Source organism: Phragmites australis, chromosome 16 (assembly GCF_958298935.1).
Source record: "Phragmites australis chromosome 16, lpPhrAust1.1, whole genome shotgun sequence".
Classification (NCBI taxonomy): Eukaryota; Viridiplantae; Streptophyta; class Magnoliopsida; order Poales; family Poaceae; genus Phragmites; species Phragmites australis.
This window is the reverse complement of record NC_084936.1, coordinates 18,435,161-18,507,249: the sequence shown is the minus strand read 5'-3', so window position 1 is coordinate 18,507,249 and position 72,089 is coordinate 18,435,161. Positions and strand designations below refer to the sequence as shown.

The 72,089-nt window shown below is 42.1% G+C and overlaps 1 protein-coding gene and 1 pseudogene across 2 annotated transcripts; both read right to left on the bottom strand.

Moving 5' to 3' along the window:
- Nucleotides 1–20,689: 20,689 nt before the first annotated feature.
- On the bottom strand, nt 20,690–53,971 carry LOC133895105 (ABC transporter A family member 8-like; annotated as a pseudogene).
- Nucleotides 53,972–60,622: 6,651 nt separating this feature from the next.
- LOC133894744 (ABC transporter A family member 7-like) lies at nt 60,623–65,790 on the bottom strand. 2 transcript variants are annotated; one of them, XM_062334908.1, is made up of 18 exons: nt 65,663–65,787; nt 65,080–65,473; nt 64,890–64,972; nt 64,645–64,789; nt 64,056–64,184; nt 63,844–63,968; nt 63,597–63,755; nt 63,355–63,517; nt 63,147–63,272; nt 62,970–63,053; nt 62,528–62,892; nt 62,256–62,456; nt 62,061–62,170; nt 61,881–61,965; nt 61,582–61,710; nt 61,395–61,500; nt 61,229–61,317; nt 60,623–61,125 (listed from the first exon to the last, which is right to left on the bottom strand). In XM_062334908.1, exons 1-18 carry the CDS (start codon nt 65,744–65,746, stop codon nt 60,826–60,828), a joined length of 2,877 nt encoding a protein of 958 aa, XP_062190892.1. In that variant the 5' UTR covers nt 65,747–65,787; the 3' UTR covers nt 60,623–60,825. The 2 variants fall into 2 exon arrangements, with proteins under 2 accessions (XP_062190892.1, XP_062190893.1); XM_062334909.1 differs by lacking the exons at nt 60,623–61,125; nt 61,395–61,500 and having other exon boundaries at nt 61,229–61,354; nt 65,663–65,790.
- Nucleotides 65,791–72,089: the final 6,299 nt, after the last annotated feature.

The window sequence follows — 72,089 nt, the reverse complement described above, 5'->3', positions numbered from 1 at the left end:
AGAAATAAATGATTTTCACAGGCGCAAAAGTGACCGCCTGTGGAAATCTATTATCACAGGCGGTTCACTTAAGGAACCGTCTGTGAAAATAGATTTCCACACGCGATTCCTTAAGCGGACCGCCTGTAAAAATTGATTTCCACAGGCGGTTCCTTAAGCGAACCGCCTGTGATAATCGGTTACTCAATCGATATTTTTTGAACCGAAAAAAAGCAAAAAAAATTTTTTGGACCGACCAGGAACCCCACGCGGTCGCGACGTCGCAAGTCACAAGTAACGCATTTTTTCGCGTGAAATACGCGCGCTACACGGTTTTTGGCACTCTAACTCGAAACCTGTCGGGTCGCGCGATCCCTCCCCACCATCACACCAGAGAACGACAAGTGAACATTGAGCATATGTAATTCTTTTGATATCTACAATCTGAAACTTTAAATGATTATTTGTGCATCTAAATGACCTCAAATGAAAAACTTTTCAACTACAAAGTTGTAGATCTTGTCGAGGGCTACAATTTCCATATAAACTTTATCCTCATCCAACTTCGTATGAAAAAGTTATGAATTTTTGAAAATAAGCTGTCACTCATTTTCACAGGTTGTGGTCATTTTTACACGCGGTCCACTTAAGGAACCGCCAGTAAAAATGTGTGACAGCTTATCTTTAAAAATTCATAACTTTTCATATGAGGTCGGATGAGGATAAAGTTTATATGAAAATTGTAGCCCTTGATGAGATCTACAACTTTGTAGTTGAAAAGTTTTTCATTTGAGGTCATTTAGATGCCTAAATAATTATTTGAAATTTAAAATGATTATTTAGATATCTAAATGACTTCAAATAAAAAAAACTTTCAACTACAAAGTTGTAGATCTCATCGAGAGCCACAATTTTCGTATAGATGTTTTCCTCATCCGACTTCATATATAAAAGTTATGAATTTTTTAATGGACGGACATTTTCAGAGGCGGTTCACATAACCAACCGCCTGTGGAAATGGCCATTTTTGCATGCAGTTCCTTATGTGAACCGCCTGTGATAATAATCTATTATCACAGGAGGTTCACATAAGGAACCGCCTGTGAAAATATATTTTCACAGGCGGTCCGTAACTGCAGGAGGCCCTCGCCTATTGTTCAGACGGTTTTTCAAATAAACTGCCTGTAGAAAATTATTCTAAGGGTCTTGAAAAATAGCTTTTGTAGTAGTGTAGGTAGGAATGTACTACAAGAGAGGGGTATTTTAGGAATAGCCAAAAAAACTTGGGGTCAATATTCCTAATCTATAAATAGAGGGGTATTGCTGGTTGGGAAGCTATCCCTTAAGCCATCCATATGAGAGCTTTGTGTTAAGGTGTTAGAGGAGAGGAAGAGGAGTGCTTAGCCTATGTAATATGTGAGAGTTTTGAGAGGTAAATCTTTGTAATTCGTCTAACATAGGGACGACATATTTGAGTAATGAAGTTTAAGTTTTTGCATATGCTTGAATCCCTCTCCTTCTAGTATCCTTCTATTGGTTCCTTGCAAGTTTGCAAGTTTTTGGTGTTTTGTTGTTGATTTTCTTTTTCTTTTTGAGCTGAAATTTTAACATCTTGGGAAGTTGTTTTCTTGATGCTAGAGGTGTAGAATTTACATACACATGCATATGTGATAGGGTCTTGAATTTCCTTGCATCCAGACCATCATCTTGGAGAGTTTACTTGCTCGGTGATCTTGTCTCTGTTTCATCCATCTTCAAAGTTTCGAACTTTTGGGCACAAAGATATGGTTTTGAATGGAACCTATGAATCATATTCTATCCGTGGAGTCATATTTTCTTGAAACTTTCCATCTTGCTTTGTCTCTCTGAGTATTTTGTTTTCGCTCAAGGTTTGAGTGCGTTCGGTGATTAAAAATAGGACAAGGTCATCTATTTCGCAAAAAAATGTTGAGTATTCACCCCCTCTAGTCACCACTTTTGGTAATACAATTGGTATCAGAGCTAGTTTGATCACTTGTTGACCTTAATCGGCTTTGTGATTTATAGGCTACATAGAGAGGAGTGGGAAGATTCTGTTGTTTGATGGCCGTGATTTTTTTATTGGAAGATGCGCATGGAGGCTTATCTCTAAAGCCAAAGAAGTGTAATTTGGGAGGTAGTTGATTCCAACTATGAGATCCTTGCTGCTCGTATGACTCAGGTTCAAATCGAATAGTATGAGGCTAACAACAAGGCTAGAAATATTTTGTTCATAAGAATGAGTTGGAATGAGTTTGATAGGGTTCAACACCTCCATACTGCCTGAGAGATCTGGACTACTCTGAGTGTCTTTGATGGAGGTACTAATTAGATTAAGGCCAGACGCCAAAGCACATATAACCAAGGATATCAAATGTTTGTGCAAGGTCCCAGAGAGTCTTTGGATGCCACGTTTGCTTGCTTTGATGGAATTGTTAGCAATCTTTGATCAATTGGTGTTTTACCCTATTCTGAGAGAGCGATCAAGCTTCTCTATGCTCTAGATCATAGCATATGGAAAGTGAAGATCTCGAGCATTGAAGAGTCATCAAGTTACGATACGTTAAATTGTGATGAACTCTTCAGCAAGCTCAAGTCAATCGAGATAGCCAAGGCAGCTCGAAGTGGTCTCAGAAACCCCTTGTCTCAAAACATGGCGTTAGTTTTCAGACCTAGCGGTGGCAACCAGTTTGGAGTTGGTGTTTCTTGTGCTAATTCTTTATCTAGTGGTTTTGCTTTGTCTTTCTTGGTCTCTATCATAGAGGAGCATGTAGATGTGCTGATGATGAGGATATTGTACTAATCGTGAATAAATTCACCCGCTTCTACAATAACTGTTGAGACCGGAGGAGGGGTAGTTCTTGTGCCTTCTTTTAGTGTGGTGACACTACCTACTTTAAGGCAGACTGCTCCAAATTCAAGAAGAAGGAAGACTGCGATCGTGACTACGACAAGCACAAGAAGAAAAATAAGAAGCCCATCTTCAAGAAGAACCACAACAAAATGGCCAAGAAGGCAGCCAAGGTGGCTTCTAGGGCGTTCGTGATAGCTCTCAGTGACATCGACACCTCTTCAATAGAGGATGAGAGCTCGGAGGAGGATGAACCGTAAATGAAGAGCAAGAAGAAAGCCAAGAACCTCACATGTCTCTGCTTCATGGCGGGCGTTAACAACAACAACGACTCCGAGCTTGATCCCTCCAAGGTATTACCTTCCTACGACCAACTTTCCATTTAAGTCGATGCCTTGAATGATGCTCTCGTTAGTCAAGATAGGTTACTTAAGAAAACTATGTGTGAGTTAAAGGAGTTTAGACCTAAGTATGAGTCTGTTTCTTCTGAGCTTGCATTACCTTGGTCTAGGCATGATAATGAGGGGGTGTGAGAGTTGTTTGGTGGTTATGACAGAACTTGCCGAGCTTCAGGCTTTGTATGCTCAAGTTGCCAATCGACTTGAGATTGCTGAGAAAAAGTCTCTTGAGGAGGAGTCTAGGTTCACTCTTTTATGTGCTTGCAAGAATTGCCATTTACTTGCAAAGGATGTTGAAATGAAAGTCAAGCACATTAAGGAGTTGGAATCTAGATTGGAGAGTGCTGGGAGTTCAAAGGATGTGCAGCTAAATTGTTCCACCTACATTATCTTTCAGGACAAACTCAGCTGGGTTAGAGGTCAAATTCAAAAGCTTTTGGTCGAGAATGAGTATTTCCTTTCTCTAGTAGAGAAATGCTCAGAGAGCAAAGGCAAAATGAACTTGATCTTGGCCAAGACCAAGATGTGTGTCGATAAGGCGGGTTTGGCTCTTGGGTTGGATTTTGAGAGGGTGGCTTATAATGGGGAGAGTAAGACTGTATTCACCACTACTACTCTAGAAGCTGACAAGTCCAAAACCAATACCACACCATAAACCATCAAGAAACCCATTCAACAACCCACAAAGAAGAAGCCCGTATTACAACCCAAGAGAGCTCCATAGCCCAAGATGAGAGAACATGTGAGAGAGCCCCGAGTGACTGGCAGTCGAGTTCTCGAGAGACGCTACCACTGCACCTACTGCTAGAGAGAGGGTCACTTGGTTGATTTTTGCTTTCGTCGTAGGAGAGATGAGCGGCGTGAGTGGGAGTGGAGCACTCGAGACATGTACCGCCCCTCTGTTGGTATACATGAGCATTTTCCTCGCTTCCACTCACGAGTCCGTAGCGCTTTTCAGTCTCTTTCTATAGGTGTCGCCCAGCATGGGACCTACCATTACTCATATAGTTTTGGTTCACGTGTAAGAGGCTTTGAGTCACAATGTTTTGGCAGACCACGCTCTCCTCAACGTGGTACTCGCCCCCAACGTGCTAGTGCTAGGATTAGTTTGCATGCACATACCTTTACTACCTCAAGACGGATGACTCAGTACTGGATTCTCAAGAAGTTTATGACTAACCCCAGTATTGAGTCATCCACTTACTACTCTTCTCATAGGTAGGTGGCAGGCGGAGGCCTGGAGAAGAAGTGGCTCATTGACTCCGGTTGTTCACACCATATGACTAAAGATGCATCATGGTTCTCCAGCCTCACCCCGATGAAGTGGCACGAGTACATCACTTTCGGGGATGATTGGAAAGGAAGTGTGAAAGACAAAGGTATGATAAGGGTGTATGAGAGTTTTAATCTCAAGGATATTGCTTTGATGGAGCATATGGGATACAATCTTCTCTCTGTATCTCAATTACTAGATAAGGATTTGGAAGTGCGTTTCAAACGTGATACTTCTCGAGTTCTTGATTCTTCTAACGCTTTGATTTTCAAGATTTCCAGAGTTGGGAGAGTTTTTTGAGCTAATTTTTCTGAGTATCTTGCTTCTTCTCATTGTTTGATTGCTCAACCTTTTTCTGAGCATTGGATGTAGCATAGGAGACTAGGTCACATGAAATTTGATTTGCTTACTCGTTTGAGTACCCTAGGCTTGATCCGAGGATTGCCCAAGCTCATATTTGAGAAGAATCTTATTTGTACTCCCTGTCAGCATGGTAAGATGGTAGCTGCCTCCCACCCATCATGGAGTCCTGTGATTTGACCTTTGATGAATCAACCCCTTGTGCTAGCCCTATCTTTAAGTGTGCAAGAGATCAGAAGATGAACGAAAGTATTTTTGTAGACAGCGACCTTCCAACTTTCGGGGATTACAAGGATGATTCACTACTTCCTACTACTACACTCGCTCTCGCGTTGGTTCCTGCCTCATCGATATTGGCGGAGGGTCCTGTAGCATCTACTTCCACTTCAGCTGCTGTCGAGCCTGCACTAGTAGTGTTTGAGGGGGAGGTCATCTCGTAGCACGAAGCCCCTCAACACATTCGATGACGACATCCCCCACAACTAATGATCAGTGACCTTGGTGAGAGGGTAACGAGGTCTAAATCTATTTCTCATACTCATTTCACTGATTCTGCATTTGTTGCTTTTTTTGAGCCTTATAATATTGGACATACTTTATCTTATTCGAGTTGGGTCAATGACATGCATGAGGAGTTTGAAAACTTTGAGAGAAACCAAGTTTGGATCCTAGTAGAGCCACCCCCAAATGCTCACTCCATAGGCACCAAATGGGTTTTCAAAAACAAACAGGGGGAGGATGGGTCTATAGTTAGAAACAAGGCTAGACTAGTAGCTCAGGGTTTCACTCAGGTAGAGGGGATAGGCTTTGGAGAGACCTTTATACCAGTAGCTAGGCTAAAAGCTATTATGATTCTTCTTTCATTTGTGGCATAGCATGGTTTTAAGTTGTACCAAATGGATGTTAAAAGTGCTTTCTTAAATAGTTTCATAGAAGAAGATGTCTATACCAAACAACCCCCAGGTTTTGAGTACCCCAAATACCCTCATACAGTGTATAAGCTTAGGAAGACTTTGTATGGGCTTAAGCAAGCTCCTAGGACTTTGTATGATAGGCTTAAATTTTTATTGCTAGAGCATTGGTATGAGATAGAGTCTGTAGATAAAACTTTGTTCTCTCTTAGGCATGGCAATGATTTCTACTTGTTCAGATTTACATGGATGATATCATCTTTAGTGGTTCTTCTCATGCTCTTGTGGCCAAGTTTGCAAAAACTATGAGCAGGGACTTTGAGATATTGATGATGGGTGAGCTCAACTTCTTTCTCGGACTACAAATCAAGCAATGCAAACAAGGTACATTCATCCACCAGATGAAGTACACTCAGTATTTACTGAAGAAGTTTGACATGAGTGATGTGAAGCCCTTGGCCACACCAATGGCTACCTCGATAATGCTTTATCCGGATGAAGATGGAGAGGAGGTGGACCAGCGAGAGTACAAGAGCATGGTTGGCTCCCTCCTGTACCTGACGGCGACAAGACTGGATATTCACTTCGCCATTTGTTTGTGTGGGCGCTTTCAAGCTTCACTAAGGACGTCTCACCGCAAAGCGATGAAACGCATACTCATGTACCTCAAGCACACCTTGGAGTATAGTCTTTTGTATTCTGCCACTTCTTCTCTCTCTCTCTTCGAGGTTTTTCAAATGCGGATTTTGCTGATTGTAGAATTGATAAGAAGAATACCTCTGGTACCTATCATTTCGTGGGTACTTCTCTTGTGTATTGGTCTTCTCCCAAACAGTCTAGCGTTGCATAATCTACTGCTGAAGATGAATATGTAGCTGCTGCTAGTTGTTGCTCACAGATTTTGCGGATGGTTGCTACCTTGAGAGATTTTCGGTTGGATTTCAAAACTATACCACTTTTGTGTGACAACACTAGTGCTATCAGCTTAGCCAACAACCTATCTAGTTCAATATTCAAGAACCAAACATATAGATATGAGATTCCACTTTCTTAGAGACCACAATGAGAAGGGAGATATTGAGTTGAGCTACATTAATACCCAACACCAGCTAGCTGATATTTTTAACAAGCCTCTAGATGCAACCAGAATTTCCTATTTGAGAGGAGAGCTTGGAATGTGTCATCCCTATGGCATTGTGTGAGGGGTAGTTACTCTTTTAAATACTCTATCTTACTTTTGAGTATTTGCATTGCATCTCATTATGTAAGATAATCATAGTAATTGAGCTTTGAATTGTATGTTTTTAGCATTTTCTTATGCTAGACTTGAATTTGGACTAAGTTGAGTAGTTGTGCAGAGCAATCTTTTAATCTTAGACTTTTCTTAATGCTTTGACATGAAACATCTCGAGCAAGCTAGCTTTCTCTAAGATGAAATTTGGCAATTTCATGAATCATGTAGGCTATGAAATGCTACTTTCTTGATCACCATATTCGTATTTGCTTAGGATTAGTCAATGCTTGTGTTAATACTAATTTGATGAATATCTTGCTCTAGGACTTCTTGGTTTAAGACAATAGATTGGGAAACATTGCACTATGTTTCTGTTTTTGTTAAATGTTTAGCTCATAATAGTTTCTTAGAGGAACATGTGTTCCTTGTGTCGCAAAGACACTACTTAACTTGATCTTGTGACCATCTTGATATTTTGTGCAAATTGAATAATCATGAAAAATCAAGTCTCTTGTGCTAAAATGTGATCCAATATGGTTGTCTTGAAGCCTCAAGGTGTTTATCATACGCAGTCACGCGACACTTTGCTTGAATAAGAGATAAGTTGAGGATAAATTGAAAAAGAGAGAGAAATGTGCCTAAATGTTAATTCTTTTTAACCACTTGATCAATCTAAGTCTTAGTTTCATATGTGAGCGTTTGCAAAGCCCTATGTCCCGAACTCTTGTTTGCCTAGTTTGAGGTTGAAATTGGCTAGTTCTTCATGCTTGTATTGCCTTGACACGAGTGGATATTTATGTGATGGTCACTTTGAATATGATTTGGCTATATGAACCTCAATGCACCAACCAATTCTTTAGATTTATCTTGTAAAGCTTTATGTCCTTATGTCACTGTCTCTTTTTGAGCCTCTATACAATTGTGAGCTCCACCTTTTCCGTTTCGCAATGCTTTGAAAATTCTAGCTCTTGCAAATGATTTGTGGTATACTTGTGAAAGCTCATTAGGATTGTATATTCATGCATTGTATACTATTTTATCCTTGATGTTAGCATTGTCAAAGGGGGAGAAATCATGAAAGCAAGTCTCAAAGGGGGAGAAAATGTAACATGTGCACTCATCAAGGGAGAGCATAGGGAGAGTATCTTTTGCATTTTTGTGTTTTTATTTGTTTTTTGGCTAGTCTCTTCTTCTCTTCGAGCATTTGCAATCTTCTTATGCCAAGTGACATGTTCTTAATCCTTCTCGAGTTTTTGGTCACCTGGATGAGCTTCTTGTGCGATCTCCAAACCTTCTTTTGTTCTTTGTGATGTTGTCAATGCACTCATCAAGGAGGAAATTGGGAAACTAAGTTGAGATATGCCTTGATTTATCTTGTGTGATAAGGGATTGACGTTTGTATGGCTTTAATTGGTTAGCATATACATGGTTATATGCTACAATGTTGAATTTTGTCGAACCAAAGTTGAAAAGAGTTAGAGTTTATATCGTTGTCTCGGTGCAGGGAGCTTACGACACTCACTGGATAGTTCGGTGTGAGGGTTTTTTACCTCACCAGATAGTCCGGTGTTTGGTAGATGTGAGCATCAGAGCTTTTCAGTGCAGAGGTAGAGAAAAATTCATTCACCGGAAGGTCTAGTGTGGGTGAGAGTGCGCACCAGACTAATTTTTTCAGAGAAGGGTGCAAATGTTAAAGTCTGGTGCGATAGCCTCACCGGATGGTTCGGTGTGTGCACGGGTGATCACCAGAGGCTTTACTGGACAAAGATTTCTAGAGAGGTTAAAAAACTAAGTTCCAGTGATAATGTACTCATTGGATGGTCTGGTGATGGGCGTATGAACACCGGACAGTATCGCGGGAGTTTTTCAGTTCTGAGGAAAATGTTGATGTGTTCGCAGGATTGTCCGGTATTGGGATATTATGATCGTCGGACTAATTTTCCCAGAGAGGAATGCAAATCAGGTTCCAGTGGAGTTATACTCACAGGATGGTCCGGTGTTGCACTGGTGTGAACACCAAACCATCCGATTTTTCATTTTTGTTACGTCTGATATTTTCCAACTTGATTTCGATTTGGACTAATATGTGATGATGTTATATAGTTCTGGAGATGCATGTTTACCTGTCTCATAGTGTGCAGGTGATGGATGTAACTTGGCGGTCGACGGCAGGTGATCGAGGCTAAGCGGGGTGCTTAGTGTCGGACGATCATGGAGACAGGATGGAGTTGAGGATGATCCTAGCGGTACACGTGGAGATCAAGCAAGGCAAGAGATGAAGGTTGATGAAGGCGACGTGTTGATAAAGTCAAGTAAAGGGGATGCTGGTGCAAGTGATAAGGCGGCCCGAGGGTTTATGAGTGGGAGAGACTTGCCAGCGATCAAGATCACAAGATGGAGAATACGTGTCAACATCGGAAGAATTGCTTGAGATCAAAGCAAGAAGCTGTGAGTCACCCCTTAAGAAGCGTGCGAGTCGGTTTCCCGGTTTGGCCACAAGACCGCAAGAGGATGGAGTGCTCTTGATACCATCGCGAAGCTTCCGTCGAGGAGAAGATAAGTAGTGAAGGCGCTACGGTCATCCGATGGATGGAGGAGAAAATGGACCAAAATACCCCTGGTGGTAGGTAGGAATGTACTACAAGAGAGGGGTATTTTAGGAATAGCCAAGGAATCTTGGGGTTCAAGTTTCTTAGACTATAAATAGAGGGGTATGGCTGGTTGGGAAGCTACCCCCTTGAGCCATTCATATGAGAGCTTTGTGTTAGGGTGTTAAAGGATAGGGATATGAGTACTTAACCTAGGTAATATATGAGAGTTTTGAGAGATAATCTTTGTAATCCGCTAAAATAGGGTCGACATCTTTGAGTAATGAAGTTTAAGTTTTTGCATATGCTTGAATTCCCCTCCTTCTAGTTTCCTTCTGTTGGTTCCCTTACAAGTTTGCAAGTTCTTGGTGTTTTGTTTTTTGATTTTTGTTTTTATTTTTGAGCTGAAATTTGAACATCTTGGGAAGTAGTTAGACCATCATCTTGGAGAGTTTACTTGCTCGGTGATCTTGTTTCTGTTTCGTCCATCTTCAAAGTTGCGAGCTTTTTGGCACAAAGATACATAGAATGGTTTTGAATGGAACCTATGGTTCATATTCCATTCGTGGAGTCGTATTGCCTTGAAATTTTCCATCTTGCTTTGCCTCTCTGAGTATTTTGCTTCCACTCAAGGTTTGAGATACGTTGGGTGATTAAAACTAGGAGAAGACCATCTATTTCATAAGAAATTATTGAGGCATCTATTCACCCCCCTCTAGTCACCACTTTCGATCCTACTCCTTTTGTGTGTTCAAATGATAAGAATAGATATTGTTTGTGGTCCTTTTGTGTGTTCAAATGATAAGAATAGATATGCTGTCCGGTCCTTTTGTGTGTTTAAATGATAAGAACAAATGCTGTTTATGGTCCTTTTATGTGTTCAAATGATAAGAACAAATATGTTGTCTTAGTCCTTTTGTGTGCTCAAATGATAAGAACAGATGCTGCCTCGGTCCTTTTGTGTGTTCAAATGATGCTTGTGAGTATTTCCCCTCTCCCGTTATGGACAATACTGGTACATATTCTCTTTGCTCGATGATGAATTGATACACTGAGACTGGGCAATTTACTGAGTACAATAGTTTAGATATGTAATTCTCTAGTTTTTTGATATTTGTTGTAGCCCCTGGTGAGACTTGTTGATGGTTCTTACTGGTTTGTACTTGTATATCGAGACATATTTTTTGTGTTGTCTCTGTAGTGGGCTACCTATTATAATTTGATCCCTAGATGGTGTGCTATAAGTTTAGAGATTGATTAGCATATCAGATTCTGGATAAGGAAGTTGGTTCATCCTTTGTGTTCTGTCATTACTTGTTTGAATCCAGCTGTTCAGTTCCTATTTCTGTCTCCGCAGGAAATTGCTTGTCCTTTTCAGAATCTGTGTTCTCTAATTTGATATAACATCATTGTCTATGATGATGTTGTGTGATTTTTGAGAATTCTGTCTAGGTTCTAATAACTAGATGAAAACTTAGTAAATTATCTAATCGTTGATGTACTCAATAGAACAATTAAGGGAAAGGACCTTGATTGTCTTGGGGCCAATTGTTATTCATTTCCTGAGAGCATTTTTATACACCTACTATCCAGTTCTTGTTGTACACTAAGGTTGTATTTCTTTTTTATTCCTATTATGTGTTGTATTAAAAATTGCACTATGTTCATACTTGTTTTTCTTTTTGCAAATGACAAAATTGGAGACCATACATATGAATGCAAAGCTCGACTGGGCATGATTATTACACAAGTCCAAATAGGAAGCTATTGTGGCATACAATAGTCAAGACATCCAGACCGAGCTAAAATTGGCTACCTTTGAAAATAAGGAGAAATTTGATTTCACGTGTAAAGATGTTGTAATCCTAGTTCTTGTTTTAATCATTATTTTGCTATGTAAGATCAATATGTCACTTGTCAGTACCTTTTTGCATATTTGTGCCTATTTTACTATGTAAGATGTGACTTTTGGTTAAATATGATCATAATGTACTCAATTAGAATATTGTATGTGTATGCATTCTATCTATCAACTCCTTCATGTTATCTCTCTTTTGACAGCCTCTCTCCCTCCCCTCATCGGCTTTATCTCTATCTCCCTCCTTCCTCAACTCTTGATATGCAATCACCCGTCGTTATCGTATGCAGAACTTCTAGAAAGGGATGCCACCACCAACCACCGATTCGGCTCAGGTGCCAGAAGGAGTTGTAGGGTCGCAGTCAAACATTGAAGAAGGTAGCCCAATCCACTACCTCAATCTGGACCAAACAAACGCCCATGAAGGCGATAAGGTAATTCATAAGTAGAAGAATGCATCTGTTCGACATATTATCATATAGGTTTTTAGTATTTTTTTCGCTTATGCGTAGATGCTTGATGCTCCTGAGGGTCACGGCAATGAGCAGTCCCAGGAGCGGTATTGTGCCCGAGGTCCCTCAAAGATGCCTATGAGACAATTTGTGATCACGGAGGTCTCACCAGCAGGGGAGCCAATTGCACCAGAGAGAGTTATGGGGCCATACAAGTCAGTCTATGGAATAGCTATTAAGGATTACGTTTCCATCAGCTACATATTGTGGATTAGCGAATGAGGTGATCCGCATGTGGTTCCTGATTCAATCAAGAATGACATCATGTGGCCTAAGATATTAAAGAGGTTCGAGTTCCCTGCAGAGAAAGATATGGACGTAGTTAAGTGTAAGACGTTAATGATTATAGGCCTTTCATTTAAGAATTGAAAGGGCACACTAAACAGAACCTATGTGCAGAAACTTAAAATGCAAGATTTCGATAAATAACCGCAACTGGAAGATCATTAGTAAGCCTTTGCGGAGTACAAGTTGTCGGAAGAAGCACAGAGATTGAGTGAGGTGAGCAAAGCAAACTCGAAGAAGAACCTCTACCCCCACAAAGTCGGCAGTCGTGGGTACGTGAGGAAAGAACAACAGTGGCAACAATAGCTAGATGAACTACGAGAGAGAGGTGTCACGTCTGAGACGGAGGGCTGGAGCGAACGATCGATGCACTTTCTTCTTAGGAGGGGTGCTTCTTACTCATCTGATAGAAGCTTATGCTTTATGACCTCCAAAGACCAGGAAGTGACGCAAACTCTTGCAAAAAGCTTGAGAAAGCCCAGAGAAGTCTGCACAAAGCTCTTTCAAGCCAGACAGGGATAGCGACGAGCTCACCTTGGTACTGGAAAATAAAGAGCATGATGGTCGCACACGAGGTGTTGGGGTGATGGGATGGAAATATGGATTCCCAGGCGATGTTAACAGTTACAAGAGTTGAAAGAGATCCCAAGCAGAGTGAGATGTAGAACGAGAGGCATAACAAGTTAAGATGGTGAAAATGTTTGAACAAGCGCTACAAAAGGAAAGAGAATATACAGAGGAAAAGATAGCATAAGAAGTACAACAAGCCCTCATGCATCAACGGGGCGCCATTGTGAGTGAACAGAAACGGCTGATGGTGTTTCCTAGTGTTGCGCGCTCCAACCCCGGTGGTCGTCGGAGTAGATGTGCATCCATGAGAGTTCCGGGAGCTGATCCCATCACTTATCCCGTGGACCTCATCACAACACAGACATCATGTGAACTACACATTGATGCTAGAAACATTACCATCAAGGTGGCTTCCGACGTGGCTTATCCTCGCGGCTCCCATGAACATTTGCACGGACGTCCGATATGAGAGGGCTACGTCGTGGTTGAAGTAGATAAGGCATTTGACCAGTACAGTTATGTTGAGGTGGACTACCCCATAGAGGAGGGGACAAACACTATAAGAGAGAATGAGCATACATTCATCGCGTGGGAGAAGGTCTACATAGTATTTTCACCAGACACAAATACCGAGAACCTCCACGACACCCCGGGCCGCTATCGCCTCGAAGATCTCCCTCTCCTCAGCCATCTCCTAGAAGAAGTCCACCTTCCCAGCCATCGCCTCGAAGAAGCCTTGGTAGAAGTGCCTGTCAGTGCACCTGGTCCGAAGGATCCTGTTGTAGCCTTCAACCAGCTTTTAGAGTTGGTACCGTCGGACGACTTTTTGATAAAATGGCCTTCCAACGATGATGCAAAGGAGGAGCTAGAATCAGTGGCTTGTAAGCATGCCTAGGAAGAGGAGGATGAGAGGTTGGTCCATCAGCTGTGAGCTACGAAGGAGCAAGAAGTAACGTCCCGCAAGTGTGCCTAGAAGGAGAAGGACGAGAGGCTGGCCTGTTAGTGTGCTGTGGATGAGTACGAGAAGGCAGCCCGTCAGTGCGCTGTGAAGGAGGTCGAATGCTCAAACCATAGTAACATTCAGGTGCCCGACTTCGACGTCTTTGACAAGTCGGTTAGCCTAGAGCATAGGCGACACTGTGGTCGATTAGGCGTGGTTGGGTTCTCCGCTCCACCACCATTGGCCCCCGGTGTCCCTAGACATACACACGCCATCAACCATCTGTGTAGAGACGCCGTTCTCATCGCGAGAGATGTAGAGGGATACTGGATTGGCTCAACTTGACCGACTTTTCGGGGGTGACTTGTGAGAACTATTATGTATATATGTGTGTTTGTCTATGCTCAGCACATTCATTGTATGACATGAATTACTATATATTAATAAAGGTGTCTTTATTATTAATTTACATTAAATATATGTCTTATTGCATGCATGTATTGAGAGGGAGAGAGACTGAGAGATCGAGGAGAAAGAGGGAGGACAGGGAGGAGATAGGAGGGAGGTTGGAGAGGCAAAATACTGCCAACTAAAACTACTAGCCAGCAGTGAAAACATCTTTCACTGCCGGTCCTCCATGCAGGCAAATCACTATCCGTTACCCACTGCCGACTCCAAAACTGACAGTGAAGGGTGTTTTGGAGCCAGCAGTGATAGAGGTTCTGCAGTAATGTATTGTCTGTTAAGGACATGTATGGAAAAGAGGGATGGAATTCAAATGCTCAATATTTTGTTCAAATTTGAGATATATCTAAAAATAACCTTAAGCGGTCCTAACTCTGAGTTGCTTTTATTCGATTTTATTAAGATTTTTATGTTGTCTCTTAGATCTATATGTGACCCCGCAAATCTTTGAAAGAAAGTTTTTACGAAGCTAAGAGACCGTAAATTTCTTTCTTTGTTTTAGCTCAATATAGATTTTTTTTAAACATGCAGTACACATATTTTATTAAGGGGAGATACAACATTACAACCTAGTTTCCACGCCAACTTAGCTTGAAAACCACATGCCAGCACACCAAAATGAAAAGTTACTACTCACGTGATAAAAGACGACATACGGCTAACGACACGACATTAATTACAATCGAGTTTCTACAACAACCTAGCTCGAAAACCAAATGGCAGTACACCAAAACAAAAAGCTACTACTAGCATAATAAAAGATGACCTACGGCTAACGACGCGTTCATGAAACAAACTGATTTAAACTTGAGATATATTTCCAAGTGAGGGGTTTGGCCTAGGGATAAATTTGAGATATTTGGACGTGGGGGTTTGAGTTATCAGGTCCCCACGAGTGTTGTAAACACAACGCCAGGTACTTCTGTTTTGTTTGTGTTTACGCGAAGCACATCACACGGGAGCCAACCTACTTACTATTTGGGCATACCAAAATCAGCTAAAACTTTGGCTCCTCGAGGTAACAGAGTGGCAGATCAGGTGGACGCCTTACTAGAATTTTGGCTTGGAGATAAACAATGGCCAAATTTGATGAAAACTGCCAAACAGAGTGCAAATGCCACGAAGTTGCTCGGTATATACGGGCAACGGACGACGACGACGCGAGCCTGCTGCCGCTTTTCCTTCCAGTGCAAAAACGGAAACGTGCCCATGGTTTGGTGTCCCCCGAAACTTAGAGGAAGTTTCAGAGAGAGAGGGAGAGATGTTCGAGTTTATCCGTGGCCCCAAGCAAAATATTCCTCTCTTTGATCTTTGAGTTTGACCTTGTTTTGTCTTCGGTATGGAATTTAAGGAGATTTTGTCAGGGCTGGTTCTATGGGCTGAATCGGGGATTGTATCGGACGGTATTTGCTTGGTGGTATTAGGTTGCTTCTAATTTCACATTTATACTTAGTCATTGAATCCGTCTACGTGTGGATGTCAGTTAGGAGCTTTGGGTGGCGACCAACGTGCATGGCACGCAGCGCGCTGGGCAGGTGGGCGCCCGAGCCAGAGGTGAAACGTGCGAGCAGGAATTCCAGGAGCGGCACACATGTGAGTAGAGTAGTAGAAATTGAGAGGCATAAAGTGGGTAATTTCTGTGAAGTTTAAGAGTAGTCTGTAGGACTGAAGGCAGGATGTCCTATTTAGTGCGAGAATTATTACGTATTTTTTAAGTAGTAGATATTTGAATTGAATTTTCAAGATGCTAGTGTTTAAATTCAGATATGAACTTTTCAATCTAAATTATCTTACCATTCTTTTCTCTATATTGGAGTTACAATATTACACACCATAAGCATACAAAATATTAATTACAAAAAACCAATTATGATAATAAATCCTACTTTGTAGAATATTTTATGTCATAATTATTAATTGAAAAAGTATTTTCATCAAAATGGTACTTATAAGAATATTAGAATGGTCTTTTTAGTTTGCGTTTATAGTAGGATAAATATTCCTTTTGACCATTCTTTTCCCTGTATATTTATTGGAACTCTATGTCTTACAAACCATATGCATATAAATTATTAAAAAATATTTTTGTCAAAATTATTAATAGTGAAAATATTATTACGGTTAGTGGCTAGAACCGACCGGGAAAAAAGTAATTATCTCTATCGGTTGAGAGCAATAATCGATCGGGATACATCGTATTATCCCAGTTGTTTGTTTACACCAACTAACTGAGATAATACCTTTTCAACTGACTGGGATATATAATCTAGAGGCTCGTGGAGCGAAAAATCGATTTGGATAACTATTTTCATATACAGTTTTTCATATCGGATTGGAATAGAGAATTTTAAACTGACTATGATTTTGTTATTTTATAGTGTGTATATATGTGTGGAGATGTTAAAATAAGAAGGGGGCGCCACGGCTCAGGTGACCTGCATGAAGCTCTGTCCCCTGACCCTGATTACCTAGTGTTTGACTGCAATTCGAGCGTCGGCTTCTTTCTCGTTGCCCTCGACGAACTGAACAGATCGACGGTGACCCAAAGCAGTTAACGTAGAGGAAAACCGGGTGCAAGACACCCAGGAGTTGAAGTGAACGCCACATCTGCTCAGCTAGCCCGGATGGCAATACTTTTACCTTGAACGCACCAGTTAATAAAATCCATGACTCGTTTTAGCATCATTTTAAGAAGAAGTGTGATCTGGTTGCACCCGCCTAATGCTATGAGCATGGATTTTTGCAGGTGGCCCTGAGCTCAGGGCTTTATCGCGGCCATCGGTTGATGCTTGGAGATTGGCACAGGCATTTAATGCGGAGAGAGAAGGGGATGAAGAAAAGATTTTTCTGAAGGCGTGGTGTTCGTGCGTGTCAGGTGGTGGAAGGGAAGACAAAGTGTTCCATAGGACAGTATTGGCATCTGGACTTGGCCTTTGGAACAAAGTGATTGCATGTTTTGTTCCGCTTTCCTTTTTGGATATCTCATAGGATTGTACACTATTAATGAAGCTGGAACTGTGATGACACTAAGGTATAGTTACTTTGAGTTCAATGAAACGATCAAAGACACTAAATCGCTATAATTTCTTCTCATTAAGCATGACTGAAATGCGTTCTACGAGTCTTTTTCCCTTTGTTAACTTTTAAATTTTTGGTACATGTAAACTGGTGGAGCAAATGTATTTGCATTTTATAATTCTGGCCAAATCCTACTGATATGGATACTAATGATGCCATCTGCTAAGTATATCATCACTGCCATGCAAACTCCTGCATGGTGGAGGAATATTTTCGAGAGAATCAATACAGCAGCAGAATCCTTAAATTTGCCTCCATGGAAATTAGAAGGAAGCAATTTTCAGTAAACAGTAAAAACTAGGAAGGCAAATCATGATTCTTGGTAGCGAAGAACAGGACGGATATCAAAACAATTTAGGTGCTACATGCCACATTGGGTCCATGTGGCGGTATCTTGATAACTACAAAGTAATTTCAATATATGCAGGAAACCCTGACTATGAATTAAACGAACAACCAGATGTTCCATGGTTCAATAAGAACCAAACAAATGTTACACACAGCACGACCGACCTTTATTAAAGAAAAAAATAGCTTCATCGGAAACTACATCAATGATGAATTGGACAATGAAAGTTACAAAATGACATTAGAGATAGTGCAACAAAGCTATGGTCTAATCGTGCTACTAGTCATGGATCTGTAGTTAACATCCAAAATGGCGGACGCAATGGGTCGACGAAACCTTTGAAGGGCCTCTGCACTTCTTCAGTCCCTTTTTCCAAGTTGATCACATGCAGAAAGTTCTTGTTGATTGCAATGTGATTCAGAAAGTATAAGCAATTGCCGGTCAGCCCATGTTGAGAAGCCAAACACGATGCTCCAAAATTCGAAACCCCAATCCGATCTCCACCGAGAAGAAACACCCGATCATCACCTATCGTTTCCACCTTGCACCAAGCTGGTGTCGAAAAATCCATCTTGCACACCGCAACCTCGGCGATCTTGTGCACGTTATCGCCATCAAAGAAGACTACAACTAGAAAGAGCTCGCCGCAGGACTCGACGAGGTAGCTCGACAACAACAGCATGCTGTGAGGAGTGTCGATCATGTCGACCTCGATCATCCCAAGGTTCGGTTTGTGATCGACGGAGTCAAACTCAACGAATCCTAATTCATTCCCGGTAAACTCAAAGTAGACCTTGCCTCCAACAGCAGCAATGCCATGGCGCCGTGCCATATGCGTTTCCACGGGCTGGTCCTTGGCGTTGTACATGGTCAGCGTGTAGCCATGGCGTTCCCACTTGCTTCCCCCGATCGGGCAGAGCCAGTAATCGAAGTCATCCAGATCAAGGACCATCACGGCGCAAAAGCTGGCGCTGGGCTTGTCGGAGAGCAGGCACTTGCAGTTCATGGGCAAGTCCTTGTCCATGGACGGCATGGTGATCCGCTCGCCGTCCTCGGGCCGCCACAGGAATGTGCGCAGGGAGGCAGGGTCGAGCGCGAGGATCCAGCCATGCGGGGTCTCGAAGCAGCGGTGGTCTTGGAGCAGGTCGATGGTTGCGTCCACCAGGCATTAGCTTGCGATGCGGTACTGCGACTGGGGCTCATAGTATTCTGATCCAACGTCGTTCACCAGGAATGGCAGTGCCACCGCCGCGCTTGTCGAAGGCCCTGCAGCTGCCATGTCTCTCGCCGGAATTCGATGGATTCACGAGGAGGTCACTATGAACGTCCCCAAGAATCGAATCGAATCGAATCGAAGGACACCGCTTGTTGTGCCTCTGAAAGCCCTCCGCGCCCAAGAATTATATGGACGCGCTTCCCCTGCGTCGCGTCGGAGTCAAATCCGAGTCGGCCTTCTCTCCGTCTCCGTGTCTCCTTCCTCCTGGCTCTGATTTCCCCGAATCCCCTTCGTTTATTACAACCTCCCTCCCCGGCTTCTTCTCTCCGCTGAACAGACGCAGCAACAGCTGAACTCATCGCCGAGCAAATCCACAACGCCCCCGCCGTCTCCGAGCCATCCCAGCTGCCCGGAGGATCTCGGCAAGGGCCTCCTCCACCGGTTCCCCACCCGATTTCACCGGACCCCTGGCCAATAGACAGGCAGCGAATTTGGAGGATTCGGCCGGCCGGAGCTCTATCCAATTTGGGTTGGGATAATTTGAATCGGAGTTGGATAAAGAGAAGAAGGGGTTCGGTTAGGATTTGGATGGTGTTCTTCCGTATTCGGGCGGATTTTCGGGGCCTGTTTTGATCTCTGTGTGTGTGTGAGAGAGAGAGGGGCGGCGGTGGCTGGAGGTAGGAGAGGCAGGCGGCGTCTGCTGGGGTTGGAGGTAGGGGAGGATGGGCTCACGAGCTGGCGACGCGGAGAGGGTGGGAGGCGCAGGGTGGTCGAGCATCCGTGGCTGGAGGTAGGAGAGGGGCGGCGGTGGCTACTGGGGCTAGAGGTTGGAGAGGGTGACGATTTGTTCGATTGAACATGCAGCGCAAGGGACAAGACAAGCAGTGCCCGATCAGTATTATGTGCTGCCGAACAGGATAACCCCACATGACCATAATTTCCACCTAGCGCTAGAGAGAGAAAAGAAAATGTAAACTTTTCTATGGCAAAAGTGAGCACGAATCTCGAAGTGCACCAACGAACAGGATAACCCCCTGCTTTCAGCTCCCGCTACGAAACGATTTATTGCTAATGCTATGCCATTTACTCAAACAGAAATGTGAAGAATGGAAACATTATAGACAATTCTTTTGATATCAAGGTAAACTAGTGGTATATATCTTATCTTGTTTATTTATTATTAACCCTGGTTGCATTTTAAGGGCACGTACAATAGAGGTGTTTACGCAAAAAAAAGAGTTCGTTTATTGCGAGATTCTTGTAAACTATAGGTAGTGTTTGGTTGTGGGATGGGGTGGAGCGAAGTAGATCTATTCTGTTTTTAAGTTGTTTGGTTGAAATTTAGTGGGATGGAATGGTTCTGAATTAGAAAATATGGTTCTGAATTAGAAAATATTCTTCAAAGATTCGGGACAGAGTCGTTTAAAAAAAAGTCGAACGCAGCCATCCCACTTTTGTGACACTGACGGTGAGCCCAAGTACTAAAATAGATTTATTTCATCCCACCTACCGAATAAACATTTGATTTCAAACCATCTCATCCAATCCCTAAATACATAAATAAAATCATTCTATTCCACTCACCCTCTAACCAAACGCTATATCTTCGCTTGTCCAACTACAAGTAACGACAGCGCCAACACGAATCTGAAGGCACGAAGAGAGACCTACCGCTACACTAGCCCATTCCACTAGAAAATCCGTACACTTTTCAAATCTCACCCTAAAGGGGACCAGAAATTGCCGTCTGCTCCACGCCGCGTGGTCGCCCCGCCCAGCATGCATCGACGCGCGCTACCATGCATCTGCTAGCAGCTACCCCGACCAACTAGGAGAGCACGTCGAACGCCTGGGCCTCCTTGGCCACCCTGACGAAGACGTCCTCCAGCGTGGCGTCCGCCACGCCCCATTCCAGCACCGCGAACGCGCGCCGCGCCGCCTCCACCGCGCCGAACACGCCGCCCAGCCCCACCTCCCGCCGCGGCAGCGCGAACTTCTGCGTGCCCGACACGCTGTAGATCCTCGCGGCCCCCGGCGAGAGCCGGTCGACCAGCCGCTCCACCTCCGCCTCGTGCTCCGGCAACGTCGTGATCGTCAGGATCCGGGTGCCGCCGTACCTCGCCTTCAGCTGCATTGGTGACACAGAGACGGCAGTTCCATTCCAGTGCCATATTATTTCTTGCTGCAATTATAATAGAGTGCATGCCTGACAAAACTGAACTTTCTGGTGAGCACACATACCTCCTTAGGAGTTCCAAGGCAATGGAAGTTGCCGTTGACAAAGATGCCGATCCGATCGCATAGCTCCTCAGCCTCCTCCATCGAATGCGCTGCAAAATGTTCAGTTCATATGCAGAGTGTTTAACGTCCTGTTGATGCTGAACGCTCAGTTGAAGAAAATGCATGCATAGCTGAAGAGAAAACAAACAAGAGATAGCCATGGCTTACTGGTAAGGATGATGGTACAATCTTTCTTCGCTCGCTTGATGACATTCCACAGATGGTTCCTCGACGTCGTGTCCAACCCGGTGCTCGGTTCGTCCATATAAACAACCTAATGAAAATAAAAAATGATGACAGTTACATTATATTGCTGCATTTTCTTCAATGATTGTGTGTGTGGAGGTGGAAGGGAAATGAATGAGGCAGAATTATCGACGATGGCAGTACTTTAGGATTGCCTATGAGCGCGATGGCGACGCTGAGTCGTCTTTTCATGCCGCCACTGTACTTGCTTACAGATTTGTCGCCGAAGCCACAGTGGAACAGATTTACCCTCTTTAGGGATTCTTCCACTACCTGGATCAGGGAGCATTAATCGATCAGATCAAACAAAATGAATTCTACTATCTATTTTTGTGAATGGAGAAAACAGTAGCAATCTATTTTTAAAAAACTACAGTTCCAGATTTACATAAAGTAGTATATCAGATAGCTAGGTTACAGTTTACAAAATCTATGTTAGTTCATGGCTTCAAACTACCTTTGTTAGAGTAGCACCTTTGAGATTCTTCATTCGACCATAGAACATCAGGTGTTCTCTTCCTGTCAGAGTCTCCCAAAGTAAACTGCACAGACATTGAACAGATTCTGGTTGGCATCGCAAAATCACCTTCCAGAAAAATAAAATAAAATGTTAGACTAGTCACTTGTGATCATACTCATGCTGTGGACATACACCAATATTTGCATATATTTCGTTCATATCTTTCCTTAAATCCATTCCATGTATGTAAGCAGTTCCATAAGTCGGCGTCACAAGCCCAACCATCTGCAAATGTAGCTCATAAGGAATGTAAGATTAAAATGTCTTCCTTGTTGCACTTTGATGAAACACCGAGAGAAAATGAAGTGCTAATGATATATGACAAATCGAGGTGTTCAATGATCCCTAACTTAGGATTACTCTGTTTCCTAAAAAATAAAACATGCCTAAAACCAGTCTGACGACTCAGCGTAAACAAGCACAAGTACATTAGGAATTATCACTCACCATGTTGATGAAGGATGTCTTCCCTGCCCCATTCGGACCGAGCATCCCGAAACACTCCCCTTTGCGCAAAGCAAGCGACAATCCTCTAACAGCATGCTTGTCAGGGTTCCCATTCTTTCCAGGGTACACTTTCTCCAGATTATAGCAGATGATCATATTCCTCGTGTCCATTTCCTTTAGTAATCGTTTCACTACCTTGCGCTGAAAGTAAAATTTTGAAGAAAAAAAAATTCAGAACTGTCTTCCTGTTGAATAGTCCAGCTATATGCTTAACTAACCTCTAGGAACACATCAGGCTTTGCCATATCAACATGGACTCTCCTGGATCCCCTCTTCACTAATTTGTTTGGTCTCACTGATGGCGAGGAGTGTTTCGTCGATAGAAATGCAAATAGAAACAGAGGCTTCCATGCAGGTCTGTGATCCAATAAAAATGCCACAAGAAGGAGAACTATCCATTCCATGGACATTAGAATCAAAACATCTTTCATCCCGTTAACCGGGTCGTTCAAGTCCATCCATTGCATCCCAGGCTTTCCCATATTTCTTCCTGAAGAAGCATAATCCGCAAGCTCGTATATTCCTCGGTAGAGGGAGAAACCAGGGACAAGCTCCATTGTCACAAGCCAATGTCCTAAACAAGTAAAATAGTAGTTTGTTATGCGCATTGAAGCTTTCTTCTGCAGAATTTGAATTTCAGAAGAATACCTGGGAAGGTAGTATCCTCAATGAAGTTCTTCAAGAGTGTTTCTCCGAGAAGGCAAGAGCCAAAGACATAAATGTAGCCAATTACTGTAACGCGCGCACACACAAAACTCAATCAAGATTAGCCCATCCAAAGAGACAGAATTTGTTTTTTTTAAAGAATGCACGTTTTATTTACTGACCACTAACAGTCTTGACAGATGAGAAGAAAGACGCAACCAGAAAAGCTAGCACGATCTGCAGATTGATACATATGAAGTAGAATAGAATCTGTATGCTGTAGCTGTTTAATCTGAAGATATCTAGCCCTGCAAAACCAAGGAGAGTTCTCTGCATGAATCACTAGCTTATTTGCATGTAATGAATCCTATAAATTCAGTAATGTGGAGTTAATTGGTACCTATAACGGACCCAGAGATCATGAAGAACATCATGTAAGCTGCTGAAAGGGACAAGAAGTATGCGTACGATATCAACCAATAGGGAGAATCCTTTAGCCCATGCATCTTCATCATTAGTCTTAGTTTCTGCTCCTTCTCGTAAACAAGATATGTCAATATTATCTATAAAAAGATCAAAATAATCGGTAAACTTGTATATGAGTTTAATGGAATTCAATAAAGGATTGTGGAAAATCGTCGAATCAACTCACAGGAAGGAGGAGTTGAACCGTCCAGGTAAAGAACAGTGCATCTAGGAGAGCAGTGAGGTCCAGCCTCATTTTAATTGCAGCTTTGGGCATTTCTTTCAAATACTCGAGGCGCATTTCTGTGTTTTCTCCAAAAAGGCTCAGATATGCAGTGGATGCCTACAATGGAAACACATAGTTAGTACTCATAAAAGTATTGTCATGCTTTGGTATGTCTAAAAGTATCATAAGAAAGGCACGACAAGCTTATTTTGTGGAACAGAAAACTTGAACAATTTACTTCAATAGGCTGTCCCTCACTCAAAAAGTTAACTGAAAAAATTGTAGGCAAGTTTAAGTACCATGTTAACCAACCGTGCAACACGCAGAACTGTCATGGAATGGTGTCCATTATCCCTGCTAAAGCTGGAATTGTACCAAACATATACATGGAAGAGCTTCTTGCTTGTATCTAGGAAGTCATAACCTACAGAAATATTTGCTCAATTTAAAACTGTTCATCCACTCTATTGGCACAGTTGAAAAAAATATATATACTGAATTACGACGAGGCTACCAGCGAGGAATTCGTTTGATCTTCTCCTCTTATTTCCGCCCTTATAACCCTTAATCAGATGATGATTTATCACCGATGAATTGTCGCACCACCGCGGCAAAGCTTGAACACACTGCATATCTGCTCCATTTCACAAAGAAGAAGATTGAATTGAAGGCATTCGTCGTGCATACAATACGCGTAAAAAGAACAAAATGCAGGCCTGTAAACACTGCATCCTTCATTCTCAACACAGCCAAGGACCACATAAAATTTTCTTTTACCAGATTGCAGTGGCATCCCATCAGAATTTCCAGAAATATTTCTTGAACCCCACAAACAATGCGGTTGGAGCACGCACACTGTCCCGTCGAGAACAAGGCCCGGCTCTATGAACAGCACATGCGCCGGTAGCGAGTTCGAACCCTGGAACGAAGAAGAAATTCAGCATCATTCCTACCATCATAAAGCGCAAAAACTACAGAATTTTTCGCGTAAAAGCCGCCGATCAAGCAACTCACAGGGATTACTCTGGAGAACACATCAAGATAGCTCGATGTGTTCATAGCGTTAGGCGCGAGGGAATAGTATTCAGAAGGGATAGGTGGGAACAGCACCCTTCCAAGGCCTGCCGAAAATTGAGCAAGAACAAAGCAACTAGCACCCAAAACGCACAAGATTTCCACGAAAATTTTGTCATATGGAGCTGGGTATTTTTTTCCTTTGTGCATTGTACCTTGGGAAAGCCGGCGGTTGCGGCCGGTGAGGAGCACGGTGGCAGGGCAGTTCTCCGACGCGTTGCACGGCCGCGGGTGCAGGGGCGTCCGGGCGCGCGCCTCGGCGTCGGGCACCTGCACCAGCGCCGGCCACCTTGGCGGCACGGGCAGGGCGCAGCTGAGCGCCTGCGTGGGCGTTGAGTGCTGGATGCCGCAATCCGTCCCGGCGCAGCCGCACCGGAACGGCGGCCTGTCCAGCTCGCTGTCCACCACGTGCTGTAACAATACGAGGAGCGCGCAGAGCAGCACTGGGAAGCCGGCGATCGCGGCGTTCGTCCTCGCGTTCCTCCTCTGTGAGCATCGAAGAAGCATGAACAATTAGCGTTTCTTGAAGTTACATAATAACATCTGGATGGACCATAAATATTTCCAGCTCAAGAACACAAACTGAGAACAACAGTTAAACCATCTGATTAAAACAAGCGGACTTTGTGAACTTTTCGAATTTTGATCTTGATTTGGTTTATCCTTGTCGCTCTGGTTTGGCGCCGAGAATTCATTACCTGGAAAGAAAGGTTCTTCAGAAACAGGGCATGAACCTGCCTGAAAAACCGTGCGTGCCCGCGCGTTCGCCGAGACTCCATTTGCAGTGCACCTTCCGAGTTCTGACAGAGCAAGAACGAACGACGCAGAGAACAGCAAGTGGTCAGCCCACTCCACTGAAACCTCTCACCATTTCGTATCAGACCACCCGGCCTCACCTGCTCCTGATATAGCGCAAGCACGAGGGAGTGAGTGAGTGAGCAGCAGAGGCCAGCCGGTCGGTCCGGCAGCAGGCTCAGGCCAGCGCCCCGAATGCCTCGTCGAGCGCGCCGCCCGGCGTGACCATCACGCGCGCGGTGCTGCTTGTCCGGGTATCCGGCACCGGCAGGCGCCAACGCGGAGGATTACGGGTGAAGCTTCAGTTCCTCGATGCATGGGAGCTGATGCATGGCTTTCGCTTGAAGAAACCTGTGCTGCTCGGTTCAATGCTGCAGCCGTTGCCTCAGCCGGGTGTTACGGGAGCATTGTTTAACACGCCCAGCGGTTACGCTTGCACAGGGGGGAGAGAGAGCTCAACAATGACCATCTGTCTAGGGGTGACATGTATGCATCTATATCTATATCTACACTAATATAAAAAGTACGGATTACTTTCTTTTCTTCGTCATCTCGTTTAGCATACACATATCAATTTGCACCATTTAATTGATTCCATCCAATAACTAGATCAATTTGATAATTCGTCGCACCATCTCACAGCTCAGAGCTTTCAGATGGTCCTTTCCCTCCCCCCTTAGGCCCTAGATTTATGAAGCTTAATTAATTCTCTTCTTAACTCTGTATGAAAGGAAGTAATTCATCGCAATCTAGTCGTGTAACTTGTGTGGGTAATTTTGCTATGGTAACATAATTCTAGCTTAGGGCTTTCAGACGTAGGGCCTTGTCAATGCGAAATTCTCCTCGCGTCGTCAAAACTTATCAACAACTTCTTTGTCTTGAGTCATGCTGAGAGATCGAGAAGGCAAGATCCAAATAAGGAAAGGATAATAGGAAACAAACCTTGTACATCATATGGCAATTCTGAGAAACCAAGTTAAAATATGTCTTGGTTTATATGTGATGAGTGATTGACAATGTTGTTGATTTTGTTTGATGATTTTAAGATTGCATACGCTTGTTTATGTTTGAAATTGACTAAATTTAGAGTTGGAGTTGTCTGTTTCAGAATCTAGGAAAAGTGTGCTCACCGAATAATCCGGTGTGAGAAAAATTATTCTCATCGGATAGTCTAGTGCTTTGTGGAAAGACAAATCGGAGCATTCTGTCTGGTGGCAAAATTTGAATACCATATGGATGATCCGGTGATGGGCTCAGAGAGCATCAGACAATTTAACAAAGATGCAAATTTTCGATGCTAGAGCTGACCTACTTACCGGAAAGTTCGGTGTTGAGAGGTTTTGAACACTAGACCATTTAACAGATATGCTGCAAAATAGCCTAACTGATATTGTACTCACTGGAAGGTCCAATGATCGGCATGACTGAACATCGGAGCATTGTCGGAGTATTTTTTCAGAGGGACTCTAGAGCCAGAGGGAGTGTACACACCGGATGGTCCAGTGCTTGTACTAGTGTGAGCGTCAGATCATCTGGTGTTCATATTTTTGGTGCGACTTGATCTTTTTGTAGGGATTTTGATTTGGACTAACGTGTGATGAGTTCACATGGTGTTGGGAGATACATGTTTGCTTGTCTCATTGTGTGTAGGTAAAATGATGCAACTTAGCGGCCGACGGCAGGATGATCGAGACTAAGCTGGAAGTTTGGTGCAGACGATCAAAGAGGTTGGGCGGAGTCAAGGGTGATCCTGGCGGTACACGTGGAGGTCAAGCGAGGTATGAGATGAAGGTTGATGAAGATGGTGTGTTGATGAAGTTAAGTGAAGGGGATACCGGTACAAGTGATAAGGCAACCCGAGGGATCGGGAGCGAGAAAAACTTGCTAATGGTCAAAATCGCAAGACGAAGGACACGTGTTGACATTGGGATGCTCGTTTGAGGTCAAGGTGAGCATCAATGAGTCACGCTATGAGAAACGTGCAAATGTTTCATGGTTTGACCTCAAAACCACAGGAGGGCTGGAGGGTTATGTGGCATCATCGCAAATCTTGCGTCGAGGCTAAACTAAGTCGTGAAGAAGCTATGGCCGTTCGATGGATGAAGTTCAAAACGGACCAAAATGCCCCCGTGGTTGGTGGGAGAGCATTGACATGTGGTAGGTAGTAGGGACACTTTGGGAACAAGAAAACTTGGCTTCCAAGTAGCCTCCATAGGCCTATAAATAGAGGGGTAGGGCAGAGCTTAAAGTCAACCATTTTGAGATCCTAGTGATTGGTTTTGGAGTAAAGGAGAGGATAGACTTAGTCTTTGTCATATGCTAGAGCTTTTGTGAGAAAAACAATTTTGTAATCTACCAAAAATAGGGCTGACCTCTGTGATTAATGAAGTTTATTTTCTTGCATGATCTTGTGTTCATTGCCATCTAGTCTTTTTCTTTTGGTTCCCTTTCTTTTGATGCAAGTTTTCTAGTTTTTGTGTTGATTCTCATTTTTGTTTTGTGGCTGAAATTTTTCCACCTTTGGAAATTATTCTTCTTGCTAGAGGCATAAAATTCACATACACATGCATATATGATGGGGTCTTGAATTCTCTTGCCTCTAGATCATTAACTTGGAGAGTTTCTTTGTCCGGTGACCATCTTCTTGTTTTTCTTTCAAAGTTGCTAGATTTTTGTGCCTAAGATTATGAAATGGTCTTAAATGAAACATTGTGTTCATATCCCATTCATGGAGTCACATGTTTTTAGTTCTTTTCTTTCTTTCTCTCTACTTGCTTCCGCTCGTATGTTTTGAGGTGCGTTGAGTGTAATTAGGAGAAGGCTATCGATTTCAAAAGAAATTTTGTGAGACACCTATTCACCCCTTCTCTAGTCACCACTCTCAATCCTACAATTGGTATTAGAGCTGGTTTGATCACTTGTTGACCCTAACTGGTTTTGTAATATGTAGGCGACATGGAGAGAAGTGAGAAGATTCTTTTGTTCGATGGTCGGGATTTTTCGTACTAGAAGGTGCGCATGGAGGCTTATCTTCTAAGCCAAGGAAGTGCAATATAGGAAATAGTTGATTCCAACTATGTAGTTCTTGCTGCTTGCATGACTCAGGTTCAAATCGAACAATATGAGACCAACAATAAGGTCAGAAATATTTTGTTCACAAGCTTGAGTCAGAATGAGTTTGACAGGGTCCAGCACCTCCGTATTACCTGAGAGATCTGGACTACTCTGAGTGTCTTTCATGAAGGCACTAATCATATTAAGGCCAGACAGCAAAGCACATACAATAAGAATATCAAATGTTTATGCAAGGGCTCGGTGAATCTTTGGATGCTATATTTGCTCATTTTAATAGAATTGTGAGTAACTTTAGATCCAATGGTGTTTTGCCCTACTCTGATCATGAGAGGGCAATCAAGTTTCTCTATGCTCTCGATCGTAGCATATGGAGAGTAAAGATCTCGAGCATTGAAGAGTCACAAAGTTACGATGCGTTAACTTGTGATGAACTCTTGAGCAAGCTCAAGTCCACCGAGATAGCCAAGGCGGCTCGGATCGGCCTTGGAAACCCCATGTATCAGAACATAGCGTTGGTTTCTGACCTAATGGTGGCAATTAGGCTAGAGCTAGCTATTCTTATGCTAACACTTCACTGAGTGGTTTTGCTTTGTCTTTCTTGGTTTCTATCACAGAGGAGCAGGTGGATGCACTGGATGATAATGATCTTGATCTCATTGTGAAGAAGTTCATCTGCTTCTACAATAATAGAAGAGACTAGAGGAGAGGGGGCTCCTGTGCTTATTTTGGGTGTGGTGATACAACTCACTTCAAGACAGATTGCCCCAAGCTTAAGAAGAGGGAGGACTGTGACTACGACTTCGACAAGCACAAGAAGAAGAACAAGAAGCCCTTCTTCAAAAAGAACCGTGATAAGATGGCCAAGAAGGCGGCCAAGGAGATTTCTAGGGTTTGTGGCGGCTCTTAGCGACATCGACACATCTCCAAGTGAGGAGGAGAGCTCGAAGGAGGAGGAACCGCAAGTAAAGAACAAGAAAAAGGTAAAGGATTTCACTGGCCTCTACTTCATGGCTGACGATAACAACAACAGCGACCCGAGCTTGATCTCTACAAGGTATTACCTTCCTATGACCAGCTTTCCATCTAAGTCGATACCTTGAATGATGCTCTCGTTAGCTAGAATAGGTTACTTAAGAAAGTTGTGCGTGAGTTGAAAGAGCTTAGGCCTATGTATGAGTCTGTTTTTTATGAGCTTGAGTTACTTAGGTCTACGGCCAAGGTTGAGGATTAGGATTGTGAGAGTTGCTTGGTTGTCATGAGTGAGTTTGTCGAGCTTCAAACTGTGCACGCTCAAGTTGCCAATTGACTTGAGACTGCTGAGAAGAAGCTCCTTGAGGATGAGTCTAGACCTACTCTCTTAGGCGCTTGCGAGAATTGCCCTTTTCTCTCAAAGGATGCTGATGTGAAAGACAAGCGCATAAATGAGCTAGAGTTTAGATTGGAGAGTGCTGAGAGTTCTACGGATATGCAACCAAAGTGTCCCACCTGCATGATCCTTAAGGACAAGCACAGCTAGGTTAGAGAGCAAGTTGAAAAGCTCAGGGTTGAGAATGAGTATCTCTTTTCTCTTGTGGAGAAGTGCTTAGAAGGCAAAGGCAAAATGGATTTGATCTTTATTAAGACCAAGATGTGTGCTAATAAGACTAAGTTAGTTTTGAGTTTGAGTTTTGAGAGAGTTTCTTACACCAGTTCTAGCAAGACCGTTTTCACCTCACCCACTTCCCTAGAGCTAGAGAAAGCCAAGATCAATGCCTCACAATCCATACCAAAAAAAAACAAGCCTATACCTCAAACTACAAAGAAGAAACCCACACCTAAGAGAGCTCCACATCCTAAGATGAGGGCACCTGTGATAGGGCCCAAAGTGACCAGTAGTCGAGCTCCCAAGAGACTTTATCATTGCACCTACTGTCAGAGGAAAGGTCACTTGGTTGGGCTTTGCTTTTGCTGTAGAAGAGATGAGCCGCGTGAGTGGGAGTGGAGTACCCAGGACATGTACCACCCCTCTATTGATGTACATGAGCCTTTTTCTTGCTCCTACCCAAAAGTCTCTAGCGCTTTTCAGTCTCTTCCTAGAGGCATTGCCTAACATGGATTTTACCATAACTCATATGGTTTTGGTCCACGTGTAATAGGTTTTGAGTCCCAGCTTTGGCGGACCATATTTTTCTCATTGTGGTACTCGCCCCCAGCATGTTGGTGTTAAGATGCATGTGCCTATTATTTTTGCTTTAGGATGGATGACCCAGTATTAGATTCCCAGGAGGGTTTTGACTAACCCTAGTACTGAACCATCCACCTTTATTCTCCTAGATGCTCATTGACTCTAGTTGTTCATGCCACATGACCGAAGATTCATCATGGTTCTCCAGCCTCACCCTAATGAAGAATCATGAGTACATCACATTTGGGGATGATCGGAAAGGTAGAGTGAAGGCCAAAAGGAATGTAAAGGTAAATGAGAGTTTCACTCTCAAAGATGTGGCTTTGGTTGAGCATCTAGGATACAATCTGCTTTCTGTGTCTCAGTTGTTATATGATGACTTGGAAGTGCGCTTCAAGCGCGATACTTCTCGAGTTCTTGATTCTTCTGATGCTTTGATTTGCAACATTTCTCGAGTTGGGAGCGTTTTTGGAGCCGATTTTTTTGAGTTTTCTAGTTCTTCTCTGTGTTTACTTGCTCAACCTTCTTCTGAGCTTTGGATGTGATATAGTAAACTAGGGAAAATGAGCTTTGCTTTGCTTACTCGTTTGAGTGCCTTAGGCGTGATTCGAGAGAAGAATCTTATTTGTGCTTCTTGTCGGAATGGCAAGATAGTTACTGCTCCTCATCAACTAGTTAATCTGGTGATGACTGAACGACCGAGAGAACTTCTCCATATGGACACTGTTGGTCCTTCCTAGGTTCGTTCAGCGGGTGGAAAGTGGTATGTACTTGTTATTGTTGATGATTACTGTGGGGAAACGTCCAGATAATATTCGAATTAGTCACTAAGTCGATCATTTGTGGAATCATGACTCTCATGACTAACCGAAATATCACCCCGGTAGTCCTGGCATGTGTTTTCTTCCAGTATCGGAACACACGCCTTTACAACAAGCACATCATCATAGGATATAATAAAGAGCGAGTAATTAAAAATAAGTTACAAGTCTTTAGGTAATTCAAGCTTTGCAACAAATACATGATTCGAACATATGTAGAGTAATTACATAGTGGAAAGTACACAACTACAAAAGATGGGTAGCGCTGGTTTCCCTAAGGCACCACCCCAAAAAAATTGCATACGAGTAGTAGGCATTACTTCTGCCTGTCGCCAACGTCAGCGGGCATAAAGTAGCCAAATACAAGTTTTTTCTCACCTGGAAAGAAAAATAAGCATGTGAGTACGAAGGTACTCGCAAGACTTAATCCTTAGTGGCCACTTATAAATAGTCCGACTCCAAGGAGAATGCATTTTTGGGTAAAATAGCAAGGACTCGGCCACCAAGGGTTAAATGATATTTACCATGCGAAAGAGATTTAGACTCAAGTGTAAGCACCTATACCTAACTTAACATCCTTGTACCATGAGATCATCAACATAACATAGTTGTACTTGAACTGTAGCTACTCAGCATCAGCATCACCATCTACTTACCATCATACCACAATAACATCCCAATATCGAATCTCTACTATTGATACAGATGGACAATAGCTTGCTCATGACCAAGAGCGCGGGAATTCAAATTGATCTTACACCCTATAAGGGATACCTCTTTACCCACACAACACGAGGACCATTTAGCTTGTGCCACCAGCAAAAGTGCACACAAGGGGGTACTCGTGACAACCTTTTCCAATTAAGCCTCAGCCGTTTGAACATGCACCTATAGGTGCGGGGTCCACTAAGGCTACTCCCGGAGCACCCCAGTTACGCTTAAAGGTGTGGAGGTAACTAGAACTACTTCCTGAGAAAACTAAATACCTCTACAAGCCTATTATTCTCACACCACCTTTACAATGTTACCTCTACAAGCCTATTCTGCCCACGACACCATAAGCCCACAAGCCAAAAGGTCACAACTGCAAAAGGTATTCGGCTTATCTACCATTATATCGACATGTGGTTAGTACAGAAAGTGCTAAAGCCAACGGCAACAACGAACGATGCTTAATCGACTCAAGTGGGCCTAAAGCATCCTAGACTCCCTTCTCGGGCTATCCCTATCACCCGCTCGAATCTCGTCTCATCCTCACTGACTCACACATCCCATCATCATCTTTGTGTAATAGAAGTAAGCCCTAAGCTCGTGAACGATGGCAAAACCACCGCTCGACTTCTACCGATGACCTAAGCTTCGCTAAGAATAACGTGTTCATTTTATGCTAGACCATTCAAAGCTATACCCAGGGTTACAAAGGATCATGGATAACAATACCAAGGAAAGGTAATGCAACACATAGGATCTACTCCCAAAACTGACGTACGACTTATTGACAATGCAACATACATAAAGCATAATTTATCACTTGACACAATATAGGATCCAAAATAATGGGATAAAAATGCTTAGATGTTTGCCTTGTGGTTTAGCTTGATCACAAAGAGCAAAAGAAGCAACCTCCAGATCGCCCTCGATCACGCCCGCGTTAACTTCTGGTCTTTTGTTCACCAAAGAGAACACGTGCAATGATGAGTATGAGAGAGATGTGATGATATGTGCTACATGATGTATAAAAGTAAATAATGCATCACAAGATGAAGCTAAGAGCATAAGAGATACAAAGGAACAAAGAAGACTTGCAAACTAAACTACGTTGGAAGTTGACAGTAGTCCAGATAGTCCGGGTTAGGCCGGAGTATCCGGGTTCGGACCCTCCGGGTGAGGCCAGACTCTCCGGGTCAACCTCTGGTTTGGGTTCTCGGTTAACTCCTAACTCAAAATAGTCCAGACTATCCGGGCTAGGTCGGATACTCCGTGTTATACTCCGAGAGAGGCTCTTGGTTAAATTTAAACTAAATTACCCAGAGTCTCCGGGTGGACCCGAATACTCTGGATGCTAGCAGACCAGATTCTTGCGGTGATTTTCGCGGTAGATTCAATCGTGCATGTTAAATTCATTCCACCTAAACATGTATAAGGACTAGTACAAGGGTTCTAAACTTAAAACACACCCTAAACCCTATTTTTTGGAACACAAATTAGCAGGGTTCTCACTGTGCTACCCAGACTATCCGAGTTCTACCTGGAGTGTTCGGGTTCCTTCAGAACATGATTTCACGGCGATTCATCGATCGATTCGACTTGCATATTGAAATACACACTACCTAACATGCAATGGCACTAATGCCTTAGTTCTAGACCTACCACACTCACTCTAGCAACATGATTTACTAACTTCGCCTCATTCAACATCCTTTTAGCTCTAACACCTCAAGAACTCGACATTGCTCCGCCATTCATCATTCGCAGCTACGAAACACAAATCCTACCCAACTAAACCCGCACTCCTACTAAAGGAAACCCTAAGGACTTACCCAACTCCTTGTTGGGGGATGGTGACCTTCGGTTGGAGAGAAAACCATGGGAGAAGCTTGGAGAGGAGATGAACAACGTGCTAAAATTTTCAGAGAACAAGGTGGTAACGAAATTGATTGCAAAACCTTCAAACTTTCATGCATATGAGGAAGTCTTGGATGGATTTGAAGCGAAGAAGGAGGGGAATGCAATGGTATAACATGCATACCTCGATTTCTTTTTCTTGAGGGAGATTTTTTATGAGAAGAGTGAGAACTTGAGAGAGAAAGGGAGGAGAGCTGCTGCACCTTGCTGCCGTCCAACTGAGGGAGAGAGAGAGCAAGATAATGAGTGAGGTAGCATGGGGGAGAAGGGAGGGGTGGGGCTGCAATTGAGAGTGAGATGGAGGAGGTCTGGGCCAGCTCAAGTGGGCCCCGAGAGCAAGAGAGACAAGTAGTGTTTAGCTGAAAATCATTTCTTTCTCTCCCCAATCTATTAGCCTAAAAGAGAAACTCTGGGGCTTTAAAAATTCTAGGAAATTTGTTAAACACGATTTCAAAACGAGATGAAACCTTTCTAAAAGGATTCATTTACAATGCATAAGCGGAGGTTTTAACTAACGACAATTCTATCATCGAGTATTTTTAAAATACATATAAATAAACAAACCATCAATTGATTTAATCAAGCAATCCAAATGCTTAACAAATAAACATGATTCTTAATGATCTGATTAAAAATTGGGATGTGACAATTACTCTTGCTACTCTTGAGTCTTCTTTCTTGTAAGCAAGAATGAATTGTTCTCATACTTTTGGAGCTTTCCTTTAAGATTGTTCAAAGAACTCCCAGGTGCATTGAAAGTAATTCACAGTGATAATATCACCGAGTTCAAGAATTATCTCTTTGATGCTTTCTACCTTGAACATGGCATTGAGCATCAATTTTCTGCCCTATGCGTTCCTAAGCAGAATTACGTGGTTGAAAGAAAGAACATGACTTTGGTGGAGATGGCTAGGACGATGCTCGATGAGCATAGGAATCATAGGAAGTTTTGGACTGAGGCTATTAGTACAGCGTGTTACATCTCAAATTGGATTTTCTTGCTCTCGATCTTGAATTTGACTTCTTATGAGTTGCGTTTTGGGAGGAAGCTAAAGGTTTCACATTTGAGAATTTTTGGTTGTCGGTGCTTCATCCTAAAGCGTGGTAATCTCGACAAGTTCGAGTCGCGTTCTTCTTATGGCATTCTCTTGGGGTATTCTTTCTATAGTCATGCGTACAGGGTTTACAATCTTAACACTAACACCATCATGGAATCATGTGATGTGACTTTTGTTGAAACAACCCCCTTATGCTAGTTCTGCCTTTGAGTGTGTAGGAGATCAGGATATGAGAGAGAGTATCTTTGTAGATGGTGACCTTTCATCGCTCGGTGATGACGAGGATGACCCACTACTTCCCTCGACCACACCTGCTCCAGAGCTAACTCCTGCTTCTACTGTAGCAGACGATCCTGCAGCCTCTACATTCACTTCAGCTGCTCTCGAGCCTGCACCAACTGTGTTTGAGGGGGAGGTTCTCTCATGGTGTGAGACCCCTCAACACATTCAATGACAATATCCCCAACACATGATGATCGGAGATCTCGATGAGAGGGTAACTAGGTCCAAGTCCGCTTCTCATGCTTATTTTATTGATTCTGTATTTGTTGCTTTTTTGAGCCTCATGATATTGGACATGCTTTATCTGATTCAAATTGGGTTAATGATATGCATGAAGAGCTTGAAATTTTTGAGAGAAACCAAAATTGGGTCCTTGTAGAGTCACCCTCTAATGTACACACCATAGGCACAAAATGGGTTTTCAAAAACAAACAGGGGGAGGATTGGTCTATAGTGAGAAACAAGGTTAGACTAGTGGCTCAGGGTTTCATTCAAATAGAGAGGATAGACTTTGGAGAGACCTTTACACCGGTAGCTAGGCTAGAAGTCATTAGGATCCTCCTAGCATTTGTGGCATCCTAGGGTTTTAAGCTATATCAAATGGATGTCAAGAGTGCTTTCCTAAATGGTTTCATACATGAAGAGGTCTTTGTCAAGAAACCCCCAGGCTTTGAGCACCCCAAGCACTGTCACAGAGTATACAAGCTTCAGAAAGCTTTGTATGGGCTTAAGCAAGCACCTAGGGCTTGGTATGATAGGCTTAGGTCTTTCTTGTTACAGTATGAGTATGTCATGAGGTCGGTTGATAAAACTTTATTCACTCTCAGGTATGACAAAGATTTCCTACTTGTTAAGATTTACATGGATGATATCATTTTTGGTGGCTCTTCTTATGCACTTGTAGCCAAGTTTGCAGAAAACTATGAGTAGGGAGTTCGAGATGTCGATGATGGGCAAGCTCAACTTCTTCATTGAATTTCAAATCAAGCAATGGAAGCAGGGTATATTCATCCACTAGATGAAGTACACCAAGGAGCTGCTGAAGAAGTTTGACATGAGCAACACAAAGCACTTGGCGACACCGATGGCTACTTTGACTGTGCTTGATCTAGATTAAGATGGCGAAGCGATAGACCAGCGGGAGTTCAAGAGCATGATTGGCTCCCTCCCGTACCTGACGGCGACAATACCAGACATCCACTTCGTCGTTTGCATCTGCACGCACTTCTAAGCTTCACTGAGGACGTCTCACCGTCAAGTAGTGAAATGCATTCTAAGGTACCTCAAGCACACTCTCGAGTATGGACTCTGGTTTCTGCTTCCTCTTCGCTTTCTCTTCGAGGTTTTTCTGATGTGGATTTTGCTGGGTGTAGAATTGACAAGAAGAGTACTTCTGATACGTGTCATTTCTTGGGTTCTTCTCTTTTATGTTGGTCTTCTTGCAAGTAGTCTAGCGTTGCACAGTTTACTATTGAAGCTAAATATGTAGTTGCCGCTAGTTGTTGCTCACAAATTTTATGGATAGTTGCTACCTTGAGGGACTTTGAGTTAGATTTTAAGAGTGTGTCACTTTTGTGTGATAATACCAATGCTATAAGCTTAGCCAATAATCCAGTCCAACACTCAAAAACTAAATACATAGATGTGGGATTTCACTTTCTGAGAGACCACAATGAGAAGAGGGATATAGACTTGAAATACATTGATACCCAACACTAGCTAGCCAATATCTTCACCAAGCTTCTAGATGCTACTAGATTTACCTATTTGAGGAGAGCTTGACGTGTGCCATCCCTATGGCATTGTGTGAGGGGAAGTTGCCTTTGTATATACTTTATCTTATTTTTATTGTATTTGTATTGCATCACATCATGTAAGATAAATATAGTAGTTGAACTTTGACTTATATGTTTTTAGCATTTTTGATTGTTAGAATTGAATTTGGACTAAGTTGTGTAGTTGTGCGGAGCAAGCTTTTAATCTTAGACTCCTCTTGATGCTTTGACATGAAACATGTCAAGCAAGCTAGCTTTTCTTAAGATGAAATTTGCCAATTTTATGAATCATGTAGACTATAAAATGCTACATTCTTGATCATCATGTTTATAATTGCTTTGGCTTAGTCAATGCTTGTGTAAAGGCTAGTTTGATGAATTTCTTGCTCTAGGTTGCTTGGTTCAAGTCAGTCGATTGGGGAACATTGCACTGTATTTTTTGTCTTCGTCAAATGTTTAGCCCATGATAGAACCTTAGGGAGAACATATGTTTCTTGTGTCGCAAAGACACTACTTGACTTCATCTTGTGAAAACTTAATTCTTTGTTAAAATATGAGTAATGTTGTGAAATCAAGTATCTTATGCTAAAATGTGATTCAATACGGTTGCCTTGAAGCCTCAAGGTATTTGCCGTACCCAGTCGCGCGACACTTTGTTTGGATAAGAGGTAACTTGAGGACAAAAATGAAACAAATGTGCCTAATTGCTAAATTTTGTTTTAAATCACTTGATCTAACTAAGTCTTGGTTTCATATATGAACGTTTGCAAAGCATACTGTCATGAATGGTTATTTGTCTAGTTTGAGATTGAAGTTGGCTAGTTCTTAATGTTTGTATTGCCTCGGCACGAGTGGATGCTTATGTGGTGCTCGCTTTGAATATGATTCGGCTATGTGAAATTAAATGCGCTAACTAATTCTTTGGGTTTATCTTGTACAACTTCATATTCTTGTGTCACTATTTCTTTTTTAGCCTTCGTGCATTTGTGAACTCCATTTTTTACTTTCCATAGCCCTTTGACATTTCTAGCTTTTGCAAATACTTTGTGGTATTTATGAAAGCTCATTAGGATTACATGTTCATACATTGCATAATATTTTGTTCTTGATGTTTGCATTGCCAAGGGGGAGAAATGAATGAAAAAGGGGAGAAATAAAAATATGCACCAAATCACAAAGAAGAATCTTGCATACATGAAAAATATGCATTCATCAAGGGGGAGCATTTGATTTTGTGTTTTTGAGCTTTTATTGCTCTTTTGAGGTTTTTGGATTGTCTTTTGCCTCTCTTACTTCTTATGCAATCTTTCTTATACCAAGTGACATGTTTTTGCTCTTTCTTGAGTTCTTATTCAATTGGATGAGCCTATCTTCTTCAAACCAAAATCTTTGTGCTTTGAGGTGTTGTCAATGCACTCGTCAAGGGGAAAATTGAGAAACCAAGTTGAAATGTGCATTGATTTATATGTGATGAGTGATCGACAAGGTTGTTGATTTGTTTTGATGATTTTAAGATTGCATAAGCTTGTTTATGTTTGAAATTGACCAAATTTGGAGTTGGAGTTGTCTGTTTCAGAGTCCAGAAAAAGTGTGCTCACCGGACAATCCGATGTGAGAAAAAATGTTCTCACTGGATAGTCCGGTGCTTTGTGGAAGGATAAACTGGAGCATTCTGTCTATTGGCAAAATTTGAATGCTGCACCGGATGATCTGGTGATAGGCTCAGAGAGCACTGGAGCATTTAACAGAGATACAAGTTTTCGATGCTAGAGCTGATCTATTCTCTAGAAGGTCTGATATATTGAGAGGTTTTGAATACTAGACCATTTAACAGAGATGCTGCAAAATGACCTAACTAATGTTGTACTTATTGGAAGGTCCGGTGACCGGCATGACTGAACACCTGAGTATCACCAAAGTATTTTTTCAGAGGAACTCCAGAGCTAGAGGGAGCGTACACACTGGATGGTCCGGTGCTTATACTGGTGTGAACGTCGGACCATTCGGCATTCACATTTTTGGTGCAACTTGGTCTTTTTACAAGAATTTTGATTTGGACTAACGTGTGATGAGTTCACATGGTGTTTGGGCGAGTTTCTTTGCCGGTGACCATCTTCTTGTACTAGAGAGTTTTTTTTTTGCTTGGTGACTATCTTCTTGTTTTTCTTTGAAAGTTATGAGATTTTTGTGACTAAGATCATAGAATATTCTTAAATGGAACCTTATGTTCATATCCTATCTATAGAGTCACATGTTTTCGGTTCTTTTCGTTTTTTCTCTCTACTTGCTTCCGCTCATGTGTTTTGAGGTGTGTTAGGTATAACTAGAAGAAGGTTATCAATTTTAAAAGAAATTTTATGAGATGTCTATTCACCTCCCTCTTGTCTTCACTATCATCCTATAAATTCCAATGGAGTCAGGGTGACATTCTGAGGACTGAGGAATGCAACTTTTCGGCAATGAACCCGGCGACAATCCTGGATTAGTTTCGTGGCTGTGGTTCTTCACATGGGGCACCCTAGGAATTCAACTTTTTTTTTATCAGCACATGGTCCCCTTTTCATTATTAAATTAATTATTCCTCATCTCAATGGTAGGAAAAAAGAATGTTATGTGGATCTCAGTTGAGTATTACTACTTGGAGTTACCTCCATAACACATGCCAGTCTGTCACCACTACCATATCTTAATCTGCAAGAAAGGGATCGGTGTAGAACGATCAAATCGTACTTGGTGCTTGCAAATTCAAACAAGGATCAACTCAAAGCACACTTACCGGCGTAAACAAGTTGCCAGCATCATCTCCAAAGTTAAAGACTAGGTTCCCATTTCATTCTAACGTCCAGATCTAGAGCAGAGCAGAAGGAACGGAATTGCAGATAGGCACATGTGTTTCTTTCAGCATGTGCCCAAGCATGTCAAGCAAATCATTTGCAGATGTCTATGAGAGGTGAGAACGATGTGATAGTGTAATTAGACCAAAAGCCAATGGCGAATTTTTTACATCATGTGTCGTTTGACCTTTGTAAGTTCTGTAAAGTAGACGGGACTGTTGATGTTTTGCTTAAATGATTCTTAAAAGTTAAGACTTTGAGGTGCCTGAGTTCTCGAGGGATGCAAAATGATTGTTTTGTATTCCCTCCGTTTTATAATATTTGTCATTTGCCTCGGGAGTACATGTTTCAATATATTTGTTCTATTGAGGAAATCAAGAGCATAGTTTTGTGATCTTTCAACCCTCTGCACCTAATTAAATGTTTTGAAAGAGAAAATATGGTTGTGTTATGCCATTTAGTAATGGTATACATGGTCTTTTCACACTAACATTCTTTTGGATCCGGTACTTCCTTGGTTAGTGTGCATGGTGGGCTGTGGACAAATGTTATAAAATAGAGGGAGTAATCCCCAAATATAGTTTGGTTTATTGTCCGTTTGCTAATCACAATAATTTATCCTCGTGGATGGAACCGATGTAATAAAAAATAAAGAAAATGTCCTTCAGGTAATTGCATAAGCTTACTGCATCTCAATTCTAAGGGCTCGTTTGGCAGGGCTCCAGATTCTCTCAGAAACGTTTCGGTTTCAGATTCTCCCTGGAAACGTTTCTCTGGTGAATCACCCTCAATTTTCTGAAAACGTTTGGCAGGGATTCTGGATTCGGATTCTTGAAGAAAAATGACCTGAGTGATTCTAGAAACGGGTGAAACACCATTTTAGGTGATTCTCCTCGTAGTATTAAAAATGAGAAACGTTTCAGGTGATTCAAGGTGAAACGTTTCACGTTTTGGTGCGTTTGGTAGGGATCCTAGAGAATCACCAGAGAATCTGAAACGTTTCTTGCAACCAAACGGGGCCTAAATGTAAAAATTAGCGTAGTCTGATAGTGAAGCACACACTCGAACTGAACGGTCCTATAGGAACATGCGTGCCACAAAATTTTTAGAGAGAACTGAAGCAACAATTGACAGCCATCCTAAGAGAGCAGTTGCGCCAGCGCTCTCACTCCCACGACGCACCAGAGCTCGGCCTCCTCCATGATTGCCTACTGCACTTTGTTGATGTCTGGTGAGCCACCGTCAAAAACAAGGTTGGATCCACGCAGCCGCCAGAGGTGGCTAGTAACCCGCTCCCCCCCCCCCCCGCGTCAGGGCCAGAGGTGCTAGTAGTGCCAACACCCCCCCCCCCTCCAGTGCGACAAGCGACGATGAGCTTTGAGCTAATAGCACTTACTTTTTTTAGGATAATAAAATATAAGGGTCTAACGGCTCCAAGAGCCAAACATGATGACCACGATCCAGCAAAAGAGCGATCTTAGCAAGATGTGCTTTTTTGTTCAAATTTCTTCCTTCATGAATAAAAGTGGTTTCCTAGAAGGGCGATCATTGATCTTCAATCTCCCTCAGGACAGATCTATACTGGCAGCGGCTTCCTTCATTAATGTCATGCATCACATTGGCTGCATTCGACATAAAGCGAAGCTTCTGAACATTCAAGTCTAGCATGAGAGATAAGGCTTCATGGCATGCCATTGCCTCCAATATAGATGGATCGCTTATACCTATAAATACTACAACATAGGAGCCCAAGTAGACACCAGATGAGTCACGATAGATAGTAGCTAATGCTCCCCTATTTTTGTTTATCACCATTGCACCATCAACGTTGACCTTCGTTGTCCACGTCAGAGGAGGCAACCATTTGGGTACATGCAACTAGCATTCCAAAATTAAATTCCGTCATCTTTTTTTTTCTTTTGAAGCATCTCTAGGTCCGACATGAAATTTGTAACATACCCAAACACCAAGAGAGGCACTAAAAAATCTCTACGGCTTGTTGATATGAAGTTGAAGACGAGCAGGAGCAGATGGGTTGATGGCAGCATATGGGCCAGCCGACCAAGTATCATGTGTAACAAAGTCTACCTCATTTATTTCTGGCCCAAACTAGGCCCAACTGAGAAAACCCTAATATCCCATCTAAAAACCTGCTCGGCCGCCACACCACCATGTAGCGTCTCCAAGCCACCGTCAGGACTCTTGTCTCCTCCCCTTTGCTCCACCTTCGCTCCTCCTCTGCTCCAACCCACCACGTCTCCTCCTTAATCCATCAGTGCCCGAGACCTCAATATTGTCACCAGTTTGATCCTCCATCTCTGAGCTCAAATCTAGCCATCACATAGTCGTTGTGTGACATGCTTGAACTCGGTGCCCTGAACCCATCATTGTAATCCCTCAGCGTCACTGCCAGGACGGTGGCCAATAGGCCATCGGCCCCCAAATGCCCTCCCTCTCCTCGTGACCTCGCCCACTAGCTATGTTGCTCCTCAATACACATCCCCGGTGGCACCCAAATCCGGTCTTTGCATTAAAAAATGTTGTATGTTCCTTGTTTGGATTAGATTTTGACACAAGTTTCTTGCCACATCGTGGATCAAGTAGGACCCAGATCGGAGATGGCTGGCGAGCTGCTCACAAAGGATCCGACATTCATGGAGTTGTATTAGATCTGATTTGCAAAGTACGTGTTATTGGCTTGTCTCAGGTAATTTGTGCGGTGTGTAGGTGAACCAAATCACAATTATCGTGGGCTTTTTTTGTGTTTGCTCTGTGCATCACAAATAGTTTGTAGGTCCACCTGTATGTGATATTCACATTATCACAGACAGTGCATCATGATAGACGGTTCTTCATAACAATTCATTTGTGTGTCTGTGATATGTCTAATCACCATACTGATTGTGGATCAATGAACTTCCTATGCTGGTCTTGCACACACTAATCCGCCATAGCTCCACTTTTGTCCTGAATCCACTATTGCTCGAAGATGTAGTCATTGTGAAGCTTCCAAATCCTCCAAGTAGCGAGGATGACCAGCAAATTAAAGCCTTTGCGAGCCACTTTGTCCATCATGAGATTAGCACTCCACCACCATTCAACGAGGTTGACATCCACCCCTTGCAGTGCTAGATTGCCAGTCTAACATTCATGTATCCAACAATCCATTTAGAACAGCATAGAGCACCTGTTGCCGATCATAGACTGAAGGGCAATGGAGAAGAGGACATGTACATTAGAATGCACTAGCAACATGAAGGGGATCAAATCTTGTTTGGTTGAGTTTTCTAAAGCCACAACCATCGCATGCATAGCACCTAACCTAATGTCTTGAGATCGTGAATCCCTAGCCCACCTAGCTTGAGCGGCTGGCACACCTTGCTCTAAGCGACAAGGAAGTGGCCTCCATTGGCCTCCTTCATGTCCTTATGAGGGAATTTGTGTCGCACATTGTCTATTGCTTTGATTTCCCACTATAGTAGCTCCATCGCCATCATCTGATATATCGGGATGGAGGTGAGCATCACTTAAACCAGGAGCCACTCTCCAACCCGTCAGTTTATCTGCAATCTTGTCGATGAGCGGCATCAGCTCGGCCTTTTGGCTCCTGAAGTGTCAACGATAGGCCAAGGTAGGTGCACAGGAATTGTTGAAGCTCACGAGGTAGCAGCACTTGAATTGTGACAAGCTCGAGATTTAGACGTTGGATTGGTGTGACAAAGCACTTGCCAATGTTCATGTGCAATCTTGAGTCCACACAAAAGACGCTTAGGATTTCCTTGATCATGTCCAAGTATGCAGCCATTGGCCTATGAAAGAGCTCCAAATCATTAGCGTACAGTGACACGAGGTGTGAGATGTTGCATGCCGAGGCCCTCGGTTGGCATGGTTGACGAGGTTGTTTAACACATCTATCACTAGTATGAACAACATGGAGGACAACAAGTCACCTTGCCTCAACCCTTGATGATGTTCAATTGTCTCACCATTGAGGAGCACTCTTGTGGAGGCCGTTGAAAGCAGAACACACATGAGATTGCACCAATTTCATTTGAAACCCAAGTGGCAAAGCACCTCAAGCAACAACGGTGAACAGCTACGAGACAGAGTCGAAGGACTTTGAAATATCTAGCTTAAGGAGAATCCACAGCTTCTTTTGCCTGTGCAGTGCTCTAGCCATCTACTGGACTAGCAAGTAGTTGTCTTGTATGCTCCTCTAATGCACAAATGAGCTCTGTTTTGGTGACACCATGGAAGACAGATAGGGGCTAGCCGGTTAGCCAATAGTTTGTTCTCCTCAAGACCATAATCCCTCTTCTTGTGTTCATCCTCAGTAGCAACTCTGCACATCCCAAAATCTTGTGGACACTAAGACATAAGAGTGAGTTCTTGTCACCATGGCTCAAGAATCGGTTAGAGTTAGCAAAAGAGCTTAAACTTGGCCAGCAAAGATAAAATTTCAACACCGCCCTTATCAACGTCGTCTTTGGATCACAAAGTCGGTGAAAATCAACAACTGATCCTTACCAGGTTTTCATACAAATTGAAGGACTGAGCAAGGCGACTAGAGAGGGGTCAATAGGAGCCTCACCAAATTTTGGATGAAATTTCTTAATTATCACATGATGTGCATCTCTTTTATCTTGGACAAGATCGCGTAGTTGATGAGGAACTACTAACCTTATGAACCAACCTAGAAAAGCCTTGATGCAAATCATAAGTAAGAATGCAATAGGAACAAACAAAGGTAGACACTCTAAGCTCCTGTAGTCTGACCAAAGCAGCTCCAGCGGTCTAACCGTAAGTCAGGTCAGTCTGACTACGAGGGGAATAGAGAGATTTGAAAACTTTGTCCCCTTTGTGGTTTGACCATGGGTCTTGGCAGTTTGACTACTACTCTTGGTGGTCTAACTACTACCCTTGGTGGTCTGACTCATGTTCCGGTGGTTTGACTCATGGCTACGTAGAAAACAAAACAAAACCCTCTTGAGCCAACAAGATCCAAAAGGTGAAATCTAATCAAACAATCTCCAAATTCAATGAAATTTGAACTAGAGGTACATATAGACACGTAGAATCACCATAAAAATATCCACCCAAAAATATCAAGTAATCATCACAAATTTCATGTATTTTTGGAGAAACTGAAGTGATAGATGAACAAGTGCAAGAAATCCAAATTTGTGATTCATGTGAGATGGATTGATCCAAGATAATTCAAGAGGTGTTCTCATATGTCCTAGCACCTTGGAGACTCACAAGAACTCATCAAAAATTGCAGCACAAGGAGAAAAATAAAAATCACCAAAAAGGAAGGGGAAAACATTGGTGTCTCATCCAAAACACATAACAGGGATGGATGCACAAGGATGCATAAAATTGAACCTTTGTATTACCTTAAGAAGGTTGGATTACTGGCACTCCATAGCACACCAAGCCTATGATGAAAAAAAAACCTCAAGAATAAAGAGCCATCTCTTCCTTCCATCTTTTTCCTCCCTTCTCATAAACCCTAATTCCACACCCAAGGGGGCAACACAGTTAGCCCCCTCATCTTATCCTCTTGGATATTTTGACATACTCAATGCCTCTACATCAACACACACCTACCCTTCCATAAGGGTGTTTTCATCAAACACTATCCATGGCCCACAGTTTTGAGGCTAAACCACCAAACCATTTTGCACATTCTCAAAGCATGACTCCTTGTTTGCTTCCACCGGAAGCAACTCTTTCCAATCTTGACACGTGTGACCTCATCTCGCAATCCTCCACGTCAGCGAGCCTCATCACTTGTACCGACCCCGATCGCCTTTGACTTGGTCAACCCACTTTCTTGATCAACCATCCAATGTTTCTTCACTGCTCCATGTGTACGGTGTGTATCACCCATGATTTCACCTGGCCTTCTGATCATCCGGTCCTAAGTCACCCACTTAGTCCTGATCCTCCTTGTTGTTGATCGTCATGTTGACTCTATTGACCTATACATTATGAGATAGGAAAATACATTTCTTCAATTCCAAAATATAACATTGTAACACCCCAGGGACCATCACAAGCCCAAAGCATTACTAACCTACCTACGGGGCCCACCGATCAAGAAAATTTTGGCAGCACCTCCCCTAAAAACGGATATGACAGAAGAAAACAAACACATACAGTTATATATAGATATTACTAGCACACTAATAGAATCAAACATCCTAACAAACGAGGAACATTCCTCGAACATACATCCACATCATGACAAGACCGTCATACCACGAAACGGCTAAGAGTCACCAACTGGCACCACAACAAGACTAAACATAAAGTGGTGGTGGTTGTGCAAATGTCGTGCTACTACCCATCCTAAATGCTTGGCGTCACCTCAAGGCGCACCTAGAAAGATAGTAATGGTGAGATTCAAGAATCTCAGTAAGTGAATTACTTTAACAATCTATTTAGCTACAATTGATTAAACATTCATCTTAACAAACGTAATAAACTGAACATGTTAACAATATATGGGAAAAAACATAACTAAGCCTAATAATACCATAACAACCACATGCTATCATCCACTAGCTATGATTCACCATAGCAGTGTCATCCAAAACACTATTAAAGATTTCTTTGCAATATAAGAACAACATCGATGCAATTAAAGTAAAGACATCCACGTGCATGCAGATGTATGCATATGCCATGCTCTTTCTCACCCTTACCCATTCGTAGACAATGTAAGTGTGTACGTCGTACCCCTCCACGGGCAACATACGACGTTGTACCGATACGGTCACCGCCATAAGACATCGACAAAATTTCCAATGCAAGATTCCATGTTTATGATATGATTCATGCATAGCCAACAACATAACTTTCAATATATATGTAACACCATGTGTTTTAGCATTTAGGAAATAGCAAAAATTCACTCCTGTTTAAAAAAATTCTTAAATAATTAAGCCAACTTAAAATACATGAAATATGTGTGTGTGTATGTATATATTCGTATGTGCATATATACATATTATTATTTGGACTGTATTCCAAAATTCACCAGAGTTAATTTCCAAATTCAAAACCTGCATTAACTTGAGCAATTACATTTTTGAATTCTTGGTGTTCTTGATTCTTGTGAGGTGTTCCGAATTTGAATGTATCTCAAATTCGAATCCTGTCTTGGTTCGATTCAGCTAAACTCAAATCCAACTCTAGTCAATAATTCAATTTAAAATTGAATTATCCTAGACTGACTTCCCTTATCCCAAAATAAAATCCCAAATTCTTCAAATCAAAATGTTGAGTCTATCCCAAACTCAACCCTAATCGAAGCTATTTTCACAACCCTAATCGAAGCTATTTTCAAGTTCCAGTTTGTCTATCGAATTCCCCTCTGGCTCAATCCAAATCCTCGCCGATTTTGCATTTGAATGCAAATTTGAATCATTCAAGATCTAATCAAATGCTTTCTAGATTTATTCACTTCATAAATTCAATTCAGTTCGATTCAATCTTAGTTCAGGTTCAAATCTCATAATTTAAATCCTCATTCTGAATATTGTCAAATTCAAATTGAATTAATTTGAATTGCCCCAACTAAATTCAAATTCAAGTTATTTGGATTGAATTATCATAAATATAGTTTCAAATTCAAATACATTTATTGGAATTTAACATCCAAATTTCCTCTCTCCTCGTATCTTTTTCCAAAGAGCTTTTCCCACTCTATGTTGTCTATTCCCTTCTCTCAATCTCTCTCTAAGTACCTCTCTTACACAGCCGCCAACTCCTCTGACATCGAAGGAATCTACGTCAGAGGGCAGTCGGTGCTGGATCAATGTCCAAGCTGGATTGAATGGTGGCTTATCCTCTCCCTCCCCTCCTCTTCCACCTCCAGACCCCACACTTGCCTCCGTCCAGTCCACGCCTCTATGTCCCCCTTGCCAGAGCTCCTCTGCAAATTCATGCTCCGCCACATCTCGAACAAGCTCTATAGCCTCGGTTACCTTGATACCGCCCTTGATACCCCCCTCTTCAGCCCCAATCCCAAGCTTGAGACTGGTGGATGCCCTCTCGTCCCCCGGTGAGATCTTTGTGCCCACCCTGGCCCACCCACCACGTCGGCTCCATCCTAGACCTGAGCTTGGCTACGGGTGACGGCGAGGCTGACTCTGCGACGCGATGGTGGAGGAGGCATGGGAGGGATCCGGGTCTGCTTCAGTGTCAGGTCTGCAGGGGATCAAGATTTGGATAAGGAAGAGGCTCAAGGTCGGGAAGACCGGATTAGAGCTACGATGCTGATCGCGCCCTGCTGCTGGAGGTCTTGGGAGCATTGCGCCACTGATCCCGCAACACCGTGAGCCACCATGCAAGCACCACACCACCACGGGAGGTTAGCTGAGCATCGCACCACTGATCGCCTCCATTGATCTACTAAGCCTACACTACCACAAGCTGCCGTGCCCTCGAGCCCGATCCGACGCAAGAGGATGTGACCTGCATCAGTAGCAGCTTCAGGCGCCGGGTTTCAGATGCAACAGCAACATTGAGCATTTGCATCAGACGCAACGACAGCCTGGAGCATCAGCAGAAGTATCAATTTTGCTTACAGAAGCATTGTGTCCATGTCTGAATATTTGTTTTGTGATTTTTTTTGTGAATTAAGAATGTAGTGACTGAATGTTGTCAATTGAGAATTGTAGTCGCTGAATGTTTTGTGAATTGAGAATCCTATGATTGAATGTTTTTGTGAATTGATTCAGCAATGACTGAATGTTGTCAAGTGTGATGACTTCAAGTTGCCAATTCAGATGTGCAATTCCTGGATAGAGAACACGTAACACTTGCAAACATTTTGTTGCTGCAAATCGATGTCTGGACATTGATCATTGAACATTCAAGGCTGAAAATTAAAAAACACTATACATTGCTTTAGACTGAAGACTTTGTAAATTGAGAATGTGAATCACAACTGAATGTGATTGTGAATTGAGATTGTAAATTGAGAATGTAGATTGATTGTAAATTGAGTTTGTAAATTGAGATTGTGAATTGAGAATGTAGATTGATTGTAAATTGAGTTTGTAAATTGAGATTGTAAATTGAGAATGTAGATTGATTGTAAATTGAGTTTGTAAATTGAGATTGTGAATTGAATTGTAAATTGGGAATACAACGAACCATATATATAGTATGGTTTTACAAAACATTCAGTCCACATCTATCCAAAAGGGAATTTAGTGCTGCTAGTATCAAACCAAAAGCAACTTCAGTGCTGCTAGTATCAAAGCAGTCCACAGGCTGTTGCACCATACATAGGACTGAGCAAGCTATACAAAAGGTTGTTGCAACATCTAAACAAAACAAAATGAACCATATATCCAACAAAAGTTTTCCAGGATTGTTTGCACCAAATCTTGAGTTGTTGTCCAGAACACAACTCCATTGCTAAAATAATTCTTCAGTAAAAGATCATCATTGACTGGTCTGGTCAAGAGTTGAGTGAAGCTATTAAGGACCGTGTATTCTCCAGACTACTCCTTGTCCTTAGAAGCACTATCATTTGCCACTTATGCTGCTACACCAATATGGAGTGCTTCTTCCCCAGCCTCTTGTTTTTTCCAAGAAAATAATATCAAAGGATGAATAATAACATTGAAATGCAATTTTTTTTTGAAATAATACCATCGAACTTTTTCTTTTTTACTCTATTTTTTTTTCTAGTCTTTCGCTTCTTATCAAGCCAAGTTCTTTTTCTCTTTGAAACTCTTACGCGGACCACCTTTTTCTTTAGGCATGCATTACTCAACAAGTCATTTGGGGGCATAACATTTGTGCAGACTTTACATGGATCGACAATACTAGTACATGCATTGATTTATTCTTCAACTTGCTTGCTAAGCATGTTAAGTGCATTGTTTACTAACAAGCTGCATTTTGGATAGCTGGCGGTTTGGTGTGCCAAATTGAGAAATTGGTGTGATAGAAATTTATAGTGAAGCATAACATCTAACCTTGGATTCTCAATTATGTTTCTTCCTTGGTTGTCTTGTATTGTTCCACTCCGCGCTTCTCGTGTCCATCTCTTTAGTATATATTGAGTCGGTAGTGACTTGATGTTGATCGGAGCATGGGCACAGAATATCCCAATTATGTTGAATTACCCGTAGCTGCATACGATTTTTTGCTCCAAAGGATCACCAATAACTTTGTACTCCTCCTCAAAGGTCAAATCTCCCTCAAGACTCCCAATTGGTACAAGATATTCATTATTTCCATCTAATACCTTGGTGCATGTTGTCATGGATCTTTCATATTCACCTTAAAAAGCTTCGAATATAACAGATGTGTAAAACTTGCTAGCTTGAAACAGCATAGGTGTCCTTATTTTGATTCTAGGTAATTTTTCCCTTCAATCAAATTCTGAATTCAGTTCATTATTTCTTTTTCCTTGCAGCACCCTTTCAAAATGCTTAAAAAAACTGAATGCTATCAAAATCAGATTTGAAATGAATTTTCAGGTCATTATTCAGACTCTCACTCAATTGTGTACTTCATATAACATTCAACCTATTTTTCTTTCAACTTCTATATACTATCCAACCAAGTTTGCTTGCTCACCTTTTTCCTCATCATGTCAAATGCCTCTTCAAATTTTGCCTCATCCTCGTACTCATACATGCATGAGCTAAAGTATGAGAGGATACTTAATTCTTCCTTCTTTTCTTGAGTTAGATGTTGACAGCATTTTGCATAATATGAAAGGTGCACAGTCCATGCCATGCTTCTAGAAATACTTCTCTAACTGTTTTTTTTTTTCATTGCAAAATCTTGATCTGTATACATTGTTTTAGGTTGCCGCCCATTATGTGCTTTTAGAAAGGTCCTCAAAGCGCCACTTGAATGACTCAAATGTTTCATCGTACATAAGAGCCACACCAAAAATTATTGTTTCTCTAAAATTATGAATCCAACAAACACACCAAAAGGCATGTTCTCTTTATTTGTTCCAAATGTAGTGTCAAAACTAAGAACATCACCAAAATATGTATAGTCAGTGATCATTTTAGCATCAGCCCAAAATATGTTTGTTGTTTGTTCTTCATAGTCCATTTGTAATGCATATTGGAAAGACGGTTCTTAAGAATTTTGTCTAGAAAAAATATAAGCATGCTATCTGCTTAACCATATTCCATCTCTCGTTGGCGCTTGCTCTGCAATAGTTCTTGTGATCACGAAGGGTGTAGGTAAGATTAAGTGATCCACCAACTTGGCGATTTGCCAACTCATGTGCTGTCTTTGGCCCAATTTCGGCATCATCGGCTGTTTCAATCTCAAAAGCTTATAGATCTGAAATTTTTCTTTGTGATACCATAAAGTGCAAGGTTTGTGGCAAGTACAGGACGTGATTGTGCTCCAGAATCAACTTAGTCACTCTATAATTTCCCTTTTTTTGGTCCATTGCAAGACCCATGCGGACTTGACAACCGATTCTTGTTTCAGCTTGAGGACACTTTGTTAGATGATCCCTTTGGTCTTTTCTTGGATGACTCTCATCTCCACAAACATATCTACATGATGTAATCTTGCCATCGGGCTTTCTTATGTTCATGTACCTTTTTCTAACCTTAAAACCCTACTGACCTCCATAACCAAGCAAAAACATCCAAGACTTATTTGAATTCCCAAATTCCATACCAACATGAGGTACCAAACTAGGCACCAGACTCTCCCTGTAAAAAAAAAAATGCGATCAATTATAAGATTATTGCATACACATGCTGACCGAAAAATTGCATACACATACTATGATCACCAACTATATATTACCACACCTTCATAGAGAACAAATATGAAGTTGTACTACAGTATCTACTTCTATCTGAGCATTGCTGTTTTTACATCAATTGAGTATTAGATTGCACCAAATTGAAGAACAAAATTTCTCATTGAACATTTTACATTTGGTGTGGCCTTTTTCATTGAACCTGATGGGTGCTTTCTAAACAGAAGATGTGAACCCTAAACATTGATCTTTTTTTAACTGAAACAGACAATGTGATGAATGATTGTTTCCACTGAACATAGATTTCGATGTTGTTTAGAATATGATAAAATTGAATTAAAACACATATCAAAAGAAATTGTACTCCAAAACACTTTGCACCAAACAAGAGTTGCATCAAAAGAAATTGATCACTGAACAAGACACATATTCAGAAAGAATAAACATGTAGTTGTATCACACACCTATCTCCTTTCATCTTACGAGTGTAGAATTCGTGTTGATGACAGACCTACATCTTCAATCAGTTGCTTCTTCCATGAGATAAGAGGGAACGTTGATCAATTCCAAGGCAACCTGATGAGGAGAGACAGGAGGAGCTCCAAAGAGCCACCGATAAGATAAATGGGGGAAGAGAGGCGAAGAAGATTTACGCACATGAGCAAAGTAGAGAGCAGCTCATGGACTTCTCACTCTAGAGAATGCCTCCTCATGCTAAAATAGGACAGCCAATTTTTTCCCTCTATCTCGACATCTCACGTGCGAAACTCACCTTTTTCCCTCCACTCAAATACAAGCCGGATTGGACCACACGGTGCATAGCACTGTTGGGCCACATAGCAGAGGAGCATTACGGCCGTTGGATGGTTGTTTGACGGCGCTGATGGGTTGAACTTCCCTTTGATGTGAATCGCCCAACATCAGAGGATCTCATTGCCGGCTCCACCCATTCTCTCACGTCTCTCTCCCTCTCAGTCCTCTCTGAGCATCTCACGGAAAAAGCCACCGACCGGTCACCATATCCTCCCGCTCTCTCTGTCACATTCATAGTACCTGCGAGAAAGCCTCTCCCCCGCCATACATACAACATCACAAACACAGAGCATCAACACTTCCACTGCTCCCTCTCCAAACTAGAGAACCAACAACGCCGAACTCACCCCACCTGCTTGCTTCTTCGCCTGTGACAAAGTTCTTCCCACCGCCGTTGCCGAAGCATCGTCCACCCGAGCTTCGCCATCACCATGAACATCGAATTCCCTCGATAAGCACACCTTTCTCTCTGCTCCTCTTTCCACGCCGGCCGCCCCAAGCCACCGCCCGATCGAGCTGTATCCTCTCCTCTGCTACGGCCAAGCCACGCCACCGCTCGGCCGCGCACCACACCGCGCCGCTCAACTGGCTCAGCAGCGGCCCCGCCAGTGCGCCGTCCCGGTCTCTCCCCGTCGTCGCCTTCCACCTGCACAACCGGGTCGAGCCCACTCAGCCCCGGTGCACCACGCCATCCCAGCCTTCCGCCAGCAGCTCCGTCGTGCCTCTCTCCCTCACTGCAATCGCCGCGCAGCCACGCACATGGATAGCCACCGCCGCCATACTCCACCGCGCCACCCAGCCAACCGACTCGCTGCTCCGCTGACGCGTTGCCTCCTCCCACCACCCGGCCCCTCTGCACTGCCAGCTCGGGCCCTGCTCGAGCCCAACTGTCATAGGCGAGCTGCCACCGGTGAGACCCCGCCGGCAAGCTAGCTTCTCCAGGTGCCCCCTCCCTGCTCTGCCCCTTCGTGCCTCCTTGGAGGTTGCCGCCGGCAAGCTTTGTGCGTGCGTCGCCGCTGGCTCCCCCGGCGGACCACCCTCCCTGGCTGCTCCTCCGTCGGTCTCCCTTTCTCTCTCTCCTACCCTCTCTCTCTGAAATCCCCTCCATCCTGTGGGCCCTATCTATAAATAATGTTATTTTGTAATTTCTTGATTTAATTTTAGATTAAATCTTTTAAGAGTCATAACTTCTCTATTCTAACTGCGATTTTAACGATTTTTTCATCTAAATCCATCTAAATCCGAGATCAATCTTTCTATCTCAATATGATATCCATTAGGGTTCATTTATTTTCCCATTTGGAGTTATTTTATTCTTATCTAGTATAAGCCTTCGTTAATCGTAATCGTATTTGTAAAATCAAAGGAATTCGCATAACCAAGGTTTAGAAGAAGGCTTCAGAGAAGGCAAGTTCTATATCTTTGATCATGTTGAGCCCATGGTTTTTTAATAATCTAATTGGTCAAGTTAAAACTTCACTTATCATCGCATGTGCTATGTATTGTAAAATTTCAACTGCTTACAGTAGTTAAATCATATCAAATAATTGTCATATCTTAAGCAATCATTATTCTAAATATATATCATCCTAGAATTTACTTGTCGTTATCTATATTAACGTCAGACAACATCTTGATATCTAGCATGCTTAAGATGGAATACATCTCTTCAAAGGTATCACTAGTAGAATACATCTCTTCGGAGATGTCGTTTCACTGATTATTAAATTCAACTCATATGCTATGAATCTTTGGTGATTATGGAATCCTTGATGTGGTGTGTAAAATGGGTGAAAACTGTTTTAGTAGGGGCAAGTAGAGTAGTCCTCTGGTGAGGATGCTCTTAGGAGGCTTGAGTTACCTCTATGATATTCATTGCCAGCTGAAGATGCATACTCCGACTGCATAAGTACTGAATTATTGCGCCATTATGCTAAGCCACCCTAGTGCAACCATGAGTCCTGTTATGGGTTGGACTTGACCTTTCTGTCTCCCGATCTAGCTGGACATTTTACTGGGAGACCAGGGGAGCAACGAGCACCCAAGCATCTATTAGGTGCTTCATAGATGTTTATGGAATCATACTCTTTTTGAGGGTCCTAGTGATACCATGTCATCCCTTCCATAGACCTGAAGCACTTCGGGTGTCTCATAGTATAGTCCAATAAGGGGATGTGGTCAAAGTGTCTTGTTATGATTTGCTCCTCCACTTGCAACAGTTGGAGGCTGAGCATATTATGTGGGTACAATGTACAACCTCTGCAGAGTGTAAATCTATTCGAATAGTCGTATTCATAGTCATAGACATGCATGACCTCACTTGGTTAGACTTGGGATGTGTGTATCTTATTTGATGACCTCACTTATTTGATGAGTGAGTATGTGCATTAGATGTCTGTATAAGATGGTTGTTGGCTCAATCTGCTAGGAGCTGTGTGATACTAGAGGTACATCAGGCACAATAATAGGGACTATGGAGCGAGGTGTAGTCCCTCCCAGGATCGAAAACCCCCGGATATACCTTATTACCTTGTTTACACTGTTTCAAAATTAAGAGTAGAGCATATAACTGGATACCTGCATAAACTATTTCATAATTAAAACTAAACTGTATAGCCTTATCCTTGAGTTATCCTTTATGCATCTATCAACCCCTTGCAATAGTATATGACTTGCTAAGTACCTTCTATACTTATTATTGCTATCATTTATATGAGGAAGCGGATGCTGACTTCGTTGGAGACGAAGGCGCGGATGAGGAGTAGATTAGTGATCATGTTCGCACTCATAGCTGCATGTGGCTTTGGGTTGTTGTTCCGTTGTGTTTTGTTGGCTTGTTGGCTAGGCTTGTAATACTCTATGGTTTAAAACATTTGTATTATTGTAACCTTAATACTTTTATATTAGATGACTGACTATGATGCACAATTGTTGTACTAAACATATCAGCTACTTAAATCAGGAACTGATAAAGGAGGCATAAGAGATCCTGAGAATGGAGTCTTACAGTTACTCTGCTCTCTCCTCGGAGAGTACTTAATCACTTATTACTATGATCACTTGCTTTGCAAATGAGTGAAATGTGTTGAGTTGATTGATGGTGCGAGTGGTGGAAAATGGTGTGGTGTTAAGAAAACCCTAAAAACCGCTTCGGCGGGGGCAAGCAGGATAGTCTTCTGAGAGTTGGGGGATTATCTCCTGAGGGTTTTCCTTTGGGAAGGATGATTCTTGGTAAGCAAGTCCTCATGAGAGAATTGTTGATATGAAGATACTAGCCCCGATCGTGTAATGACCAAATCGTTGAGCTGCTGTGCTAAGCCATCCCGTACAACCATGTGTCCTGTTATGGGTAGGACTTTATCTCACACCCTATTAGCTGAGCTCAGTACCTACATTGGAGGCAAGGGTGTAATGGAAACTCAGGAAAAAAACTCATTATTGTGCATAGAACGAGGGCTGGCTAGTGACACTGAAATGGTCGGACTTGAGTTGCGATTAATCCAATGCTCCAGACCCCTGTTTATCTCATGGGTGGATCATGTGGCAACATGTTCGATGGGGTACGGGATGTTGATACGATTCCGTCCTTCACTTGCAACGGTTGGAGGCTGAGCATATCATGTGGGTATAGTGTACAACCTCTACAGAGTGTAAATCTATTCAAATAACCGTGTTCACAGTCATGGACAAGTGAAGTTACATATTCACAATGGTTAGGTTTGTGGTGTGCGTACCCCGGTGATGTGTGAGTGGATAGTGTGCCCGTGTTTTGAAGAAAGATGTCTGTATGCCATTGAAACTAGTTGGACTAAGCGTCAACCAGCTAAAAGATGGGAATTGCAGGAGAATTGATAGCTTTCCCCCAGGGTCAAAACTCTTATCAATCAAACATGTCTTTTGATTAAACTAGTTTAAACCAAGTGTTACACCTAAATTCACACTACATGTAAAATTGGCTTTGCACCCAAACTATAGCTCTTTGGCTTTATCCTTGGTTACCTCCTTTATGCATCTACTCAATTTCTGAAGTAGTGTTAAGACTTGTTGAGTACCTTCCATACTCAGTCTCATTACTTTTAGATTATTGAGATGGAGATTAACCTTGACTCAGATGAAGTAAAAGAGAAGAAGTCTAAGGTTGCATCCTTACCCAAGTTGTATGTGGTATTGGGTTGTTCCACTTTGTGCCACTGTAGGATGTTCTGTCTGGCTGGTCTATCGTGGATCCTAGTCTATGAGATCATTGTTCACTCTTTTCAGATAATTATTTTATTCGAAGTATGTATTTGATATCATTATGTTGAATTCTATGCTTATCAGCTACTTGATCCAGTGACTGATATAGGAGGCACAGCGAATCCGAGATCGGGGTCTTACAATATACATAATACTTCAAGAATTACATACTGTGATAAAGAACAACTGCAAAGTGACGAATCTCACTTCTTGCACTTCATAACTTAAGAATCAAGTAAACTTCAAAAAAGTAAATATTAAAGCAACAAACTCATGCATAATTAAAAGACATAACTTCTAACATAGGTATACACTTCATGCTTCACATATGAAACAACTGGAAGAAAGAATACATAGCTCACTTCCCTTACCTCATAATCTAGAGAATACATCCAATCTTCATAAGGCAAAAAGTAAGTAATATGCTCAGATTTAATTTAATAAATTATTAGAAAGTACGACAATTAAAGGATGGCGGTGACCAAATAACAAGTTAAAGCATAGCCCTACACTATATTCACTTGCCTTCACCGACGACGAGGCCAGCAACTAGTTGCATCCCGAAGCGGCACCACCTAAACAAGTGTATAAATTAGCATCAAAATGATGCAACAAAAAAAGCAAAAGGAGACACACTCCTACGCTCGAAAACCACACAAACAAGGCAATATCAAAAATCGACGGAGAGACATCGACCACTTTGCTTACAAGATGTCGAGCGAGAACTTTCTCTAGCAAGATCGAACCCGAACAACAAAATAGTGCGTGAACAAACTCTCAACCGATGAAAACACTCTTTTATCAATTACTCCTAAATCGCTTGTCCAAAATGAACAAGACTGACACTAACGGAAAGATATCAACGACATCTACACTTTTGTGTTAACTATATGGTCAAATTCAGTACTAATTAAACCACAAATTCAAATTAATTTGATGCACACTAAACAGATTATAGAAACACTAATCCAATGATGTGGACAACCGAACTCAACTAATCCAATGATGTGGACAACCGAACTCAACTATCTACAAGCATCTAAGGACCACGAAGAGATCACCTTTGTAGCGAGATCACGTATCAACGGCGGAATCCATTGAATTTGTGGAAATCCTCCTCCTCCTCCTCCTCCTCCTTCTTCTTCTTCTTATTCTTCTTCTTCTTCTTCTTCTTCTTCTTCTTCTTCTTCCCTGTTGTCAGCTGGTCCATTTCAAATATTTTCCCAACCTTAGGCCTTGGCCGGCAGGCGACACAGTAGTGGCGTCCACGCGACAACGCATAGCGCTGGTGGAGGCTGGGCATAGGGTAGGGCAGCGGGCGGCTGGCGGCGGCCGGCAGGGCATGGGGGGGGCACGGTTACGCCTAAGGTTTGGCTAGAGGCAGTGTGGCATCGAGCTACCGGGCGAAAATGGTGGGGATCTGGGTGGTGACTGATCCCATCCGGCCTTTTCTTCTTCTTTTTTTCTCTCTAATCTAACAGTTTAAATTTATTGGACTTGCTACGGCTTCATCGAGTGTCCAAATGGGATGTTAGATAGCGAAACAGAATCGTCTCGATGAGATCTACGCATCCACGATCTGCAATCGTCCATCTGAATAACTAATCAAAAGTCAGAATTTGAACTCCTCGCGGGCCCCATAGTCCACAACTGAACTTTGGTCATTTTTGGGTATTACAAACATCCATTACCTTTTATCAAATCCGGTTAGCAACATAACCATCTCCGTGTATTTTCATCAACTAAACCATCATCATTCACAATATTTCATTTTATCCTAAAATGCACTTTCCATGAACATACAAGCATAGCATGCCACTTTATGCATAACAACATCACCCATGTGCTCAACCATACAATATACCAACATATCCAATACATATGCACTAATGCACAAATGACTCTCATCTCACCTACACCACTCACAACTGAACCTAATCTCAATCAACTACACTTATTGGTAATTACTCATCACATTAGCTAGATCATCCCCATGATCTTACAGGAAAATATTTGGTGCAAAGAAGCAAATAGGTGTAAAGGTGGAAATAACAAATGATGCCGCCATCCGATCCCTATTCGAAGGTTATAGTTGATCCCACTAGTGGAGATGTTGATTTACAGAAAACCCCCGTGTGGTCACGAAATATCACGAAATAACCTCTCCACTAGTGGGATGGTGGGATCAACCATAGCTTTTCGATGAGGATCAAATGGAAGGCATTCACTGTTTGCATGTTTGCACTTATTTACTAGTTTGCACCAAAGATTTTCCCATCATCTTACTCAAATACTCTTGAGCAGCGCAACGAACAAGAAGAGATTGGGGCATGCACTACACTCAAGATTCATATCATGGCAGCTGCACGCAGACGATAGTTGGCCTAGTCTGGTTAGCGCGACGGCCTAGACGACTCGTCGTGTGCGCTTACCCATTACAGTCTTACAGATGCATGATTTTCACTTGGAGTGACCTCTTCAGACATGCCAGTGGACCAGCATTGCTATAGCTTCCTCTGGACAAAATGGATTGATGTAGAATGATCAAATCCTCCTTGATGCCTGTGAATTCAAAGGCGGATCAAATTGAGGCACGCTTACCAACATAAACAAATTGCCACGTTGACCAGGCTCCCATATAATTCTGACCTCCAAATCTAAATTGAAGTGCTGATGGCAATAGTTTCACCTTGTGGTTGGAACCTGTGCGTTAGAAATAAAGAAAATATCCATTTGGTAATAGCACAAGCATCTTAAATCCTGAAGGAATAAACTAATTTGGCAGCAGCAGTGTATCCAACCGGGGGGGGGGGGGGCTTGAGCCCCCTACCCTCCGGGAACACTTGAGAACCCTCCCAAGACCCTCCTAAAATTTTTGGGCATGGAAGAGGAAGGAGAAGAGAAGAGGAAAAGAGGAAGAAGAGAAAAAGAGGAGAGGAAGGAGGAAGAAGAAGTTGAGCCCCCTCTAATCCTTGCTCTGGATCCGCCACTGTCTGACACGGAAGCATCATATGCCTTTTCAGTTCCCATTTTAGTTTTTACTAAAACCCCCACAGTTGATGAAAATTTTTTCCTTTTCTTTTATTTAAAGAAAATACTATAATGTGATGGGTGCGTAACATTTCACTCTAATAGAAGTCAGAAAATGGGTTTACCTCTATCCTATTCCCAATATAATGGCATTAAAAATAATAATTCTGCAATAAGATGTGGTGTGCTTCGATGACATTCAAATAGAGTGAGCATTTGAAATAAAGGCAGCGAATATAGAATAAAGGGCTAAAGGTTCTCAATTTGTCAATAAGGGGGGACTTAAGATTCATGTTAGTTATAGCACAGAAAAAGATCCCCTCAAAATTATGTTACCAGTTGCTGTTAAGGATGGTGTTTATAATGCTTAACAATTTATATTAGATAAAATGAAGCTGTACATTTTTGGAAGATACGTATGAGCACAAAATCTGCACTGCTCAGTATTTTTTTTTATCAAACATGACTTATATTACTGACATTGCAAAATATGTGACAATATGAACAGAGTACATCTGTATTTGCTAAGCAACAACTTGAAATTCGGATTATAGAATATACAACTTAACTATACTAAATATACACCTCAAGCGCCATCCTAAAAAAAAAAGACTATAACCAAAGTTCAAACAAGAATATACACCACATAGTCCTCGAAAAGGAAGAACATAATCTCCTATAAATCCAATATACTATTTAAGCAACCACACTGAACGCTTGTGCTCCCTTGGCAACCTTGATGAAGACATCCTCCAAGGTGGTGTCAACCAGGCCCCAAGCGTGTATGCTGAACCGGCTTTTTGCACTCTCAACTGCATGGAAAACATCTGCTATCCTCACCTCCTGCTTTGGCAGCTCAAATTTCTGTGTTCCTGATATATGATATATCCTGCTTGCACTTGGTGACAAACGGTGAACAAGCTGTTCGACCTCCTGTTCATGCTCCGAAGATGTTGTCATTGTGAACACATAGGTGCCGCCATATCTACCTTTCAGCTGCAAAAGATTGCAACAGCAGGTATTTGCAAGTTTTAGTAACAAAGACATCTACACAAAATTGGAATTGTGAGCAATTCATACGGGTAAATAGATACGTTACCTCCTTTGGATTTCCAAGGCACTGGAAACCACCGTCCACAAAAATGCCAAGCCTATCGCATAGTACTTCTGCCTCCTCCATTGAATGTGCTGTCAAAATTCACTTGATGATTCACCATTATTGTGTCTATAGAAGAGATAACAAGAATATTAGAATAGATCAATACTTGTAAGAATGATGGCGCGGTTTTTCTTTGCCTCCTTCACAACACTCCACAGGTTATTTCTTGAGGCTGGATCTAGTCCAGTGCTTGGCTCGTCCATGAAAACAACCTAATTTTTTTAAAAAAAATCAGTTGCACATGCCATTGTATTTTGTGCATTCGAAAGCCTGAACAGAAATAAGGGTAATACCTTGGGGTCCCCGATTAATGAGATGGCAACACTAAGCCTTCGTTTCATTCCCCCACTGTACTTTCCTACTTGCTTATTGCCAACGCCACCATGAAATAGGTTAACACTCTTCAGAGAGTCATCAACAGCCTGCAGTACAACGTATTTGTCAATTCAAATATTGATGTGTCTATGCATATAATCATCTGAATAGTTGCTGCGAGATAGAATAGACAAACATGTCCTACTTCTAATCTCAGACTATTTTATAGTGAAGGTAAATAAGAACTGTCCTGTAAATACGCTTGTTAGACTTATACCTTCAGTAATTCGGTGCCTTTAAGATTCTTTAACCTCCCATAAAACAATAGATGCTCTTTACCCGTCAATGTTTCCCAAAGTAAGCTGCATTCAAAAAGCATCAGTCGTGATGGCAATATACAGAGCAACAGTGAAATACAAAAATAGGTTATTAGATAAATCTTAGATCAAGGCCGTACTCATGCTGTGGACATACACCCATGTTCGTATAGATCTCATCCATATCAGTTGTTATATCCATTCCGTGGACATAGGCAGTGCCAGATGTAGGTGGAATGAGCCCAATCATCTGCAGGCGAAAATATATCATTAAGGAGTGCATAATGTCACCTAAATTTGTCAGAAAAATACAGTAGTAGGTTATGATGCCGTACCATGCTGATGAAGGATGTCTTCCCAGCTCCATTCGGGCCAAGCATTCCAAAACACTGGCCTTTTGGTAGAGCAAGAGACAGCCCTCGGACTGCAAGTTTGTCAGGGTTTCCATCCTTTCCATGGTAAACCTTCTTGAGGTTATCACAGATGATTGCTTGGTTCTCATTGCCTTCCAGTAGAAGTTGCTCAACTACCTCTCTCTGAATATAATTTAGAAAAATAAGAAAAAAAAAGTAAGTATTGTTGAGAAATGTGTAAGAGAGTAACTTACTTCTTGAGCAGAATCAGGATTGTCCATTTCAACTACTACTTTAGATCCTTGTCGCCCGAAGCTATATCTCCGCAATGATAGAGCACGTTTCTTAAAGCATCTCAAGAAGAATAAGGGATTTTTTCGAATTCCGCCTCCCAATGACGAGACTTGATCCATATAGAATGTCAATGGGAGCAGTATTGCCCACTCCACGACCATAATAATCAAGACAACACGCATTCCATTAACAGGGTCGTCCAAATTAGCCCACTCCATACCATTGGTCCCTATTGCATTTGCAGAGAATGCATATCGACCAAACTCATATAACCCTCGGTACAATGAAAATCCAGGGATGATCTCCATGACAACTATCCAACCCTCTGTGTACGTAAAAAAGGAGCTCGTCATGCATACAGCCTAAATACAGTTATAAGACAATAATAAGATAGAACCTTACTTGGAAAACTAGTATCTTCAACGAAAAAGCGAAGAAGAAATGCCCCTAGTAAGCCAGAGCCAAATACATAGATGTAACCAACCACTGCAGAACAGTGATTCTCAAGTCAATGAATCAGATCATTAGATTTTAAGCACCATAGGTTTTCTTTAGAAGTTATATATGTGAGGCACAAACCTGTGGCTATTTTGACAGAAGAAAAGATGGAAGCTACAAAAAATGCAAGTGCAATCTGCAGATTTATATAGATGAAGTAGAAGACAAACTGAATGCTGTAGTCATTTAATTTGAAGAAGTTTAGGCCTGCACAGCGGAAAGTTGAATTAAAATTACATAATTTATTTGCAAAAATTGCATCTTGTTAAGAATTGTTTTAGTTAATTACCGATCAGGGAGCCAAAAATCACAAATAGTATCATATAGAAAGCCGACAGAGCAAAGAAGTAAACATAGGAGATAAGCCAGTAAGGACCATCCTTCAGACCATGCATCTTCATCATAATTTTCAGCTTCTGTTGCTTCTCATACACTAGATATGACAATATGACCTGGAAAAAGTTTAGCACTATTCAAGCTATTTTATTATTTGCCACTTTCCTTAAAAAAAAGGTTGTATCTCACACTCACTGGAAATAGTAGTTCAATGATCCACGTGAAGAACAGTGCACCAAGAAGAGAAGAGAGGTCAAACTTCTGTTTTGTTCCTACTTTGGGCATGTCTTTAACATATTCGAGCAACATTTCCACTCCACTTCCTCTGAGAAATTTGATGTACGCATTGGATGCCTAAAGCAAAAAAGCATAAATAGTCTCAGTAGTTGCAATGCAGATGAATATCACTCGAAATGAAAGTTGTGCTGGTGTACAAACCTACCGTGTTAACCAAGCGTGGAACTCGTAACAATGCGATTTGTCCATACGCGGTGTTGTTGTTATAGGTAGAGTTGTACCAAATGTTTATTTCAAGACCATTCATATTTGTGTTCAAGAAATCATAACCTATGGAGAAAAGCAAGTTATACACAGAAGAAAAGGAATCAATAATGAGTAACATTTCGTTGAAGTCTGATTAGAAGATGAGATTACCTGCAACAAATTCATTCGTCTTTCCTCCTCCACTACCTCTATTTTGTTGTCTATAACCTTTAAATAGTTCGTCATTTATAACCGACGCACTTTCACGCCATAATGACAGTCCTTGAATGCAGTCAATGTCTGAACAAGAAAAATCATCAGACTTACATATTTAGCAGGCATAGAAAACAGTATCTATGAAGAATTGACAACCTTTGGTATCTAATTGTCCAAGAGATAACAAAATAATATAACAACGAAAGAAAAAACCTTGCTAGCAAAACATAAGTTGCTTCCTAGCTTGTTTATCGGAATACATTAATTCCCAGAAACCCAGTCATAGAAGCTTATAGCACTTTATAATATATGATGGCACTTGACAACACTACGAATGTGGTCCAGTATTCTCTGGAAGCGAAATTGAGCTAACAAAAGTGAGGTGGTAATTCCAAATGTCTAAAACTCTCCAGTAGTTCAATCTTAACTGTACAATTGTCCAGTAGTTTAATCTTAACTAAGTTCTCAGTTCTGCCTTTACGTCCTGGTGCAATTACATCCTTGATGCAAATAAAATAGGCCCATGGAGGAAAATGCTACTTACTGAGCTGAAGAGGTATGCCCACGGCATTGTATGAAACTGTCTGTGATAAATTGAACAAACACTGAGGTTGTAACAGATATAAAGTATTCCCTGGGATGAACACTGGCTCTATAAACTGTGTTGTCCACGGCGACGTGTCTGAGCCCTATAAAGATAAATCCAGCAAGAGCTCCACACATCACAAAAAAGAACACAGTATGACGACTCAAAAGCAAGGCAAGCAATTAGGCATTAAAGAAACTCACAGCGACAATCTTTGAGAGAGCATCAAGGTAATCCGTGAAATTCAATGGGGATGACAGAGCAGGAAACAGTCCACCCGAAAGACCTGCCAATCAAAAAGCAGGCAAACCACCCGAATTATGAACAGCAACTTGGTGCACATTGACTTTAAGTGTACTGCCATGACATAGAAGAAGAAGTAGCAGAACATACTTTCTGCAAGCGTGCGGTTGTTGCCGGTGACGAGGACAGAGGCGGGGCAGGAACCGGTGTCCCGGCAGGTCGGGTTAGGCAAACCATCCAACGGCTGGGAGGCGGTCCTGACGGCCCGGGACTCTGGCCGCGGCACCTGGACCAGCGCCGGCCACTTGGTAGGTCTGGGGATCGGGCAGCTCCCAACCTGGTCCAGCGTGGAGTGCTGGACGCCGCACTCCGTCCGGCGGCAGGCCCCCTCGGCCGCGCCTGGGCCGGGGTCGACGCAGGAGCAGCCGCATCGGTACTTGGGCTTGCTGAGCTCGCGGTCGATGACGCCCTGCAGCACGACGAGCAGCACGCAGAGGAGGACCGGGAAGAGGGTGATGCACGCGTTCGTCCTCATGTTCCTCTTCTGCACTCACATCCAAGAAGGTAATAATTAAGAGACGGCGCCCCCATTCCCCGACCTCTTGCGTGCCCCAGACGCGCGCCCATCCGCGTGCCCAAGAACCGCTTGCTCACCAACAATCTCGTTCGCGTGCGAGCTAAGCAGAGGAATCCAAGAAACAGAGCAAGAAACAGGGGAACGAAGGGAGGGGACCTGGAAGCAGAGGTTCTTGCGGAGGAGGGCGTTGGCCTGCGTGGGGAAGCTCGCGGGGCCCCTCGAGGGCGCCGCGGAGTCCATTGGCGAGCAGAGCAGCCGCTGTGCTGGGTTCGATGGGGAAGACGAGTCCAATGGACAACCAGCAATGGCGAGCCTTCTGCTCCGCCTTTTATAGCCTGCTTGGGTCGTTGGTTCCCGCCAGTTCCGCGACACGCCGTCACCGTGTGTGGCCGTCTCTGCAGGGAGGACGAAATTGAATAAAACTGAGAAGGCTTAGATGTAAATATGTAAGTGATATAAAAATATTTTGGGAGGGCTTAACTGCAAAACTCTCTGGTTTGCTTGTCGTCTGAAAGTTCTCGAGCCCATCATTGTTCTTCGGTTGACTTGAGGATAACTGAAACTGTGATGCTGGTCAGAGGCTGTGTGGGCCCACCCAGTGGCTGTCCCTGCGTTTGCACATGTAATAGATTCCGGGTGATATGAATCATCTTACAGGGATTTGAACTTTTATTTTTAAAATAAAAATTAGATGGCTCAACTAAATACTCTTAATTTACTTACAGCACTATATCTAAGATTTTTTTAAAGTTAGATTTAACCAATTTTTAAAAATCTTAAATTTAGAATTATGCCAAACGAGATCTTAGTTTTATAGTTTCTAAATGAAAATTAGCTTGCATCAAGATTGTGCGTCCAAGTGACGTGCATGTAATTTTATTGCAGTGTAAAGTTTTCTCTTAAGTGTATCTGCGTATGAAATGAAGTTGTATTCATTTGTACTCTCATTGCCCAACTGGAAAAACTTACCCTATAGGGGGGGGGGGGGAGATCTAGTATGTGGCCCCGATGATAAATAGCAAGTGATAATAAATAGTTAATAACCTTAGCTAGTGCTCTAAGTAATACTGTAGACTTGCTAGGCTAAAAATTCAATTGTAAAACCTTGAATGGCATATGATGGTATACGAGTTTACGCGCATTTTGGCTCAACTTACCATACCAATAATAATTAAATTTACACAATCTTCAGTAAACAAGAAAGAAAGAAGATAATGCATTTTTCCAAATTAATCCGTGCCATGATGCCAGAGTCCTTATTTTGCATGAAGTGAGATCAAAATACAGAGAAACGAAACAAAATGAAATACCCAAATGAAGTCAAAGTCAAACCACATCTATACCGCGTACGGTCAGAGGCTTTCGTACAAGGGGCTCGTGTCTCGCATTATTGGACTTAAGTGGCTGGTTTTGTTTGTCCATAAAGAAAAAGCTCTGCCTCTCCTTAGTGGTGAAGTAGAAGAAAGGTGCCTCGAATTTGGGGTTTCCTACAGACCGGAAATTCCACAGGCATTTGGGGAACTGGTAGGGGAATCTAGGACTAATTAATCCGCTATCGTTTCTTGGACAGTAAGGAAGAGTTGACCATGCAAAGTATGCAACATATATCTGTCGATGATTATTAAAGTTAACTATACTTATTTATTTAAAGTAGATATACTTATCTACTAACTGTGCATATCGCAGAGTAAGACATAAAATTTTATATAACTTTAGTCATCTTTTAGAATAATAACCATACGTCATATGTTGCCTTATTAATCTTAGAAGTTATCAATTATAATTAGGGTGTGTCCAGATCTATTACAATAAATCTCGATGAGTTCTCTCATATTCTAAATCCTGAAGCTTTTGTCAAATAAATCTGATCGTGACTCGGAACTGTTGTGGATCACGATAGATTGTTTCTTCTTCTATTAGATCTTATATCTATTTGGCTTTCTCCTGCCTATTTGACTTGTCCAATACCCTATTGAGCTACTCTCTCCATTCCTAATATAGTTGGAGGAATACCATACTCGGAGTCTTGAGCATAATATTTTCGGATTTTGTTATTTGGAGGATGTTTTTTCTAATCCGGAGATTATTTCTGTGTGGAACACAGTAAACTTTTTGGAATACCCACACATACCTTATTTACCTCATGACAGTTATTAAACCTACCATGCAATGTAACATATATGTATACGATAATACTTCATTCTCATAATATATCATATTTCTAGTAAACTCTTATCAAATCCTCATCAATAGTAATCAACACTTTGCGAGTATGTATCTTCAAAGGGTGAAGAGTGTTTAGGAATGAACCGTACGTGTTTACGTCCAAAACATCACTTTGTTGTGCCTGGAGTGAGTGACAACAAACAAATCTATGACTTTTCCGTCTTAGACTATCCCCAACCATATTTCTTTTATTTCGTTACTTTCCCGATTCCCTTCCCTGTTCTCATTCCCTTTATTTCCTCTCATCTCCAACAGCTTCTCTTCGAAGGAAATCGCGAAGGGAAAGGAGAGAAAATCCCATCCTGAAGGGAATGACCCTGGGAATTCCGTTATGAAAGGAACCGTGAAGGGAAACCGTTGGGAGCGCTGAAGGAAACGGGAATCCCTTCACGACGGGAATCTGGCCGTGAAGAGAATCCGTTAGGGGTAGTCTTACTTTACTCTGTGCCGCATGATATCTGAGGGCCGAGAGGAGCTCCATCACCATAGAAACTATGAACTTTGACATGCACCTGGGTTAATTAGCTCGATCTCTGGCTAATTCTTCTTGTCACAAATCAACGGTTGTCCACTCGCAACTTACAAATCAGTGGCTCTTGCACGTGCGTGCGTACACAGAAGGGAACAATATTATATAGCACATGCAACGATCGAGCTACTCTCTGACAAATCAGCGCAAAGTTCGACGTAATCATGCCACTTCATGCCGCGGGAAGTTAGTTTGTATAGTCAAGAGGCTACTGGTAATTGCTCAACATGGATGAACAATGACTGATTAATATATACATTGTCAAACAGGAGAGTACGTAGCAGGGAAGCTGCCTGCTCTTAATTTGTGGATGACGTACGTACCCCTCGTTAAACTGAGCTGATCAGTAACTTGCGGAGGTTTAACTATGTTGGATTCGACGGATGGTCAGAACACTAGTGAATTTCCGATAAAGTTTCGCTGGTACTATTCAACGGGATATATACTTAATTTATCTGCAAAAAGTTTAGCTCACGTCGTCAAAAGGGCGAACGGGCAAACTAATGGAATTAGATTAGGCACTGAAGTCTATTTGGACTTATTTTTTCAGCGTAAATATTTTTTGGCTATGACATGGGCCGGGATGCAATTGAACTGGATTGGGACGTCACTGTTTGCTATCTTAAGCTTGTTTTCAGCTCAGATGTAATAACTATACCATGATCCTAGAATATATGGTGAGTTTATTTTTCTTTAATTCAATTTTCAAGTCTTAACTCCAAAGCTTCTGCCTGTTGAAACCTCAACTAAAATAAGTTGGGGATACATACTAGACAAGCAATATTGCCGTATTGTCTTTGAAATAATATTCTTAGTATGCAGTCTCTTGGGACAAAGGAATATTTTTTTAATTGGTAATAATCCTTTTTAACAAAAATAATAATAGCTTAACCTACGGGAAAAATTGTTACTGAGGCTATATATCAATTATAATATTTCAATAAACAATTTTATGGTTTTTTTTAAGAAGTAAGGGTAGTAAGTGTGTGTGTATATATATACGATAATAATTTATAGTAGTATGAAAATCTTAGTCATTTTTTTTAGCCCATTTATCTTGTAACACCCTGTCAGTAGTCTATAATGCAAATCCTGCATGCTTACACTTAGACACAGCTGTGACTTTGGGTCGTGCTATTTTAGGCTGTCAATGGTATGAGTTTTGGTACGACTTAAAGCATGACATGGAACGAAATATTTTGAGCCAGACCGGTACAGTACGAATACGAGGGTCATACCGTGTCTAGGACCTTAGCACGGTGGGCATGTCGGCACAGCATGAAAAGGGAATATCACAATCTGTATGACCATTTTTCCGTGCTTATTCTCTAATATCTCTGATACAAAGTTTGAGACACTAAGAGAGATGTGCGAACATGAGAGATACAAATGTGAGATGATAAGAAATAAATATATAAGAATTATTAGGTGATATAGAGCATGTATGAGCATGAGAGACACAAGTATAAGATAGTAAGAGATAAATATGTAAATATTATCAGACGATATGGAGTATATGTGAGTATAAGAGATACAAATTTGAGATGTTAAGAGATAAGCATTGTCAAACGATATGAAGCATAACTGTGCCTGGTCAGCACGGCACCACGACAGTACGACGTGTCAAAAATTATACTTAGATCTTTCTAGAGTTGACTCGTATTAATATGGCACGATACATATACCGATTGTGCCTAATAAATATGGCACGACGTAACATGAGGAACGACGAGTCGGTCCCAGCACCAGACACAGCAAGTTGTCGGGGTAAAAGGATGCATGCACGAACCAGCTTTGCAATTCCTCACTTAATTTGTTTAAGCCGAAGCACGACGATGAGAATCTAACCACCCGTGGCCTCATCTCCAAGCATCCAGTTTTCCAATGCAAGTAGGCATTTGTAGGATTTGACCATCAAACAAACCTTATTGAAACAAACAATTGGATGCAAAGTGTCCTTTTCAGACAACTACTTGTCTACTTATCAGTGATCACCAAGCAACACAACCCATGGGCTCTGATCGATGTGCAGGCAAGCCAGCCACAGGGTCGCTCTTAGTCTAGGAAAACATTATTGTCCTTCACATGGAGTCCTTGAGCCTGAGGTCAGCTGATCAGGTCGGGTGACACAGGTCTACTCAAGACCAGGATCTCTATGAATATTGGATAAGTTGTAGCTTCATAAAGAAGCGAATTTATACAAACACATTATTATGTGAAACAGCTAGAGGATGGGCGTTAGTTTTTTAATTGATTAATTTTAACGGCCGATATATAGTTTTCACGAGATCGAGAAAAATTTCAAAATCACTACATCTTGAACCATGTCGAAGTCAAGACATCAAGCAATTTAGCATGAGGAAGATGATCACAGGACGAACTGGGTTAGACACATGTCCGTTTATGAAATTTATCAAGACGTCTATATCCCATGGAGTTGAATCCCGGCGGCTCCATTCAAATGTAGATTTTTAATACATGTCTAGAGTACATATATTACTTCAGAACGGATTATTATAGGCGGATTTAAAATCCTATCACGTACGGTTATAAGTTTTATCTCTGTAAAAGTGTCTGTAATATCGATCTTGTTACAGACAATTTCAAAACTATCCGTAATAGAGTTACACACAAACAGACTTTCTGTAAAACCATTTACACGTAATAAGGATCACAGTCGGGGTTCAATAAAAATCATCTGTACGTAATAAGGATCACGGACGGGTTTCATTGAAACCAGTCTGTGAGTAGTTAGAATCATAGACGGTTTTTGTTAAAACCTGTATGTGTTAATTATCACTGAGAAACCAAGTTGAGAAGTGTCTTGATTTATCTTGTGTGATGAGTGTTTGACGTTTGTGTGACTTTTGTTGGTTAGTATATATATGGTTATATACTGGAATGTTAATTTTGTCTAACTAAAGTTGAAAAGAATTAGAGTTTGTATCGTTGTCTCGGTGCAAGAAGCTTATACTCACCGGATAGTTCGTTGTGAGGGTATTTGACCTTACCGGATAGTCTGGTGTGTGGTAGATATGAGCATCGGAACTTTTCAATGCAGAGACAGAGAAAAATTCATTCATTGAAAGGTCCAGTGTGGGTGAGAGTGAGTACTGAACTAATTTTACTAGGGAAAGGTGTAAATGTAAAAGTCTGGTGCGGTAGCCTCACCGGATGGTTCAGTGTGTGCACGTGTGATCACCGGAGGCTTCACTGGACAAAGGTTTCGAGAGAGGTTGAAAAACTAAGTTCCAGTGATTATGTACTCACCGGATGGTTCGGTGATGGGCGTGTGAACACCGGAGAGTATCACCGGAGCCTTTCAGTTCTGAGTAAATGTTGAGGTTTTCACCAGATTGTCTGGCATTGGGATTTTATGATCACCGGACTAATTTTTCCAGAGAGGAATGCAAACCGGGTTCTAGTGGAGTTATACTCACCGGATGGTCCAGTGTTGCACTGGTGTGAACGCCGAACCATCCGGTGTTCATATTTTTGTTACGTCTAATCTTTTTCAACTTGATTTTGATTTGGACTAACATGTGATGATGTTATATGTTTCTAGAGATGTATGTTTGCTGGTCTCATAGTGTGCAGGTGATGGATGCAACTTGGCGATCGACTGTAGGTGATTGGGGCTAAGCGGGGTGCTTGGTCCCAGATGATCAAAGAGGCCGGGCGGAGTTAAGGATGATCCTAACAATACACGTGGAGGTCAAGCAAGGCAAGAGATGAAGGTTGATGGAGGCGGTGTATTGACAAAGTCAAGCGAAGGGGATGTTGGTGCAAGCGACAAGGCAGCCTGAGGTATCGCGAGTAGGAGAGATG

What these genes read in the sequence shown, in the direction of transcription:
- LOC133894744 (XM_062334908.1), bottom strand. Translation starts at nt 65,746, where the DNA reads ATGGACTCCGCGGCGCCCTCGAGGGGCCCCGCGAGCTTCCCCACGCAG. An exon ending in GATTTTTGGCTCCCTGATCG is followed by an intron (nt 63,273 to 63,354) that starts GTAATTAACTAA and finishes TCCGCTGTGCAG; the next exon opens with GCCTAAACTTCTTCAAATTA. An exon ending in ATCCTGATTCTGCTCAAGAA is followed by an intron (nt 62,457 to 62,527) that starts GTAAGTTACTCT and finishes AATTATATTCAG; the next exon opens with AGAGAGGTAGTTGAGCAACT.